The sequence below is a fragment of the Plectropomus leopardus genome, chromosome 10 (assembly GCF_008729295.1).
Source record: "Plectropomus leopardus isolate mb chromosome 10, YSFRI_Pleo_2.0, whole genome shotgun sequence".
NCBI lineage: Eukaryota > Metazoa > Chordata > Actinopteri > Perciformes > Serranidae > Plectropomus > Plectropomus leopardus.
In genome coordinates, this window is record NC_056472.1 from 6,331,812 (window position 1) to 6,403,900 (window position 72,089).

The 72,089-nt window shown below is 38.3% G+C and overlaps 3 protein-coding genes and 1 long non-coding RNA gene across 5 annotated transcripts; all 4 read right to left on the reverse strand.

Moving 5' to 3' along the window:
- Positions 1-772: 772 nt before the first annotated feature.
- Positions 773-7,337, reverse strand: LOC121949289. 2 transcript variants are annotated; one of them, XR_006106228.1, is made up of 6 exons: positions 7,131-7,337; positions 5,453-5,555; positions 4,961-5,089; positions 2,368-2,495; positions 2,239-2,270; positions 773-2,096 (listed from the first exon to the last, which is right to left on the reverse strand). It is a non-coding gene; the product is annotated as an uncharacterized LOC121949289 (long non-coding RNA). The 2 variants fall into 2 exon arrangements; XR_006106227.1 differs by having other exon boundaries at positions 5,495-5,555; positions 7,131-7,333.
- Positions 7,338-9,544: 2,207 nt separating this feature from the next.
- LOC121948634 lies at positions 9,545-14,548 on the reverse strand. Its single transcript, XM_042494033.1, has 6 exons — positions 14,398-14,548; positions 12,223-12,493; positions 11,969-12,097; positions 11,515-11,645; positions 11,383-11,427; positions 9,545-10,536 (listed from the first exon to the last, which is right to left on the reverse strand). The coding sequence occupies exons 2-6, from the start codon at positions 12,488-12,490 to the stop codon at positions 10,225-10,227; spliced, it is 885 nt and encodes a 294-aa protein (XP_042349967.1). The 5' UTR covers positions 12,491-12,493; positions 14,398-14,548; the 3' UTR covers positions 9,545-10,224.
- Positions 14,549-16,457: 1,909 nt separating this feature from the next.
- LOC121949493 (protein FAM171B-like) lies at positions 16,458-31,295 on the reverse strand. The gene is given in 9 exon segments (XM_042495190.1): positions 16,458-17,547; positions 19,660-19,783; positions 20,128-20,244; positions 21,333-21,503; positions 21,966-22,124; positions 22,247-22,339; positions 23,269-23,502; positions 31,051-31,270; positions 31,272-31,295. Coding segments are annotated over 9 exon segments (2,049 nt in total). The 3' UTR covers positions 16,458-16,640.
- A 37,310-nt stretch (positions 31,296-68,605) lies between these two features.
- LOC121949612 (leucine-rich repeat-containing protein 3-like) lies at positions 68,606-69,406 on the reverse strand. The gene has a single exon (XM_042495352.1). It carries the CDS (start codon positions 69,404-69,406, stop codon positions 68,606-68,608), a length of 801 nt encoding a protein of 266 aa, XP_042351286.1.
- Positions 69,407-72,089: the final 2,683 nt, after the last annotated feature.

Here is a 72,089-nt window from a genome sequence, read left to right on the forward strand (position 1 = left end):
GACGCTTTGGTGATGAGACCCAAACGTTATGCTGTCATAATTAACGGAAGTTTTGATGCCATGGTTAGAATGGTTGTCATCTGTCACCACCTGGCCCTGTGACAGGAGACTTATGGTTATGCCAACAAAAAGAGCGATAATTAAACACAAAATAATCAAAGAAAGTGAAACAAATAGGCAGGAGGCATCTGTAAAGTAGTGGAGAGTGGATGACTGAGAATGTGCTGCATGGGAGCTTTGTAGTTAAAACAAGACAACAGGACCAAAAAGGCCAAAATGCAAGTTTAATTGGGCTTTTCTAAATCAGGTTGGTGGTGAAGACATGAATAGAGCTGGCTGGATGATGGGAGATGCAGCAGGACTCCTGATGAGCTCAGTGGAAGGAACAATAGATGTGACAAAGGCTGGAGGTAAATAGAGTAGAGTATCAACTGGTTTGCATTGGAATGACAATTGACAGAACTGGCATGACAGAAGCAAAGGAGGTGTGACAACAGCATCATAGAATGGGTATTAGGATTATTTTAGGATTCATGACCACCTGCCCATCAGCTGGATTATCACAAAAATATGAGGCTGAAAGCAATGCAGTGGTGCACCTGTGTTAAACAATAATAAATATCTTTACTGGTGTATTTAATCACTTAGATACTGAGTGACAATAACCAAAATAATGCAAGTAGCAGTATTCTCACAATGCAAGAAATCAATTAAGTTAATTTAGAAACCATTGATGCAAAGTTGGTCAATGTCCAAGAACAGAAGCTATGAATGTCTTTCAATAGACCACAACAGTCTACTTGTTTTTATTTAGTAGTGATGATAAACAATTACAAATGTTTTTTTAAACAGCGATTTTTTAAAGCAAAGCTAAACTGCCATTGAGATTAATCAAAGCAATCAAAAACAGAAAAGAAAACTAAGTTCTACTTTAAAGAGGAGGAACTGTGTCAAAAAAACATAGAGATCTGAAAGTGAATGAAAGAGTACAACAAGAGTATCCAAAAAGAAACTTGGATATACTGCATGCTTTGCTTTTGCATGCCTCTGCTAAACACCAGTTGCAGCTAACATCCATGTTTGCATCTAATCATATGTAGCCATGACAGTAGACAATTCTTCAAACATGGATGCTGCTGCAAAGAAGCTACAAATTCTAAAACGTGGATGCTTCACACGTCTTCTACCAGGCAGCGTAGAAGACCTATACAATCACTGCAGTTTCATGATGGACAGTGTCACCAATGTCCTCCTTCCCTTGTTAACGTTAAGTAATGGCCAAAAAAGTGTTTTTGAAGAACATTGTGATATCACACTGAAGCTTATTTTTGACATTTTGGATTTAAAATATCATCACTTCATTATTAATTTCTAATTGACATTTGTGTGAAAGTTTGTCATAATGTGACTATAAATTCATGGGTTATGGCCAAGAACATGTTTTATGAAGTCACAGTGACCTTTGTTCACCAAATTCTAATTAGTTCATTTTTGAGTCTAAGTGGAATGTTTTTGTATGTTTTTTTCTTCCAAATTTATGGAAACTCCCTTTAATGCCTTCTGAAACATCCAGTCCACAAGAGTGACACAGATCAAGGTCACAGTGACATTAAGCCACTAAATTTCAGTTGGTTCATCACTGATTCCAGGAGGATATTTGTCCCAGTGTATTCTTGACGAAATCACATTTACAAAACAGGTGAATGGACGGACAACTCAAAAACATAATGCCACGACTATCGTCAGTTCTCTCTTGCACTTTTTTCTACATCTTATATTAGCCTAAAGGGGTTGATTCAACGATTTGTGGCTTAAACACTTTCATATATCTTAGAAACTCACACAAGTCACCAAATACACAGCAGCACAGGCAGAACATGTACGTACATGGCTATACAACTGACTAATGATCTATCAAGTAAATTCACTGAAGTATGAAAGAAATGGAAAGTGAAGACAGTTCCTGTTGATCAGAGACAAGAATTTTGTGATGGCTGGTATAAGTAGAGAACAAGTGATGCAGGATACACGCTGGGCCTTGGGGATCCCCCTTCCACCACAATTGGGTTAGTCCAACTCTTCAGCAAAACTCTGAACTGCAGAGGCATAAAAAAGGCATCCCTAAGTTTCATGCACACTGGGTAATTATAAAAACTCCTAATTTACTGACCTAGAAATGTACATTTTAGAGTGTAAGGGTTTCTACCACAACTGTGTGTGTGTGTGTATATACTGTACCTGAGCGGATGCCAGTGTCTTGTCTACTGTCCCTGAGGGGAAAGCAATGTTAGAATTTGTTAAAATTTCCAGGCAGAATATATAAAGTAAACATGTAGCAGAAGTTGGTAAAATGTGAACTGCACTTACTTGTGCTGGTTTCACAATCGTTGAAAAATCTACATCACCATCAAAAGTGCTGTTAGTTATTTGGTCAACACAGATTGCACCGCCACCACGTGCATCAAAAACTGCTCCAGAATTCTGTCCAGCATCTCCTGAAAAAGGGAAAAAAAGCTTAACACTTTGATGCTTGATACTATTAAAACCTATGTTTAAAGGTAGCGTGTGTACTGCCTGGCAACATGCTTCAGTAAAATAGGGGGCACCAGTAGACCTCCTCACACCCTCCTCCCCCCTGTTGAAGATTGTGTATAGTGAGATGCAATAAACCTTGCAATGTCCTTTAAACCTTCCAATCTTGTCTCATCTCATAACAGTAATTCCAAGTGATTGCAATATAGTGAACCAAAAGATATTTAATAATTCAGTCTTCTACTGAATCCATACCATAGACTGAATGCTATGACAATGGCAGCACATGTAGATGCAGCAAACAGTAGCTCAGCAAACCTTACTATTTTTTTGTTATTGTTTTGTTTTGTCTATTTTTTTAAAACCATGGCCCCTTCTGCTGAAGCACAACGATTCTTTGATCGAGTGGCATTTATCAACATCCGGAGAAGTTGTGTTGGGTTTAGATTAAATGCAGCAGATCGCGTGAGGATCTTCACCGGTGGCATGTGCCAAACGGCGAGTCAGACCAGAGGGGAGAAACAAAACCGCAGGCACTAAATGAAGAGTGCGAGGAGAGCCGGTATCAGGGTGAGGCTGGCCCGACTTGGACCGAGAGCTGCTTCTCTTCCAAGCCTTCTTCTGTCTAATGTCTGCTCGCGGGAGAAAAAAGTGGATGAGATGCGATTAAGGCTCATTCAGCAATGTTTTTTCAACACCATGGCTCTTTCGGCAGAAGCAAGACTTTTCTATGATAGAGTGGCACTTATCAGCATTGGGAAAAGTTGTGTTGGGCTTGGACTGAATGCAGCGGATCGCGAAAGGGTCCCCACCGACGGCATACGCCAACAAGCCAGTCGGACTGGAGGGGAGAATTTAAACTGAAAGTGCCGGACAAAGAGAGGGAGAAGAGTCGGTATCACAGTAAGGCTGGCCTGACTTGGTGTGGGAGCTGTTCCTCTACCAAGCCTTCCTCTGTCTGGTGTCTGATTGCAGGAGAGTGAAGTGCATGAGATGTGCTTTTGGCTTACTTAGCTAGGGGAGATCTAGGACTGCTCTGCACACATCTTCACAGAGACATGGTTAACACCTGACATCAAGCTGTTGCACTGGATGGACTGACCTTTTGGGTTCCATTTAGACACAAGACTGATGCAAGTTTAAAAAAAATGCACTGAACAATTGAACAATGCCATTAGCAGCAACATCACCAAGAAACTGGATGGAATATTCATAGTTGCTGCTGATTTTAATCAACTCAACCTTCAACTCCAAAGATGTAGCACTATCAAGGATAACTATAATTTTGTTTTTTAAACTTTGTTTAATAGTTCAGTCACAGACTGTAATGATGCCTAATAGACCAGTCCATTTTAAATCAGAACTAGTCAAATATGACTAGTATGACTCAAATATGTTGTGTAAACATAAGGACTGTGCTGCGCACTTCTCAATATGCGTAACTTTATGCTTTTTAAGAATTTAAACTGATTGGTTTAAAAAATATACCCCTTGTACAGTTGTTGTGATCGTTGAAATTAGCTATAGAGACCAAAATAATTTTTGCACCAGGCTATAAACATGATTATTTTTGCTGTTAGTTGGGCATTTTAACCTCGGGCCCTACGGGAATTGACTCTGTTTTGGAGCTAACCTCAAGTAGCCATTAGAGGAACTGCAGTTTTTGGCACTTTAGCATTAGCTAAAGTTTTTAGGCTTGGAGGTTGCTGTTTAGTACATACAGTCTAAATGTACAGTCATCAGTTATTGTTTTTTTTGTTTGTTTGTTTGTTTTTTAAAGGCCAACCACTATGTGGAAGAGGGGTAAAAATCTGGTTGTATTAAGAAAAACACTCACTTCTCTACTTTGTCCTCTAATATTGTACTGAGTGCAGACAAAACATCACAGCTGTACAAGTAATACAAAACAGCATGTTAATTTGATTAACATGTTAATTTCAGCAGATATCGCTGCATCACAACACATAGACTTATTTGATATAACGTCAAAATATTTGCTACTTTACATTCTGTTGATTTTTCTTGTTTAAAACTAAAATTCTGGCCATGTTTACAAATTGCAACTTTTAAAAAAAAAAAAAAAGAAAGAAAGGCCCCAACCAAAATGAAGCTGTAAATGAGCTTAACTGAAGCACTGCAGCATAGTTTACAACTTTTATCATTTGTTATGTGTCTAATTTGATGCATGTTTTAGGATGTTACGTTTTGTGATATGTTTTGTTTTTGTCTTGTTTAATTCTAAGATAGAAAAGCCCAACCAGGGACAGGGGTTGCAAAATAGCCTTGGCTAGAAGCCCTATATGCAACACATCAGTAAGTTTTTCTCAAACTTCTTACTATGTTCACTGCATTGTCCTTGTCTAATACACCAGTAAATAAATAAATTAAATTCAGGGAATAAGAATAAATAAGAATTATGAATGCTTACCACATGAAGGATTTCCTGGAGCACTCACTGTTTCAGTCCTGGCGGTGAAGTTTTTTGCTTTAACATTGTCAATCTTTCTGTTGGTAACAACACCGCCACTATCAACATTTGTTCTTGGTGTTGCTGACCCTGTAAAACATAACAACTTGTCAAATTTGTGTTGCACCGTTTCTTAGAAGATTTCACAACAATTTATAGAAAAATTAAGGTGAAACTTCTGCTTTGATTTAAGCCAAATGCATTTTGAGTCTCACTAATTGCATGTAGAATGCAGACAAGGGCTGTCTATTATTTTACAGGCTGTTTTTTAACTTCAGGGTTAGGGTTGAAAAGCAGTTTCTGCCTCAGAATGTCCCCTTTTGTACCCTTTTGAATAATTATTTTAAAAGGATCTTACTGATCTTGTCTAATGTGTGCTGCTTTGCTATTGTACCCTTAGAAAGTCAATCATACATAAAATATCCATACACTTAACAACGTAATCAGAGTCACCTGAAATCCATGTATAGATAGCCTGGATGTAATTAGAGTCACCTGGAATCCAGTTATAGATAGCCCGAATTCCATCCAGAATTGGCCTCAACCAGTCCATGATCTGCAATGACAAAATATTACGAGGGATAGTTTGGATTTTTTTTTTATATAGGGTATCAAGTAAACAAGATGTGTTTAGTTGGTTGTGGTCACCATTTCCGGAATGTCTACTTTTTGTGTTTTCCTATCCAGTAATTTTACAGGCTTTAGACTTTTGCATCGTGTTGTGTAATTATATAAAAGATAATCATTTTCCACTCTGGGTAAATGATTTGAAGTCAGTTATTTTGCAGAAAACAAACAAATCCCCATCACAACATATCTGTCAAACTGCCTTTCTGTAAAAGAGATAGCTCAGATTTTTTGAAGTGGGGTTTTATGGGTTACTTATCCATAAATAAAATATATTATATATAGTACATATCAGTCAGCTGGAGAACCAGGCCAGAGTCGGACATTGAAGATAAGCAGAGTCCCTGCTAGCATTTTTTTATTCTAAAAATGTTCTTAGAATATTTGAATACAACCACTGAACGTCTTGATAACATTTTCAGCAGCAAGTTTTCTTTATATTCCCAGAATGTTCTTCTTAAAGTTCGGGTAAACATTCTCTATAAATATCAAAAAATGTTATTTATTTACTTTTTTGTCGTTATTATATCACATTACATAACATTTTCATAAAAAAGAAAACATTCTGTAATCTCAGTCCTCAATAACATTTTCTGAATGTTGCTTTTAAAATGTTGTTCCTTTGTTCTCATGTAACAATGTGGGAACCTCTCAGCATCACCAAAACATCCTCAGAGTGTTGCAGTTAAAACGTCATGTCTTAGAAATCATTTAAATTTATAAGACCATTATTTGAAATAATAAACATCCTTAAAACATTCTTTGACCAGTAAGTATTTTAGCCACCTGAAAAAAGTCCCACCTAAAAAGGGGGACTTTACCCTTGATGTCTGTCAAACTGCCTTTGTGTTAGAGCAATAGTTGAGAATGTTTCAAGTGGAGTTGTATAAGGTACTTAGCCATAGACAGTATATTACGTAACAGTAAATGTCAGTTGGCACGCCCCGAGTTTAAACTGGGTTTGATAATTAATTTCAAATCATTCATCCTGAAACAAAAGTGATTATGTTTTATGTAATTACAGAATAAAATGTAAAAGTCTGAGGCCTCTGGCATCTGTGAAGTTACTAGACAGGAAGAAGTAGACATTCTAGGGATGACAACCATCAACTGAACACATCCTGTTTACTTGTCAGTAACATTCTTTAAATCTGCTGCACGCAAAGCTCGAAGAACTGAACACAGGACCGTCTGAAAACATCACAAAATACTGTTGTATTCCCTGCCAGGACTTTGTACTATTAGGTGGAAAAATCATGCTGAACACAATGTGCAAATAAAAAAGAAATCCACACTTTGAACTTTGAACTTTGAAATAACTTAAATTAAATGCATCTTTAAATGACTGCAATGTTTTTAAAAAGTATTCTTAATAGAAAAAAAATGTAAAGATTTCTGTATGCATCTTCTGTTAGAAGACTTACATGGCTGCGTGCCAAAAACTAGGTCAACATGTAGAGAGTCTATTACATTAATGACAGAACAAACAAGGCACAAAACCTACCTTGATGTGGTGTGACTGACCGTACAGTAATCGAACAAAAACTGCCGGAATAAAAATGGGTCTGAAGACAAACTTTTTGAAACGTTTCCAGCCGATGATCGAGCGAAACAAAAAGCTTGCTGCTCTCTACGTCTTCTCACCCAACTCAGCTCAAGCTAAGAGGAAGGCAGAGGTAAAGAATGAGGAAGTAGACCTATAGATTCCACGTGGCAAGAACGAGTAAGCCAGTGCTGTGTCTAGCTCCTCCAGGGCCCTAGGTGAAGTGTTGGGGGATTTTCAAACCTCTAAAATGATGTGAGGGCATACATTTAATATTTCAATGCATTAATCTGCTGAACTTTAAAAGGTATAAAGGCTAAATCTGTCTAGAACTCTTAGCATCTGTTAGCATCTGTTCTCTTAAATTTAAATCCTCACACCTCACACTGACCCCAGGAATTTTACAGAAAATGAAAATCAGTGGGAAACACTGTGGCTCCAAAACAAAAACTCTTTGAAACCTAAAGGATTTACAGAATCTGCATCATAACAGCTCCCAAATTTGAAAAAATAAAACATGCCACATTCCCTCTAACTTGTTTGTTTTAAATGTTGTAAAAATCAGACAGGAGATCTGCATACTGTATTAAAAGCTACCAGAAATGTTTATGGTGCAACATTTCAGTTTAATAGAAAATGACTGGCACCAACGTGTTGCTTACAAAGATAATCCAAACAACATGATCTCATAGTTACAGTCGACCCACCCACAAACAACTTCCTCCTTATCAGCCCTACCACAGTGACTGACTCATTTTTTATCAGGTATTCCAGATGGCAGTTTGAAATGTACCCAGTGTGCACGCTATTCATTTACTCATCCAGACTCTAGTAAAAAATACAAAAGCTATCAGTTTATAATATATATATATATATATATATATATATATATATATATATATATACACACACACACACAAAAACAGTAATTTGGTCTCACTGATTTTTGGCTCTACTGCTGCCTTGATGAGTTTGTTTGTATTATTGAGTGCTATATATAAATGTTACATGGTGGAATTGGGCTGTCTGATTGAAAGGTAAAGTAGTAAAAAAATACTCTAAATATTGCATACACATAATCTGTTGTACTTTTGTTTTAGGTGGGACTTTCTTTGGGGACTAAAATACATTATGCTGATGTGCCCCATCCACAGAGGTAGACTGTATATCTTCCATTTTGTCACCCCTGCTGTTTTGCCTAATACAGACATCTGCTGTAGGTAATACACTAACTATGCGGTAGTTCATAGTAGTACCTCATACAACCCTACTCAAAAAAATCTGAACTACCACCTTAAAGTCTTTTTGGGCAAGTTTATCCATCTTCTGTTTTATTTTATTTTTTGCTTGACATGTTCTTTTTTTCTTCACAGTAGTTTTTATAGTATGTGTCTTTTGAATTATCTGTGACATAAATTTGATGCAGGTTCTGATGTATTAAGCATGGTATTTTATTGTATTGTTTTAGTTGTTTCTGGCTCATGGAATCATGTTCTCCATGTGGCCCAACCTGACTGTTTCAACCCAAGAGTGGACTGACTCTAAATCAAGCTAATCACAACCACCTGGGAGAGGAATGTGTTTGTGCCTGTATATATTGCTTGCTCTGCTTTGTGCTGGTGATTTGACAATGCCTGAAACAAGACCTCTGTTAGCTGACATGTTACACAATTTAAATTGCTAGGTGCTTTAACAGTGTTTAGATCTCCTGTCTGATTCTTGCCTAGTTTGATTGTTTGACCCAGCACATAGATGTTTTTTTTGGATTATGCATACCCTACACCCTACTTGTTTAAAATGTTGCAGAGAAACACAAACACACACACAATATCAATGCAAGCATTACGACTGATAAATACAACCTATCCCTATGTAAACAGTAAATTTGGCCATGCCATAAAATAAACATTATAAAGAGAGTATAGCTGTATAGCTCCGAATATTTGACTGCAACAGACACATTTTACCCCAAGAGGGTATTCATCAGGCAAAATGTCTGATTTACTGGTGGCAGACATGCCCAGGCTTGTCCATGAGTCCTTGAAGTCCAGTTTGAACCAGATACCAGTAGAATCAGGCAGGTATGACTCTATCAAGAGGAGGAGGAGACTCCTAATTCTGGAACTGACTTGAGTTTGTTGGTGTTGCTGTCTGAGGGAACAAAGTAAAGTTCAAAGTATTTATCAGTTGAGATTAATTTGATCCAGTCTCAAGAGCGTCAGACACAACACCTTCATGTGGGAGGATGGTGTTTGCTTCCTGTATGAATGTAAAGCCAAACCATTACGATTTTTTCTAAAGCTAACCACATGCTTTTGTTGCCTAAACCTACTCGTGTGATTGTTGCACAAAAAGAAATAAACGTAAACACGAGGTGTTTTACCAAAGTTGTGTGTTTATTTAAAAATACAACCTGTATGCATGTTATCAACAGAGACTATACACTTCTTGTGAAAACATAAGTGTATTTTGAAAAGGCACAATTCATGTAGGTGTAAATTGACAAGGTGTCCCAGAACAACAACAAACACACCCAGGATGGTCTGGTGTGCTCTGCAAGCACAACATGCCTGCTCTTGCCTGACAAGGACTCAACCCACAAACCTGCTTTTTTTATCTTTAAAAAAATATATATATATATTAGCACCATTCTTTTAATACGGGTACATTGCTGGTATAAACCAGCTTTTTTAAAAATATCACATCAAGAGAGACTCTTACTCCAGCTGAGACAAAGCACAAAGAACTGACCATCCTGTGTATGTGACTGTTATAGAACAACCTTTGGCCCCCTCCCTTTACATTTCCTGTGGAAACTACCTCGCTTTCAGACTCAGAGTGGAGAAGGCTCACTATGCGTAAAATAGAAATCAGAAGTACAATTTATAAGGATAAATACAAAAAAGGATGTTGATATAAAAGTACAACCACACATGAATACACTAGTTTAGAATTATGTTAATGGCAAACAAGTAAAACTTCACATATCTTCACAACCAAATTTTCCAAAAGTTGGCCTACAGTTGTCTTTTTCAGCCGCATTTCAAATAATGGCTTATACACTGGTTCCACTATTGCTTAGCACCATTTTTTGAGTAATTTCTCTGAGCTGTGGATAAGTTGTGACAATATCAGGCTCATTGAGAACATCAAGAAAAAGAGAGCAGGAATTTTGACCGTTCATAATCACTTGATCAATCAGATTAGTCACAGTTTGTTCTGGCTGTGAGATATGCTTCAGATTCTGATACTGTCTGTCCGTGACGATGTGTTTGGCATGCACATGCTGCAGAATGAAGGAGTGATCCGCCCTCAGGCAGTCAATGAGTTCCACCTTGTGCTCAGTGACCGTTTCCACAGCAGGGCCCTGTAAAAGACAGCAGGTGGTGTTTATAGTCCTTAATGATTGTGTCAGCCTGAGTGTAAACATCATTCTTTGCCCTGTCGCTGGCTGTATGTAGTCCCCTCTCATGCTTTGTATAGGATAAACTTTAGGGCTTCCCCCTGAGAGTCAGAAATTCAAATCATCAGTCCAATACCCCTCAGTCAATTTAGATTTATACAAGTTGAGCTGCTGTCTTTTTTTTGTTCTTTGTTTTGCTATTCAGTGTGCTGTGCAGTGAATTGCTGGGGACGTTTTGTTCCCATGGCTTTACCGCAGAGTGACTGCTCTTGACTCTCATGCTACTCTTTGCGTGCAGTGGCACAGAGGAAAAGAGACTGCACTGTATCGCCTGGAACACACTGCATGCATGAGCAGCACGTGATGTTAACCTCGGCGAACTACAGCGTGTTTCACGCTCGCAGTGTTTACAATGGCAGCATTGTGGCTGCGCAGCTTTTACAGGGTTGCCTGTGCAGTAGGGATATCCATGGTTGGGGAGTTCCCGCCTAAACGCTGGTTTGACTAATCCCAAGCAGTCTCATTGAATGTGAGCTCACGGATTGGGTGTCACAGCTGCCAAAAATGGCAGAAAATCCCCTTTTTGTAGAATTGAATTGCTCCTTAAAACAGAACATTTAAAAGCAATCACTTGAGCAAACATAATGGTAATGAGAACTATCTTCATCTGTCTAATCCAACTGATCAGCTTGACTCTACTGTCGTTGCATAAAAAGGGCATCCTTGAGTTTGTTCCACACTTTGTGTGTGTGTGTGTGTGTGTGTGTGTGTGCGTTTGTGCGTGGGTTTGTGTGTGTGTATGCAATGTACCTGAGAGTATGGCGGTGTCTCATCTAACTTCCCTGGGAGAATTTGCTGAAATTTACAGACAGAATATATAAGCTGAATAAATATGTAAACTGATCACCAGTAAGCAGTTAGTAAAATATTACCTGCACATACTTGTGATGGTTTCACATTTATTGATAGATTTATGTCACCATCGACCTCGACATTGGTCATTTTGCCAGCGCAGATCACACTTCCATCACATGCAGTGAAATCTGCTTGGGGGACCTGTCCAGCAGCATTTCCTGAAAGACGTAATAATGCACCTAATTAAAATGTTGCCCTCTTGTATTAAAACATGTTTAAAGGGAAAAAATGGTTGTAAATGAGCTATGCTGAAGCACAGTAATGCATTTTACAACTATCGTTTTATAATTTGCACAGACAGATCATCTTTTTTTATTTCTTGATTTATTTTTGAGAAAGGGGCTGGTAAAATAAGATTATCTTCTCCCTGCCCCTTTTCACTCATGGAAAATACCAGAGGAAATAACTTAAAATAAATTTTAAACTGTCTGTTTCATTGAGTGAAATAAAAGTGAGAGATATGAGAAATATTAATGCTTACCAGTCAGACGACTTCCTGCACCAGTAATTGTTTCAATCTTTGCGTTGAGGGATTTTCCTTTGACATTTGTTAGTTCTCTGACATCAACAACACTGCCACTATTGGCAAACACTGTTGGTTTGGATGATCCTGTAAATATTAACAACAGACATCCTTTAGAAACTTTATAATAAAATGTAAAAAAGTGAACCTTGAACCTCTAACTTTATGAAATCCAAAAGCTCTCAGTATATCCAGTGCAGGCAGATCTTTACCTTCAGTGTTGGAGTTGAAAAACTGCTGCAGTTGTTGGTAGCGTGCCTGATGTTGCAGCAGAATGTCCAAGAAGCGCTGAGGGGCGCCTCCTTCCTTTTGCATTATTATTTTCACAAGTGCTTTCATTTTATCTAGTGGACTGCCTTGAGTCTGTACCCCGAAATATTCATTCATAGATAAAATATCCCCACACTGCCTCAGGATGTAATCAGGGTCACTTGAAAGCCACAAAGGGAGTTTGTCCTTCTGTGACACCAGCTTGTCCATGATCTGCAATGAGACAGAAAATATTTCACAAGGCTCTTAACAGATGGAGTTGACAGAGATATGGCAGGCCTAAAGGGTAACGTCATCTTTTTTCAACCCTGGATATTATTTTCCCATGTTTCTGTGTCTAAGTGACTGATGTGAACAACATTTTTTGAAATTAGTCCAGTCTTCAGAGAGAGGACTGCGGCCAGGATGGGGCAATTGTTCACCATTACCTTGTGTCCATTAATAGTGGTAACTTTTGCCATAGATAGGCTTGAATCATTGGTCTCTTAACCTTCCGCTCTACTTGGTCTGTTTATTATTGGAACCCTTTTTTTCCTCTGCATAAAAATCCCTGCTAACACCCGCTAACATCTGGCTTTTTAATGTAATAGGAAAAGTTACAATCTGCATTCACACATGCATCATATTAATCTGCAGTAGTTACAGGAATTTATCAGCTCCAGCTCTGATCAGCAGTGATGGCAAAACAACACCCAATTGAACCTGCTAATTTTAGCCCCTCAACCGGCAAGATGAAATTAAATGCCACAGACAAAAATACCGTCAGTGTCTGCCCAAGGTGTGCTCAAACTTAGAGCCAAATTAGTCTGCACCGAGTTCGAAATAGAAACTGAACAATTAAGAGATATATACAGTATATACATAAAGACACAACTACCACAAAGTTTTCACTGGCCTCCATGCTGCTGCTTACCTGTCCATGACAATGAACGTAAAACACCAAATATATTTAAAAAAAAAAAAAAAAAAACATATACAGAAAAGCCTACTCTTCTGCTGCAGAGTTCTGTACAAACTCTGATCTAATGACAATGGTAACGGAGTCTATTACCTATTTTAAGCTGGTTTACCCATGTTTAAAAAATCTACATACATGAACCAATTTTGTTTGAAAAGCACTTACTATTGTGTCCAAGTCACTCAAGGAGAAGAATCAGAAAACTCAGGAGACATTACCTGTTGCAGGAGGACAACACTGGAAACACAAAACGTTGTTGGTGTTGTTTTCTTTTTTTCGAATAATTTATATAAAACCAAACTAAGTTCTTCAAGACACAAGTAAAGAGACACTTCAGACACTTCTAATGACAATGTGAGCATGTCTGTGGCAAAAATAACCACTTTAAATGGATGCACAGTGGCGGTGTACAATTGCCCCATCTCGTTACACTACTGGCATTGTATGGTTGCTGGCTGCACTCCTCTCTTTTATTGGCAGGTGAATTAGAATTTAAAAACTGTTGTTCACATCTGTCACTTTGACACAAAAGCAAGGGAAAACAGAGTCCGGGTTAAAAATAATGCATCCGTTTTCCTTTAATGGGGATTTGCTGGATTTCTCCTGCAAAGTAATTCACCCAGAATCAAACATGAACATGTTAAATGTAATGGCACAGTACAATGAACAAGTATTAAGTCTTATTTTGTTAAGTTACTGGACAGGAATACACAAAAGGTAGAAACAAAGTAACACGAGGACGACCAACATCATTTAACACATCCTGTTTACTTGTTTATATTCTCTGCACCCAAAGCTGGAAAACTGATCTCGTGGGAGACCTTCAATGTGTACTAGGACAAAAAAATGTTCATTCTCCTTTTAAATTCATCCGTGTTTTGTGCGTTTTCTCCGCGTAAAGCCGGATTTCCGCCGCTTGCATGTGCGTTGCGTTACAGCTCCACAGTGCTCCGTCATCCGAACAGTCCAAATACGACGCGATTATCCACTAGTTGCATAAAAACCTCAACTCCTCGACCTGTAAGTGACTAAACGTTTACCATATACAGTATAACATGAAAAAATGCATGCATGATTGACTGTAGGCAGCTACTGTACTAAACCGAAAGTAAACCCTCTCCACATCTGGAAAGTCTGTTTTTGAGCGCACAATGCTTACCTTTATTTGGTTCTATGTATTGTCCTGTTGTTGAACAAATTCTGCGGGAGTAAATTCGACTCTTAAAGGAAATATTAGAGTTTCCGAGTTATGATCAACAGAGACCCAAAGTCACTCCGTCAGGGTAACGTACAGTGGGCTGTGTACTTCCTTTTTCTCTCACAGAGTCTGCGCATTACATATTACAGGCAAACATACAGCACAGTTTATGATGGCGAAAGCCTGCTCTGAAGGGCCCCACTATTGCAATACTATGGTGTGAATGTGAAGGCTTACTCTCATTGTGCCAAATCTACATGTTATCTTATGTAGCCTATCAAGCTGTAACAATGCTGTAAAAATACTTTGTTTCAAGTAAAAGTACTGCATTGAAAATATTAATTAATTAAAGTTTAAATGAATTAAAACTTAAATTAAAGTTTGGGCAACATTCTCTATAAACATCAAAAAATGTTTTTTGTTGTAAAATTGTTAATATATCACATTACATAACAATTTCATCTTAAAATAATAAAAAAAAGTTCTGTAATCGAAGTCCTCATTAACATTTTCTGAAAGTTGCTTTGAAAATGTTCTTTGTTCTCATGTAACATTGTGGGAATGTTTTATAAAAGAACATTCGATGATCTGTCATCTCTTAGTACACCAAAACATCCTCTAAATTTTGCAGTTCAAACGTGATGTCTTAGTCTTCATTTAACCTTGTAGGAACATTATTTGAAAAGAAACACATCCTTAAAATGGTCTTTGAACATTAGATTCAAATGTTTACTTTAAAACATTATTGCAACTTGTAGGTAACGTTAGCCAATGTTGTGCTTGCTTTGTTGTGACACTATCACACTGACAAAGTCTGTCCTCAGACAGATAGACAGATATGTAAAAACACCTGGCAAAATATTTAAAACAGCCTCTGTGGTAGTTTCCACTATAGTGGTTGTCTCCATGATCACGCTTCACCATGACGTAGACTCACAAAGTGGACACAACTATTATTGCCACCCTGGTGTTGCAATTATAATATTAAAAAATGGTAATAAAACAGGTTTAAAACATGAACTGATACTCATATCTGTGCTCACTTGCATTTTGACTGCAACAGGTAGTAATAATATTAATATGACATGTACTGTATATAGCAAGCTACTAAAAACATCATCACCAAGGCCAGTTTTTTGTATTAAAATATAATGAAATGATTTACTTCATGATGATATACACAGAAGCACACACACAACAAATATGCACAAATACAAGTCAAATGACATTGTTAAAATAACAAACATTCAGTGGTGTTCAGTTAGCTGTCGTAGTCTGCTCGTTAATCTTGAGTGTAAAAAAGTTCATGGATGGTCACGGTGGCTGTTTGACCTCATTAATCTCAGTCACGTTGCTGTTTTTCTCACAATGAGACTGACAAACAGGGCGAGTGCAACTATGAAAGTTATCAAATGAAATGATTTTTTGACACTTTGCAAAGTTTTATACATTAACGGTTAAAACTGACTGAGGAAAGAAATAAAACAAGATGTTAAAAGTCCACATGCTCTGCTTCGGACTCTTTCCATTTTTGTATATGCACAACAGCTGGAATGCAGACTGCGTGGAGTCTGGAATTAGCATTTTAACATTAACCCTTTAACACGTGGATTGAAATCAGTTTTCTTGTGCTGCCTTCCTTTGCCTTTCACAAGCTATTTAGCCCTTTTGAAACATGAGCAATTTTTAAAAATTTCTTTCAAAAACATGGTGAAAAAGAGATGATCAATTTGGCGAGAAATGCCCAACAAATTACATGAGATTAGTAGAAAGAAAATGACTTGAAAATTAGTTTTAAAAAAGGGGTAGAATTTTTGGAAATGATCCAAAAAACTGCAGAAAATTGTCTAGAAAATTAAATTTATAATCATTATAATTATATATTTAAAATGTTTTTAAAATGATATATTTTCTGCATTTTGGGCTAATTTCCTTGTTTGGGTTTATTTTTTACTTTTCTTTTTTTTGTTTTTTTGCTTGATTTGTAAGGTAATTTTCTCATAACTTTTTTGTTTTTGGGCCATGTGTTGTTACGCATGCTCATAACCTTTCTCCCCCACGTTTTAAGAAGAAATCACCATTTTGCTCAGGTTTCAAAGGGTTAATATGTAAAACAATGAAGCGATAAGGTAAATAAGTTATGTGTCAAGAAACAATTTCTTCACAAAGTTAGCAGGTTGCAGGCATGGAGGCGTTAAAATATTTCACTGTGGAGGTTCATGTTTAGTGCCAGATGTGCCTTTGACAAAAGTAGCATTGCGCTCCAGCGTTACTGCTCTCCTTCCAGACGTCTGGTTCAGTTCACTCATATCAACTCCGGAGTCCAAGCTGGTTTCTCGACTCTCGACAGGCCTCCGCCTCCTCTGCTGCTCTGACACTGCGTAATGGATCTCAGCAGCAGGTTTGCCCTCAAGCGATACAAACCAGGCCCGAGGAGGCTGAGTTGAGAGTCCGCTACCTCTAATTTTATTCAATGTCCCTGGGACCGACACTGACTCAGGGAGGCTGAAGTGGCCTCTGGATGTGTTGGCGGGACTTGCTGCCCCAGAGCTCTCCAGATCCCCGAGCTGGTCCTCAGTTTCGGCCGTCTGGTTCTGGGTGGCAGAGGGATCTTTGGGCAGAGTCTGGGTGAAGCTGTCCTTGCTCAGCGGCTCAGCGGCAGCCCCTGTGCGAGGAAGAGTGGCCGACTTGCTCCACTGCGGCTGCTCCGACTGCTCCTCCAAATGGAAGAATGCTGGAGCGTGAAGGATGGCAACAGGCTGGTTATAGAAAAACAGATTCTCCGTCAGAGAGGCCGGAGCTCTGATCTGATCTGTAGTTTCGTGGAAACTTGTCAGATCATTCAAGTCAGTGTTGAGCTCCAGTTCGTTTCCCTCCACTGTAATGGCCACTGCATTGGGGTTGGCTATTACTTTGCCATTGTGCATAGAAATAACAGAGGCATTGTGTCGATTATCCCCCCGTTCTGCAAATGTTTGCTTCAGTCCACCCTGTCGATGAGGGGAATCTGCTGAAGACAGTTCAAAGATGTCGTCGTCACTTGTGGAGGTGGTTTGGTCCTTTGTCATCACTGGTGGGATCTTCTTTGTTGTAGTTTCACTGAGTGAACTTCTGTAGACAAGACAGAACATTTCCCTCAATCAGTGTCAGGCTAATAAATATAAGCAACAAGCTGTTCTTTTGTCTTCAAGCTCATGTTGCATGCACTACTTGATTACGTAGCAAAAATACAAAAAATATAAATATTCAATAGAATGAATTTGCTTTTGTAATCTCAAAATGGTTTGTAAACTGCTTGGTGCTTTACTAACATTAAAGTGGTTTTGATCCTTCAAACCCACTTTAATGTTTAATGTTTCACTGAAAATGATAAAATACTCATGCCATGTGGCAGGTTGTAGGTTGTAGACTGGTCTTGGTCTTAAAACTGGTCTGAAAATCCCTTTTTTTACCTGGTCTTGTTGTGGTCTCAGACATAGTGGACTCTAGATTATATTTGAAGACTGATTAAGACCTCAATCAGTGATTCCAGGATGTCGCGATGGCAATAATGAACATTAATTTAACTGACCGCTGTGAATCAGTAAATTCTGCCTGATTTCACAATTTTGTCAAATAACTGCATCTTATCTGCTAACTGACTTTTTAAATGGGTAAAAACTTGTTTAATCATAAAGCTGCATGCAGCATATTGATTCTCTCAGGCCTCCTCTCTCTGTCTTAGACAATGTTAAGATGAGAACGGCCCTACTAAAAACGGAGAAGTCTGGCAGTGTTACTTTGTAATTCTACACTATAGAAGAGCACCGTGTGGATGCGCAAAGTGCAGCCGTAACGTTAATCTTCTCACAGGATCCGTGTATTGCAAGTTTACACAGTGACAGAAAGGGTTGCGTTTTCAAAAGATTACACTGTGGAACCCGGTTTCAAAAGTTTTCATTTTCAGGACCCCGAATGTGCAAGGCCAAACTGCAACAAAAGTTTAACTTTACATGCAAGAGTTGTTGCCGTGTAAATGGCCTCTTAATCATGAGGCTACTGCTGGGGGACCTCAGCTCTCCACCAGGGTCAGTCTCACACATACACAGTGACAGGACTAACTGTTAGCATCACACAACTAATGTGACCCAAAGGCTATGAACAGGATTACCGACTGATTCCAGCTGTTTAGATTTCAGCGTGAGATTAATGATGTGTCGGATGGTGACCACTGCTGCAGGGCTTCTGCTCATGTGGCAATGTATGACAAGTAGGGATGAGATCACGTGCTGTGTTAGCTTATGCTGACCAGGTAGAGAGAGCAAGGGGAGAGCAGCTCACGACAGCGGCCCCTCTGTGCTGCACAGAGCCCCACCCCACCCCAACCATCACAAATAGATTCTATTGGAAAGATTGAATGCTCAAAGCAAAAAGCTCCCAATCTGTGACAGCATCACAACTATTACTGTATTTTCCTCTGGCCCCTACATTTTCATTGCAAAAAAACCTATAAACATTGTAACTTGCATAGCATTTTCTTTAAAAAGCTGCCGTGAAATCAGATATTTTACGCTGCAACAGTCCCAAAAGCAGCCAGCAAAACCCTGGATGGACTGCACAACTGCAGGGAGATGGAAGAATGATCCACATGCTCCACATTTTATCACTGGTGTGTCTTGTTCTGTGAGACTCACACTGGTTTGGTCTTGACTTGGTCTCAATACACTCTGTAGTCTCAGTCATGACTTGGTCTCCATTTAGGTGGTCTTGACTACAACACTACAAAAGAGGCTCTGCAAAGTTTGCAGCTTGCTAAGAGGGCAGCTCAAATCAGCCTGGATGATCACAAAATATATACGTCACGACAAAACCCCTTAAATTACTCTGAAAACACCTTTGGTCAAAATGATAGTGAGACCCAGAATTAGTCTAATTAGCTGTGTTATGAGAAACTAAGAGCTTCACTCATGACTACGACACGATTATTTGATAATTTTAAGATTTTTGGTGAAGTCAAATTACCAGTTATAGCCCTAAAGCATATTTCTAACCTAACAATTTAAGTATACATATGATTTCAGTATGCTTTATTTGTCCTCCTTGTACACTAGTGAGAAATTTTGAGATTTTGGCGGCAACAAAACCAGAAAGTACATCTATAAATGTTCTTCTGAGTTATCACACATAAGCGTCACCAAAATGTACAGTATATATAGAATTGTATGAGATGAAAGCATCTGTTACCTGCGATAAAAACGCATTACAACCAGGAGACAGATGACAACAACAAGCAGTCCTCCGAGGACAACCAGCAGGAGAGATGAATGGTGTAAGATGAAGTCAATGGAGATCGCAAGACCAAAGAAACCTAAACACACAGATGTTGAAAAGAGGACATTTGTTTGAAATAAGAAAATATAAGTGCAATAAAAATGAAAATAAGCAAGGTGCATTTTGTATCTTCTTCTAGATTCTGAAAAAAAATGTTTTTTTTTCTTTTTAGTCCTACAGTTTCGTTAGTTTTCCTTTAGAAGAGATAAATTGATACAATCAGAACAATTATGTGATACAATAGGTTTACAACAATGATCACAAATCAGTGTCATTCATTATTTTCCCTCGGATACATTTTTATTTAATCCTCTCAAGCTGTCCTTATAGTGCTGAATATGCAAGTGATGATCGTATAAAAAAAATCTATAAAATACTCACCTCTGGTGGATGACAGAGGTGCTGCAATCCAGTAACCAAGGTGAGGAGCTGTAAAAGTCCACATGAGTTTTCCTTCCACTGACACCACTGTCCCCAGTCCTTTTCTCATCCATCCACCTGAGTGAGACAAACAACAAAACAAATGCATCGGCCCCGTTTGTACAAAATTGTCAAGTTAGTACAACAAATACTTGAATACTTGACTTGAAACATTTTATTTTTATTGTTGGTCATTGTTTTTTTTTTTATATATTATTTTATAATATTCAAATAAACACCTATTTATTGAACATATTTTGCACATAATAGTCCCGTCTATTTTTTTTACTTTATTTGCCCAGCTTTGTTGTCCTTGCTCCTAGCTGTAATGTCTATTTTTATAATGTAAGTACATGAAAGCAATGCAAAAAAATGAATAAAATAAAAAATTAATCAACAAACAAATACCCCCCCCCCAAAAAAAAACAATAAAAGGCTGGGGTTACAGTTAAGGACTCTGGATCCTGTCAGTTCTTTGAAATAAATTTGCTCATTCCCTTCCACAGACAGTGAAGGTTAATGAGAGAGGAAATTAATGAAGCACTTTACAATAAAAAAGGTAATTAGTCTAATCTCTTTCACATATTAGAGTTTACCACTTTTTCCTGGCCAAAACTGAGGCCAAACTTACATATGAGGCCCCAGCTGTTTTCTGTCTATATTGGTGGCACCAGATGCACTTTTATCTTGCAGTTACATTGAATCTATTACTTTAAAATTTAAGAAATGACAGAGAACTGGGGTTAAAAACTTTCCATTCTATGTAGGCCTAATATATGGGAAAGATTTCAAGATCACAAAATAAAAATGTAAAAAAAAATCACTTTGACAGACCACCTTTGCCAATACCATGCAGATTTTTCTTTGACGAGTACATATTATATCCCGAATATCCAGAACGGACAAACCAAACACTGGCTCTAGATAGGGGCATTTGAAGTTTTTGTGTCAGCCACCGTATTTCCATAGTACCATAGTAAATCCCACACTGAACCATTAGCCTATAACCTGCTGTTATGTTAATTGTTTATTTAATGAATGGAAACTTAATACTTTTCAAATACTTTTTACAACTGGAGCCCATATATTAAGCTATGTGGAGACCATGCAATAATCCCCAAAGTAGTCTAGATTTTAGTGTGTCCATCACTGTGACTTCTACTCACCAGTGGTGCGGTTAAAGAACCATGCTGGAACAACATTTGAAGTCTGTAGTCCATGGCTCTCAGGGATGCTGAGGCGGATCTGTATGGGCCCACTCACATGTAATTCTGTGTCTCCTGAATAAAGCTGCACGCTGACAGCTGCCACCGGACTCAACTCCACACTGAAGTACCCTTTAAAAAAGCAAATTACCTAAAACTTAGTTTCAAAAAGAGGGGAGATTTAATTACACCGACCATGGATAAGTACCCCATACAACCACACTTAAGGAAAAATAAAAAATTTAAGATTTTCCTGTAAGAGAATACATGGACTAGACTGATACAAGTCATGAAATGTTCTAGTAATGACATGGTTCCAGAGTAAGAATGTTACAGTTTGAATCTGTTTATTTTAGCCTCTGGTGGCATCTTTTTTTGTGATGCTACCACTAGATGGCACCACATACAAAATTCAAATCTAACACAGGTTTTCACTTTCCTTTGAACATGCACACTTACTTTTGTCACGTAGAATCTGGAATGCAATGTTCAAATGTCAGATTAATTGTACAGTCAAATACAGTCAAAAGTTCTATAGTTTGACCTAAAATTAATTGCTTTTAGAAAGTAATCACTACAGCAACCCACATCTACCTGATTTACTGCTCATGATGCCCACAGTGTTCGGAAAGCTGCCCTCCTCTGACGGCAGCGAAGGGACGGTCAGGTAGGCTTTGACAGAGGTGACATTACTGCTGTCGGTCAGATTCAGAAGACTCTTGGGAAACTGGACAATGGGCTGAGATGAAGCATCTGCAAATAAAGCGAAACACGATAAATAAAAGGATTTTCCTTACATCAATGCTTGCACTGACAAACAGAGATGGACAGAAGAAAGAGAAGAAAAAGTGTGACTTTAACAATATGTACTGTACCAGATGTTTTGCCAGTGATCAGTACGGAGTCATCAAAGAGCCAAATGTTCCCCTGATTCAGACCAAGTAGTGACAAGGTCACGGACGAAAATACTACAGGAATAACAAAAGAGCAAAATTAGATGTTAATTTTTTAAGTTCATTGTTTTTCCACTAGATGGCAGCGTGACATTATGTTCTATTAAACCTTACACAGAGGCTGGAAATGGGTGAATTCACTTCTCTAATCTTAGACTACAAAAAACAATAGCTAATGATTCCAGATTCAGCTCTTTGCTGTCATTAAGGTTAACAGCACTGTAGATGTCACATGATCAACAGAGACAGAGGACATAAACTCCAGATGTTGGTATAAAAGTATCCCAAATAGTTTGCTTGGGTGCTGCGTCTAATTGGCGTTTGACACCCAAACGCCCCACTGCTTGACAACATTTAAGTACCCTGACAAATTCATTCTTATTTTCAGTGGATGAAATAATGTAAATTTTATACCCCCAATGTCAATTACTCCTGTCAGTTGATCTAAAATAGTATTGAATATCAATATTTTTCGAGGTAAACACCAGTATTGTGTAAACACTATCCCAAACACGTGCATTTTTGCTAAAAAATCACAATTTAAAACACATCCGTACAAACAGTCTCATGCGTGAGCAAATGGTTTGCATGTGGGTGCGTTTGAACTATTGTAGAGCTCATATTCATGTTTTACCTGGCATGCTCGTTGTGCACTACTTGTAGGCATAAGTGTTTTATGTTGTGATTTCTTATCAAAAATGCAAAAGAATAAGCACTGAGGATAAGACTTAATGCGTGACATTTGGATTACAATGCAAGAGTTTTGCTGTTGTTAAACGTGCCCCCCTATGACTTCAATTCATCAAGAAAGTTTACCTTTTTACATTTTTTTTTTTTTACATTTTTTAAATGACGTTTTCTTCATGAATTCATGGTAATGTGCAGGAAATAACTGGTATGTAAATGTTTACTCTGTGTGTGAAATATTCCTTTAAATATCTTACTTGGCATTCTGTTGGTTTTACAAGGCAACAGTGTGCAAATGTAGCCATCCTTGCTGGCCACAATGCTGATTGGCATTCCAGTTTGGTAAGGTACATGAAGCAGAACACTGCCGTCCTCTGCAGTAAGCGCTGTGATGGTCCTAGTGTAGTTGATGTAGACCTCCACCACTGCCTGGCTCAGGTACTGACGACTCAGCACATTGTTCACCTGGACTTTCAGGTTAAAAGCAGAATCTGAGGAGAAAATAAAATGTGGGAGCAGCAGAGTTAGAGCAGTAGTGCTGCTTTTAGACAAACAGTTTAGAGCATTAAAGTTCATACAAGCTCAGGTTCACACATCATTATAAGACCCACAAAGGTCGTACTTGTTACTGATTGGACTGCATTATAGGTTATGGTAAGGTGTTCCTTTTGTTTTGTCCACCCCTTTTGTGCAGTTTGACCGTATGCTTAATGCTTTGTCAGAGTGGAGTTGGCTGCATTTCCAATTAACCTTGGACCTTATTGACAACAAAACAGTAAAACCAATGTGCAGAATCCCTTGGGGATATCAATCAATTAATCCCAGCAGACTTTATAGAGATGGACACAAATACAAATGGCACAGTTGGCCAATTAGTTCAGCAAAGCCTGCATCGGAGACAACATTATGCTACATCAGCATGCAGAAAGCTAAGTACAGTACACATTTCCAATAACGTGATTGTCAGGAAGGAGCTTTAATCATTACATTTTTTTAGGTAGCTCCTGGAGAATCCCATGTAGGGCTAAATGATAATGTGTCACCTTAACCGCAAACCCAATTAGCTACTTTCACACTGTACACCAACACCCAATATTTAGTCAACAGGACTTTATTTCTCAGAGGGGTAGTGTTAGTGTTGCATAACATAACGGACAAAAAGCTCAGGGATACATCACTAGTTGCACATATAAAAAAAAAAGTCATGGGATTCTTCTGTAGATCATCTTTTCTCAGCTCAAATGTAGGTGTGATTTACACTTCCGTTGACAGACCAGAATATCACCTTTTGGTTTATCTTACTCTTATACTGGGGTTGTGTTATAGCAGGGTTCAGATAACCATCACATTGATGGGTTTGTGTTGTACCAGCGTTGGGCATGGTTCACAGAGGCATGTCGTGTGTGTTTGGGCAGAAATTTTTCATACCTTCCTAATATTTCAGTAAATGATAAATGTGTGGTGCTCACCTGCACTTGACAGAAGCAAAATAAAACTCATCCAAAATGTCTTGTTAACTCTTGCTAGTTTTCTAGTTAGTAAGTCCACTGTTCCAGCAATCACCAGCTCCAGTTTGGTCAAAATAAATCGTTAATTCACCAACTTAGATGTAAAAAAAGATGCGATAATTCCCCCTCATCTCTCTCTGCCATTGCTGGTTGCTGGCTGTTTACAGTCCTGTAACTTATCTCCACTTACAAGTGGAGGCACCACTAGGTGTTGCAGTGTCTTTCTGCTCAGCTGCCTTTTCCACCTGTAAAGACCAGAGACTGAGCTCTGGTGGTGCATGCTGTGCTCTACAAACAATAAAACAGAAGTGCCTATATTTATGACTCTATTGAAAAACATACCTGTGGGAGTTTTATATACCCTTGTATAAGGTAATACCGTGATACTGCACAAGCCTAATGGACGGATGTGCTATAAATATTGAGGGAATGTGTCTCCTCCATTCATCCCCCTGATACCTAGGCCTATGTGTATGCTACCTGCCCAGCTCTTAACAGACAGAGTGAGTTATAGCTGGTGACCATAGGGGAGCCTTTAGCAGCTAAAGCGACAGATATTTCCCTCAGGACATTATAGAATCAATAATGGATTTACATTTGTCAGACTGACACAGCTCTAAATGAATGCTAATTGCACACTTTAAATAGGTAACTTTTTTCTTATCTGTGTTTACATCTTGCTCTGCTGCCGGCAACTGGCCAATAAAATCAATTAATGCAATACAGCTTTAATGGTGAATCTTTCAAAGTCTAGTTAAGCATCCCAAACACCTGCAAGCATTTGGGTAAAAACGTGCGGACGCTTTGGAAGGAAAACAACTGCACAGCCCAGTTCAAACAACTCGGGAAGCCACTAAATAGTTTCACAGAAATTGCTCAGTACCAAGTGTACTGTGGAGATCTGCAAACTCCCTGCCAAGGTCTCTTCCTTCACCTACTGCCTTGCTATAAATATTCCCCACTGATGTGTGCTGTTCCTATGCAGTCTGGGTCAAAGAGGGAGTTTTGGGAGCTATAAATCTCAGCAGCAAGTTCATCATCAACCCTCCACACTTACAGTATATAATAGTTATTTTGTGCTAGGTGGCCATAAAAAGGCCCTTATTGAGCTTTTTATTGGAAACTGAACACTGCAATATCATTTTAGCAGCAATCTCACTGCTCAAAATGTTGTAAGCATCTTCCTCTAATGGCGACAATTTGACAGCAGTGGTTGAATTCGCTGCTGGTCTGATTGCTCGTAATCCTGCTGCTAAAAGATCTGCCAGAGCTTTGCTGAAAACTCATAAAGCCATGCCTTATGCTACCAGCCTTCCCAGTATGTCAGCAAGTGCCAAAACCAGATAACCGGATCATCCCATATCATTGCCCCGAACAATTCTCTTTGATCAGGAGCAGAAATGACCTGGAGTGCCTGTATTTTTCAGCCACAATATGAAACATCAGTGTTTGGCAGTGTCAGTGTCAACCCACTGGGACACATACACTCGTGCAGATGGACAAAAAGGATGCTTGTTTTTGGGAGAGGCTGCCTCCACTTTACGAGTGTTCTGCCTTAGTGGCCAAACGTAACAGAAGGGGGTCACTAAATCTGAAGTGGAGGTGTTTCGTGCCAGAGTACTATAATCTCCCCATTTGGCGAACTGAAGCATGCCACAAAGAGGTTTATGAAGTGGATTGAAATGGGCTGTCTGAGGCCGCCGAGGCAGATGAGAAAAAGGCCCCATGTTGTGTGCGATATGACTTGAATATTGTTATTATCACACACATGATAGCCCTGGTGTACGGTAAAAAGAATGCATTTACTTAAGTGTTCTCAAACCCACTCTTTATGTGAACTTTTAAAGATTTAATTTTATATCTGGAGGATGATTGATCAAACACTAAGTGAAAAAAGCTGACAATTGAAGGCAGTGAATACTAGAAGGGCAAGCTATAATTATTTAAAACACCATGTTTGAGACTAAAAGCACTGGAATTTGCTTTGGCTGACATATCAAGCAATTTCAGCATTACATTAATATCCCACCTAAATAAAATTCATATTAAGTGTAAGTGTTGTACACACCAGCAACTCCCATATTCTGCTGCACTGTAAAAAATGTTAGGAGAAATTACAGTAAAAAATTGTCAAATAGCAGCAGTAAAAGAGCATAAAATCAAAATAGTATATAATGAATACAGTGCCCCAGGTATGATGTTTTTCTGTAGGTAGGAAGTTAGCTTTGCCCTTGCTCCCTCGTCAAAAAGCCCATGGGATTCTTCTGTTGGATTTTGGATTATTCCAGAAAATAAGGTCTGCAACAAACAAATGTTTATGAAACACATTTCGTTCAGCATGATAGGCTATAAACTACAATATAGTTGTGTTGCCACCACAACAGGGCTGTAAAGTCATAACCATCTTTTTTAAGCCACATAAAAGCTTCAAAGTTCACATGTGGAGTATTGAGCGACATATTTCATGTCATAGAACAACACATGTAAAGTCTTTTCAGCTAGTGTTAACAACAGACCGTATTCCAGGCTTCTACCAAAAAAAATACATTGACTTTGAGATGCGGGAACCAGAGGTGATGAAATGCTAACTTATTTCTGGGTTTTAGGACTCATTCCTGGAGTACTCTATTACCAAAAATCAAGACACAGTAAAAAACTTAAATTTTTATTATTATAAGTCATAAAACACATATGTATACTGTGAAAATATCCATTTTTGGTTTAAGTAAGAGGAAGTCACCATAATAACACAACCATCTCATTAGCCTAAAATGAACTGTATTAATATGTCTGAATTACAGTTTTGCTTATGTGTACACTTAAATTTACTGTGTAAAAGCAACAATCTCTCATCCCAAATTGTCACATATTGACGCTTTGCATGGGGCGTCCACGTCTACACACTACGTTTTAGGTTATCTTCTGGGTCGGCTATTTATGTTCAGTGATGCAGCTACTGTGATGTGATTTCACAGGGTCATGTTTAGACAACAACAGCAATGAATGCCTGCATATTCTTCATATTCTGGTACAGATGGTTGGGATGAGACAGCAAAGTAATGGGTGCTTAGGATTAGGGGGAAGTAGGCACATGGTAAAGAGTAGAAAAAAAACCCATCACACTAAGACGGGAGGCGAACATCAGGCTCCTACATGAAAGTCCGGTGTCAAGATTACACACCAAAAGCACTGTCAAACTGGGGGTATTTGACGATTTCGGAACGAGAACATGCTGGCAAAAATATACTTTCACTTTGACAAAAAAATGTTGTTAAAATATGGTATATGTTTAAGTAAAAACAAAAACTGGTTCTTAAATGGTTTTATCAAAAGTTTTTCTAGTTCTACAAAAAATGGCACCAGTTTAAGAACCTTTTTATTTAGTCAATGTTTTTTTTTCTTTCAGGTAAGTCATATAGGTTTTTGATGTAGTACAGTTCTTCATAAGAAGAAATTACTGTGTTTGTCAATGGAGTTTGGTGGCTTTGAGATAATGGCTTCAGTTCCTCACTGGAAACAGCTATCTGATGCTAAGGTAAAAAAAAAAATACCAGAATGGCAAGCTGTAATTATTGAAAACGCCATGTTTGCAGCTAAAAGCACGGAATTTTGGTTTGGCTGACACATCCAGCAATTTCAGCGTTACATGAATATCTTTTCACCAATGATCAAATTCATGACGCACACACAGGGTGGAGCAAAAACATGTTGACTGATCACTTCTGTGAGACCACCAGGCAGCACAAACAGATGGTCCAACAGGGACTTATCTCTGCCGACCCCCCACCCCCCATCCACCCAACAAACATGCCTGTTTGTGTGTGTGTTGGAATTAGGCCATACATTCCACTGATGGAGGAAAACACAAGTGCAGCCTTTGAAATGTGGGCCAAATCGGCCTCAGGCACGAGTCAGCAATATCAAATTAACCGGAGACAAAAGATGCTTAGGGTGGAGCCGGGTGAAGACTTAATGTCCGAACAACCACCAGTGCTGTTGTCAAATAATTACAACCCTCTTGGGTAAATGATTAAATCATTAAGCTGGATGCTTTGCCCATTATGAAGGGGGCACGATGAAGATGTTAATCTCTGCAAGGGAGAATTGACCATCTGGTTCTATAAAGGCGTTTTTGTACATTTGTATTTCTAAATTTTCTCTTTTTATGGAGTCAAAGTGGAAAGTGGACAGTCATTCCCCTGAGAGCTTACTCTGTAGGGAGGGGAGGCTGAGAGGAGTGAGTTTGGCAGGACACAACGCGGCGAGGGCAGGGGGGTGGGGGGGGGTGTTACAAGGGACAACAGCATGCTTGGGTGCATTTCCAAGTGTTTGAGTCGACAACACAGACTGGAGGATCATGTGATGACGGACGGTAATGTACTCCTACAGCAGCATGAATTAACCATGAATCAGTTGATGAAAAGGGCCACAAATCCTTCTTTCAGCTGCTCTCCACCGCTCTGCTGTGAACGAGCACATTGTGTGTGAGAGTGACACGAAGACGCTCTTAAGAGAGAGAGGAAGAGCGTATTTTTCGGTGCGAAAATTACAACAGCCACCATTGGTAAAAACATGATTTGAATGTAATGATAATGGGGGTTTTAAGGACCTTTTGAGCTGCCTTGTGAGCATCCACATGTGTTTAAAGGAAAATACAAAATACTAAAATCAAATTTGCAATATATTTTACAGAGAAAAAGTTCAATTAATACTAGTGATCAGGAGCTACTCTCTCCCCAAGCCAGAAACCAGAGAAGTATTAAAGTTTTGATTTCATCAAATAAAGTCCTACACATTTTTTTTTTAACAAATGTGCTTATTCTATCATAGTGGTCTCAGTTTTGCAGCATAAATTTGGCCACCTAAAAACAACCACCTAAAAATCCAAAATAGTACATATTGTAATCATATATACAATATATCTAAATTTGGAATATTTTCACTACTTTACCTTACACACCATGCTGAGGCTGCTAATAACTATTCTGCGATTACGGATTTGTCAGTTGAGTTTGGTGGCTTTTAAGATAACAGCTTTGATTCCCTTTTGGAAACTGCTCACTATATAACCTGATGGATTCAACTCAAACTGTTTGAGGACACCGATTAGCTCGAACCATTCAAGTTTATTAACTCTTTCAATTTAAACTTAAAAAATTAAAAAAATTCAAGTAACTCAAGTATTTCACATGAAGGTAACTTAGGTAAATAATGTTAATATCACTAATTCTATTCACTTCATTCATCTTAAATCTATGAAGTATTGTGCTCTCACAAGTTACATTTCTTCAGACATTAAAAATGTGTCAATAGAATTTATCTGAATTAAGGAAGTCAGTTAATTTTTTTATAACTCAAACAATTAAAGCTTAAAAAACTAATTTGAGTTACTCAACATTTCATGTTAAGGTCACTTATTTAAATAACTTAAATATCACTTATACCATTCAATTAATTAAACTTATATTTGTGAAGTGTTGTGCACTCAAATGTTGCTTTTCTCCAAAATTGTTAAAAATGTGCTAACAGAATTTATCTGAATTAAGTAGGATTTACTTAAATCCATATTCTTTACACAAATTGTACCAGTTAAGTTGCATTAACTTAGTTTATTTCCAATAAGGCAAATAATTACATAACATAAAGAAGTGAAAATATTCTAAATATAGCCTACACTTAAACTAATACACCTGCATGTTTAATATGTAAGGTTTTCTATCCAGAAATAATTGTAAACAAACATTGTGATTAAGTCCAATCTTAGCATGGTAGTTTTTGGGATCTAGGAGAGAGTTGTTCATGTTTATAAAACATTTTGCATCTTTGACCATACCAACAACATATATTATTTTTTTAAATGGGCTGTTTCCCCTTGTGATTTAGTCTAATCATTGTCTATCCAGCAGTTCCACACTTTATAGTTGATGACATCACATATTTGAGTTTTAGCACTGTTTTTGGACTGTCTGTGACCATAGAAATAACATGAAAGAATTCATAAAATAGGCTATTTCCCCGCCTTTAGAGCACTTTTTTAAATAGACTAAAAATGCTGCCTTTTTTTCTTCTATAAACAATATGGCCATCTTCCAAGTCACTTCAAAATGTTATTATTGTAAATAATAAACACATGAACTGATTAATTGCTGCCTTGTTGGTGGTAATGCAGTAAAAAAAAAAGGGGGCCAGATGGAGAAACCGTTACTCATGAGGTGACAGCAGCAAGCTCCCACAGCACTTATTACTCATCTACAGATCAGTAGATTTGCGAGCAAATCCTGATACAGATGGCCTGGGCTGACTGAATGAGGACAACAAAGTCTATAATCTGGTAGAAAAATACCAGCAATATGAGGGCTGATAGAGCAGAAATAAGAGAAAATGTCAAAATATCAACATTAATCCTTAATGACCAGCTACAATGTAATTTATTTTCAGCTTGAATCCAAATAATCAAGCACAGAAATGATAACTTAGAGAAGTTAAAGTGAAGTTTAATTCGCTCTGTGATACAGCGAGGGCCACACAAACCTGACAGGGCACGCAGCACTTGTTGTTGATGCTGAAAAGGCTCTTGTCTCATGTGATCCCGGTTTGAAAAGTTCCCGTCATTGATATGCGCAGGCTGTCCGGCCGGAGTGAACTGTCCCGTAGCTTTCCCATTCTCGCACACAATCAGCGCAGATAAGAGACAAACGCACAGGCGCATGACTTTGAGAAGAAAGTTGATGATCGATTCGGAGTCACTTTTTACTCGCCCCGGGTCCACGTTTCATCTATAACTTGTGCACGGACAGAGACGGCCACTCCACCGCCATCCTAACGACTCTGCTGTCACCCTCTCGCTAAAACTCCTCCCCTTTAAGCTGCTGCCTGAGGCCCGCACAGAGCTGCTCCATCCAACTATCCATCCATCCATCCATCCATCCATCCATGAAAGATTTCACTTATGTAACAACAACAATGAAAGTATAAAGAAGTCAAGGTACGATCAGAATATTTTTTTAATTATTGTTGCTCGTGCATCTGAAGACTAACTTTTAATTAGTTCTATATTTATTTATTTTAGTTTTTATTTTTGCTTTTCGCCTGTTCCCTAATTGGCTTGCATAAATTCTATTTTGTAATTGCACTGTGTATGTCATACCTTTTTTGTTTGTATGGTGGTTTTCTTTTTCTATTTTGGTATAGCGTCCTTTTCATGTTTTATTCCTTTCTTTTAGATTGCTCTTATTTTTTACTTTTAATTTATTATAATGTAATGTATAGATGTAAATGCGCTGTGTATTTCAGTCTTGAATTTGTTTGTTTGTCAGATAGTTTAAATTTTTATTTTTATTTTCTTTTTTGATTTATTTAAAATTGCTTTCCAAAAGCACATTATTATTAATAATAATAATAATATTATTTATCATCACACATTATTATTAACACATAAACATTAATTTTGCAATCTTTATATCTTGGGAAAAACGCTCATGTGGATATTTTTGTCTATACTGTAGTCTCAAACCACTAATAATTAATTCTTTAAAAAAAAAAATCTAATACAGCTAGTTTTGTCTATAATCATGTCCCAAACTATTGACAACAAATTCCTGAAACACAATGGACAGTGGACAGTATTTTAGCAACAGATCATATATTTTGTATGTAGTGTAGTACCTAAATCTGTCAGATAAAGGCAGGCGAGTAAAAAGGGCACTCACTTTGCTTCTGGAGAAGAAACTGTAATTAACACAGAATCAAAATACTTAAGGAGCTTACATGGAAGTTGCATAGTTAGGTACAATTCTGAAGTTAATGTTCTTAATTACTTTCCACCAATAAAAATGTACATATTTCTATACTCTATACTTTCCATACTAGAATCAGATGATGCTCTTATAGCAGGACTAACACAAACTGTAGTTTGACTGTCGATTGGAAGGAGTCTATTATGCTGTAAAAACAATTGCATCAACTACTTTTCACCACTAGATGGTGCTAATTCAATGTCATTTCACCAGCAGAAAACCCTAAATGTCAGTTAGCCATTAATAATTCCATTAGTTTACTCACATTACATAGCACATTGATTACTGGTGTTTAACTTGAGTGTCTGCCCTTGAGGAGTATGTTAGACTTGTTCATGCTCCTGTCAGTAGTGGCAGTGGTGAAAGAAGCAGGCCAGGCTGTGGCTGCAGGAATACTGGTGGTAATATAGCAGCAGTGATAATAACAGTAACAACAGTTATGATGAGGTGTTAGTGTCATCAGTAGAAACTGTTATAGTGATATAGCAGATTTTAGTAGGAGTTTACCCTATTCAGTATTTATTTGTGTATTGGTGGGGCTTTTAAGGGGAACACCACCAAAATAAAGAATACTAATATTATTTCCATTTTCAAGGAAAGTTTAATTAATATTTGTGAACATGAGCTACAATTTCTTAAAGCCAGAAACCACAGAACGTCTCAAACGTGTTATGTCAAGTATGAAGTCTGGAATAAATGATAAACAAAAAAAAAAAATAGCACAAGGAAAACAATATGTTATCACACACCAAAAAACCCATCCTTAGCAAATGTAATCATGGTCATAAATTAACTTTAAAAATGATTTTATTAAATGGAAATTATTTGTTTTAACTTAAATAAATTTTGAATCTGGGCTTTCCTAATATTGTAAGTGAATGAATCTGAGAAAACACGATGAAGTAACTTTATGATTTAACTTGTCTTCCAAGCACTGTCCACATGTGCTTCAAACAAAGACATTTACTGGTTTAAAAACAGGAAGAACACATGATCAGAGAAATTCCATTTACTGTAACATAACTCTTGTTGAATATTGTCTGACATGTCAGTGTGACTGTTTTTATGTTCGATGCACCAAAAACACCTTAAGGACAGACTTTCAGAACATCAATATGCGATAAGAATGCAGAATGCAGACTACCCCATGGCCAGACACTTTACTTAATTTAAGAAATGTAGTAAATTAAAAAAAGTGTGATTTTTTATGCTTATTTCTCATTTTTGTCCAGGATATTTTTTCTGAACACTTATGGAGGCGTGTCATCTTCAAAATGGCCTCTCATGGTGATGCACTGTTATCACCCACCTGCATTCACTTTTCAATCAGGACTGGGCGACGCCCCCTGCCAAGTTTATAAATAGTTTGCTTGTTCGCCCTTTTGTACCCTGATGAGGTGCAGGCAGTAGCTGTTTAAATGCAAGTTGCCTTGTTTTGAACAAAGGGTTCCTGAAGTTTTTTTTTTTTTCTCTCACTAACTTTTTGGTTTTTTTTAAGTTTAAACCAATAGTTTCTTACAATGTTAGGGTGTACTGCAGTTCTGTGTGTGGTTTGTGCAAGATGCATTGCTGTATCAGGAATCAGAAATCGGGTCACTTTATAATCCCCGAGGGGCAGTTTGTCGTGCAGTCAGCAGTATCATATACACATACACAAATAAAAAGAAAGACAATAAATACAAACTGGCATTATAACCTAAACTCACTGAAGAAAAGGGTGACTGGGATCAGCCAGGACTAGTCATTAAAGGTTGTGCCTGCAATCTTGTTGCAAACCTTTACAATACCCAGCAACCCGTTTATGTGCTTTAAGTGCCCCATTGTACTGTGCTGTCTCTCTATTTCATTGCTTTAAAAGGTTTTAAAAAAAATAAAAGTATAATACAAGTATTATGGTGGTGATATCACCATTTACTGTTACAGTTTTTGTAAAGTGTCGGCAACACACTAAAAAAGTAAAAAAAAAAAAGATTCATAAAAGAGTCCGTGTATGCACTTTTGGCTCCCTAAAATAGCACTCAATCACCGGGATCTCCTATTGTAAATTAAATTTTTATTTAAAATGCTCTAAAAGCTTCAGTATAGCTATCAAGGTACTAAAGATTTCTCCTGGTGGGAGGGAGATTCCCCGCAAAAACACTGAGGAGGAGGGTTGAGTCTTGTGTCCTTTCGTTATTGTGTGAACTCTACATGATTTTCCACCTTAAACATTTCCAGTGTCCTTCTCTTTTTCAAATTTATTTTGTCTTAATGTGGTCTTCAACATTTAGTGAAGGCTTGAAAATAAACACTACCCTCCTTAACCCACCCTCCTCGACACCCTGTTCTTAATAATTAGATACACTGTGCTTGAGGCGTGAACACAATCCTTCCAGATGATATTTTCTCATTCGGTGTTTTGATAATTGCTGTGTTGAGCTACAGAATTAGAATACAAAGTTATTCAACTGTAGAGGCCGCAGCATACGATTCACATCATTTTCATACTCATCAACCCATTCAGTGACCCCTTCCTGCCCTGTGTGGAAGCATCTGCATTCATTATGTTTTCCTAATCATTAATTACAGTTGACAATCAATTGATAGTCAACTGTCTGCTCATATATTGCTTACTCCGCATCAAGTGTAAAAATGATATTATGCAAACACATTATCAGCACAATAACTGGGTGGATGACCCATAATCCCTAATGACTTTGAGAGCATTAACCAAATTCCTACCAGCAATCTGCAAACTGTAAAATTAGTTGACCCCTTGTGGTTTGATATTAATTAACATTACATTGTGCCACCTTATAATGATAAAGTCCTGTCTGATTTGGAGTGGTTTGAAGATATTGAGCTGTAAGGTTTTGTATTCTGAATAGTAGTAATGACATGAATCTTTGTGTTTTCTAAATAAAATGTCCAAAAAATGCATGAAACCTAAAAAAAGAAAACACCCCAAACAATATTAACACATTACCAGAGTATTATGATTAGTATAAGAATAAATGGAATATTCAGTTTTGACCAAAATGTCTGATAGAAACATATAATTAAGGTGACGATTATATAATAAGATATACATTATAGAAGAGACCATAACATAACTGCAAATTATGTTTATCCTTCTGTAATTTCGATTTATCAGCCAATAACCTCAGCAGCAAATGACCCATTAGCACTTCATTTTATTTTTCTGGAGTAGAAGTCATGCCCTGCTTCTCTTTACTAGCTATATCCTTCACATTGCACCTGCAGATTGGCTCCCATTGTGGTGACTGCCCGCGGAGCTTCCTGTCTTCCTCAGCTGGCGTCTCCACCATCATAGCTCTTCTGTGACAGGGGCCTCTGAGATGCAGTGAGCTGACACATTTGTCCTCCCAGCTCTAGTCCCCTCTGACTAAGTTTAAATCAGAGTCTAAACACACAAGCAGGAGGATGGATGACAGCCTGAGTCTCCAGGATCAATTTGCCACAAATTAGATACAGTAACGGTTCATTTCTCCACATAAATAGTTGCATCTACAGGGACTATTTTGGAAATCTGCTCGCTTTCACCCTGGAAATCTGTGCCTGCTCTCTGTGACATCCCTGGCTGCTTTCCTCTATTAATCTTATCAGAGCGTAGATAGACTTTCCCTTTGTCTCTCTACACACAACGCGGCCTAGTTTATTAGGTTCTGCGAATAAAGCTAAGAGATCATTCTGTTCTACCGTTTTCATTTTATTGCTCTTTCTGGACATCTGTTCCATTTATATAAATTTGTGTTCAGTGGTAATCAATAAAAAGGTCACAAGGTCAGCAAAAGCTATATTTTGCTTCTTTTACATAGATATGAACTCAACATTTCTCTTCACTTCAGCCATTAATAACCAGCCTGTGGGTCAAAGCTTCACAGATAGATGAAAAGTCACATGCAGGATGAAATATAACATTTTGTTGACATTAAAGTATTGGCAGCGGTGTCACTTTTCAACATTAAAGGTTAAATGTCATTCAGTGAGTCTTTTAATTTAATTTCCCAGCTATTACTACTGTCACAAAATGTATTTTTCTTTATTTTTATGAGTAATTGGCTTAAAACATATGTTCATAAATATGGTAATTAAGTACATCACACTTTAGCATTTCTTTTAAATAATTTGGAAAACTTACTTACTAACTTAAATGGGTTATCAACTTAAAAACGTTTGTTCATAATTAAGTATTTTATTACCATAATTTTGAGAACACATTTTTAAGTTGATTCCCCATAAAAAGTAAATGTGTCACATTATTTAAAATGCATTTTAAAGTGTTATATATTGTTACCATCATTATGAAGACATATGAGGTGTATTATGCTCTGTTTATATGGGTCTTATCTTGAGATCAAAGGTTAAGGGATGGTTAGGCCTTGGGGTCTGATGTCTGGAGTACGGACACCCGGCTTAAATTACATGGAATGTGTCCCCTTGGGGTTTTTGTGGTTGAACACAATGGGTGAAGGAATGTTTACTGATAGATCTGTAGATGCTTGTACCTATATAAGACACATGCATGAGCTGTAAGATAGAGAGATTCACATTGGTCCCGAATCTTCTCCCAGGCAGACCATGGTGCCTGGTGGATGCTGAACTTTGTTGTAATAAATTGATTCTTATGCAACCAAGTCGGTGTCAGCGGAGGTTTCTTCATCGTCTACACATCATTGCTGCTTAAGAAACAACGACACATATTTTAAAACTGATTATTAGCTTAATTTATTTTGGAACTTTTCCATATTATTTAAAGTGTTTCATACTTAATTACCGCTATTATGAACACACTTGATTCCTGATCAAATTAGCCTATGTTATTGCAACTATTTTTCTTAACACATTTAAGGAATTTTAACATGTTAAAATACTTTTTATGACAAATTTTCTGTTAATTGGCTATTGTTGAGGCGACTGCCAGGTGACGTCTGCAGCAGGTGGAAAATGTAATGAAAGCCTCCGCAGCTGCGCTCTCCTATAAAGTACCAGAGACGGACCAGAGGCAACAAATTGACGTGAGGGTGTAAGACAGGAAATAGGACAAGTGATAGACAGTGTCACACGCTGAATAAGCCCTTGCCCGGAGAGACAGGTGCATGACTTGCCATTAATATTGATAATGTCAGCAAGGATTTTTGAGGTCTACTGGCATGCCGTGGAATATTATTGGAAGATAATAAAGACCTTTAGGATAAAGTTTAGAAAGTCAGAGAGAATTCCAGTCATTGTGTGACTCTGACACTGCAGGACATTAAATCATTACTCTGGTAAACTGCACCAGCAGAACTCAGGGGCTGTCAATATGTCCACGGTTCTTCAAGTTTTCAGAGCTTTTTACACTTACTTGAAAACAACTGCGACTGCATAGTGAATGGATTTTATTTAATTCAAGAGAAATGTAAGGCTTGTTGCAGTAAAGCTTTGGTTTCAGATTTGTTAACTTTGGCAAGTTTCGTGTACAAAACATGTAACCTTGGAAATTCTTGTGAAATGAGCAAAAGGATGGTGGATGGCACTGAATATTAGCACCTGATGGATTTAAGCTCAGTGAAAATGTGCATGAGAAAGTATGACAAAGGTGTTTTACCAAGCCTTTTAAGACATGAGGATGAATACAAATAACATGCTTTCGATAGTTATTTTAAAAAAAATTACCGTGGGTAAAACATATGTCTAGAAGTCATATATAAGAATTTCTTTGACCAGCAGAGGGGATCTGCAGTGCAGAATATTGGTCCATTGTTTCACCACCAATGATTTGTTTTTTTATATGGGTTCTTGGATAGATGCCTGAAATAAGGTCTATGGTTAACACAAGCTTAAGAGACTTTCACATTTAGTTCTACAACATAAAATACATAAGTTAATGCTAGGGCTGTCATTTAGTAATGTTTAAAGTTCCTGGATTTAGATAGGTAATTGCAATTAATCACATTTTTTAATAGTATGTTTGGAATTTTCAAACAGTCTTAAAGTCCATATTGACAAGGTGATGCAATTCTTACCAGATTGTCTTCATTGGGAATCAGTGGTTTGGGGCAAAAACCATGCAGTTTTTTTGCATGCAGGACTCATATATAGAACCCATTTATACTCAAACATCTTGAGGCCAGGGACCCCTGTGAAATGGCCATGTCATTTATCTATGCTAGAATGTATACTAACTTTAGCCCTCTTCCTGACAAGCAGGTATGACCTGGTTCATACCAAAGTATTTCTTAGGTCTTCTAGTTTCATATGAAACCATAACATATGGTACCATAACTCTGCCTTCATTTGTTTGTTTGTTTCCTTTTCTTTTGTGTTCTGGTAACTTAAGTTTTGTTGGTTTCTTTGTCTAGTTTGTACATGACACAAGTGCTTTAAGATTTGTGAGTCTAGACAACAAGTGCTGTCAGGTCTCCTTTGTTTAAGTTAGTGTATTTGAGGGAAGTGTGATATATCATGGAATATGGATGATATATGATGCTGTAACAATATCTCTTTGTACAAGTAAAACATTAAAAAAAATCCAGTACAGCTACTTAAACACCAGCGATTAACACAATCAATACTATTAATGCATTATGTACGTACTTTAATCACATCACGATTACGCTTTAATGCTGACTGCCTTGGTATATACCCAACTTACGGCGTTTTTTTAAAGCTTTTTTTTGTCTTAAAAAAGGCACTTGCTAATTAGAGGGTAAATGAGACAACAGAGCAACATTATTCAACATTATATCAACATTATTCCGAACTTTATGTGACGTTGAAGTAGTTTGTTTACTGCCTAACATTAACATTTAACTTCTGTAGATTACATTAATGCTTTCGCAATCTTAAAGTGGTGTTCATATTTTTGCAAAATGTGTAAGTGTCATTAACTTTGGCTTGCCATAGATCTTATTTTCTGTAAATCCAGTGGAAAAAAACATTTTTTTGTTTGTTTTTTGGGTTGTTGTTTTTTTTTTTTGTTAATCTTTGTCTCTTATTGTTTCTACCCCTAAATCCTGTCAAGTTTCCCTCCTGATTGATTAGCTGGCCCTAATGTGTTTTACCTGTGTCTGATTGCCACACCTGTCTTGTTACCTGTCTTGTTAACCCTTGTGTATTTAAACTGTGTGTTTCCTTCCCTCTGTGCCAGTTTGTCTTTGTCTTCAAAGGAAGCAGTCCAGCCTTATCGCCTACCATGCTTACTTGTGCCTTTATGTTTAGGACTGGTTTTTGATCATGTCTCAGCCTAGGACTTTTTGGATATGTTTGCCTTACTTACTGACCTCTCGTGCCCTGGACCTTTCTTTGCTGTGAATAAAGACCTCCCCTGAACTGCCTCAGAGTCGTGCATGTGGGTTTATTCCCTGTGAGCCTTACAGGGTGATGCTTCAGGGTTGGCCTTCAAGAAAAAATAAATCCCTGAAACACTATAGGTCAACAACTATTGAATATACTGCCATGAAATTAAGGACCCCAGGATGAATCCTAAGTAGTTTTTTATTCTTCTGACTTTATATCTTGGACCAGCGGCAGGTCATAAGTTGAAATGTTTCATAATAAAAGAAAAACTGCATTGAACACATTAGTTAGAGCTCCAGGACACATACTCAGTTTTGGTGAGTTACACCTGAGCATAAAATAACTGTTGTTTGTTTAAGAGAGGAGAAAAGAAAACTCCACAGGGCACCTTTAATCACCTTGGATGATGGAATTAGGGATCAATATTTGTTGTTTTTTTTAGGTGCTTCTCTTGTACAAAATCGGATATTTTAAGGCTTTCAGAAATATCTGTCTTTTTGAGTCCAAGCATAGCCATAGATAATGAAAGAAAACCTATGTCTTCAGCAGAGTTCATAAGTCTGTCAAGCTTATTGGTTGCCTGTGGTGAAATATTGCCTTATGATGACAGCCTGCCTACAGAAGGGTCTGTTAGCTGCCTTTAACTCCCCATCCTGCACTCCACCTCACACAGTGGACAAGCACGAAGGAACGTTTCTGACACTGTAATTACACTGCCAGGGAAAATATGTTACCTTATGTGTAAAAAAAAACGAGATCCTCGAGCAATACCCATCATCACTTACTGTTCTGTGAAACCAGAATGTGGCATGACATTTTAAACCTGTGGCAAGCTAATGTGAGGGTAGGCTAATTCAGGGGGGAGAGGTGAGACAAGGAGGGGTGCCTTTTCTTTCTCCTACTTAATTTGTGGGTTGATTTATAATTTATTGACCTAGTGCAATATGGATTTAAGCATTTTAGTTAAAGAAAGTTCAATTCTGCTTGGTGAGTGTATTATGATGAACACCAGCTTTATTTAGTGTGTGTTGAAGGAGCAGAATTTCAACAGCACAGCACAAAATGAGTGAATTTCTCTACCTTGCAGAACATTGAGAATTCAGTGCACAAACTTTATTACAGATACTCAGCATCCCTTACATTAACTTATACTTTCACTGCAGTCTCCAAAAGTGTGCAAATTTGCACTGGGCTCCAGTGGAGCTTTATGTATTAAGATTCACCCTGCCTGGGACATGAAATCTATCCCCCAAAACACCTCTGCTGATCAAAATGCTTGTTGGTTGTTTGTCAAACAACTTTGCCTTTTCATCCCAGAAGAGATGAATGCTAAATCTTTCGCACACTGTATTTGTTCTCTGAAATGAAGTGGAGATTAGGGGAAACGATGAGGACAAGCACAATAGAACGTTAATTGATGTTGTTTATTCCTGCATTGTCAATGCCGCTGCTCCACTAGTCCAATTACATCAGTGCTAATACTGACCCCCGGCTCGGCAACCAAAATAACGGGCGTCCGAGCCGACATGCTTTCTGAATGATTGATAGAGATGGTGTGGAGAGCATCAGCATAGATGCTCCAGATTGGTGCGCTGCGGCAGCAAACAGAGCTGACTTCCCATGAGCAGCATGCAGGATCTCATCCAATTGCATTATCAAGAACAGCTGCCTCATTTCCATAAAGAGAAGTCAGAGCCTGTTTCCCCACATGTTGTATTAACTGACCAAGACCCGATCCCGTTTTCTAATACCTATTACCTCTGTGAGAGGCCCTCTGTCCAGCCTATCTTCTATCCATTTCAATGCCTGACCGTCTGTTCATTACTATTACAAATGGTGGTGGGGGGGGGTTAATGTAAAAAACTTCAACCACCATGCAGTCCTAAAGAATAGAAAAATTAGACTGAGACTAAAACTGTTTTTTTGTACCAGGCTGTGCACATGATTATTTGTGCAGTGAAGTTGGGCTTTTAAACATGGGGGTCTATGGGGGCTGACTGGATTCTGGAGTCAATCTCAAGTGGCCATTTGAGGAACAGCAGTTTTTGTGTTAGTTAGTTAGTTAACCCTGTACAAGTTAGCGAAACTCTGAAATGGAAGTTGACGGTTCGGCCAGCAGAAATTGGCTGCTTCGTTGCATTAAGCCCTGCTTGGCTGCCATAAGTCTCAAGTGCACCTGCTTTTAGGCCCCAAAATGTTTTGGGTCTTCACTTTCAAAGCAGTGGTAGGAAACCCATGTGGCATCATTTGCAGCAAGATGTTCATATTTTGAGGTCCTTATTCTTCAGCTCAGGTACCTTTACAGTTTTATGACCCTCCCAATGTTTCTTCTGATTTCTGCTGGTTAAGCTGAGAACTGATGAGTTTGAATTTTTTTATATCTGATGTCATTTTGTAACATTGGATCTGCAACATTACCAACCAAAATGCTTCCACATTGCCACAGCAGCGCTTTATGGCCCTTCCCCCTCTTTTTTTATCTTTCACAATAAAAGCCCCAGACATATAAACTGCATTACTGTCTTCCAAAGGGAACTGTATTCACTCAGAACATTTTGCCGGAGTGTTCGTATTCTTGCGCAATCATTACCTCAAAATAATTAGTTAAAGCAAAGAACTTGACTAGTTTTTTTCTCAGGAGCTGTTGGACCGAACTAGGACTAAAACACCACTCACTATTGGATGTGGTACAGGTGTTATTCACACTGACAATGTGACAAAACGCCTGGATCGTCTTCTGGAACCATTTAACTGAGCACAATAGTTTCAAATTTAATTTAACTGGCTCCTCTACAAGACCACTGGCATGAGTCTTAATGGTGTGCAATCAATGTCCAGTATCACTTTTTCACATTAATACTGCAGCTAATGTGGAGAGCATTTGCAAGCATACTAAAGACTCTTTAAATGAGGTAAATATATTAGTGACACTTTCTTTTTATCACTTTTCTTAAGCACAACATGAGGAATTTGTTTTTGCTTTACAACACACTATGGCAGTGTTATAAGCTCATATAAGGATATATATAATAAGTGTTTGCACATTTTCAAACACCTGCATGAAAAGACATTAAAGTCACCTTATGATGCACCCATAGAATGTATCGTCATACGATGATGTGATATCCTACAAAAATGCACACACAACAGTTTATATGATATCCTTAGCGCCCCAAATATAAAATTTCATCCTTTACGTAAAGCAATGTATTTAAAGTAAAGTTAAGGCGATTAGGTTTAGGCAATCAAAGTAATTGTGGTTAAGTTTGGCAAAATAGACATGATTCAGTCAGGACCACCTTAATAGAAGAAAATGTTATTTTCATTTGCAGTGTGATATTTCAAGTGTGGCTCTGTTCTGGGACCTCTTTGGTGGAGATAGCGCCTCTCCTTCCTTCCACGCCTTCAGCCTAATAGTATTTTGTGAGTACATTAATGTCTGTATGGTGAAGGGCCTCTCTTGTTTGTAGTGATTTATGATTGTTGTCAAACCGGTTTGATTGACTGTTTCGTGCCATCATTGACTGCTGACTAACTGGCTGGTAAAGGCTGCAAGTCTTCCAGAAATAAGAAGCCTTACCATTTGTTTCTGGCCACATTTTAGCCTTTTATCATGGCTCAAAAACTGACATCCATAAAAAAGTTTAATTCCATACCTGATATGTAAGAAATCACTAAAGTTAGGCACAATACCAGATAAACAAAAGCCCAATTTTCCTATCTTTGCTGTCATCTTGACCATAAGGGAGCCAGGAGATTCAGAGTGCACTCTTCTGGTTTGAGTATTAGTGATGTTGTTATATTGCAATAATACACAACAAAGTTGCAGTGTAATTTTTACACAGCATCTCCCGCATCTGTGTGCTACTCTTCCTCCTACTCAGCCCTTTCTCTGATCCAATCCAGTCTCCCCCACATTCCCCCTCTGCTTCGGCATTATCATCAGCATGAGACGAAGATGCTATCATCAAAGATTGCAAATGGTTCAACCTGTTTTTTTTATCAGCCAGATATGACATATATTTTCATGACACCTACTTTGCATTCACATGGCTTCAATAGTGGGAATATCTGCATCATGTTCATTCCACTTTAACTCTATTCTCAGTGCTGAAAAAAACATAATGAGTTGTGTAACTGTCTCAGATCCTAGAGTGATAAGAAAAGTGTCAGCATAGGAAATTTTCTCTTGTTACTATCCAAGAAACATTACTTTGGAATAAAACATTGTATAAAGTGTCTATTGGGGAAGCAAGGCCCTTAATTGTCAACAACAGATAAATTGATGATTGTCTGTATATTGAAAAAAAAAAGTACTTTTTGTCTTGATAAAACTTCAAAAACATTTTTGATATGTTATAATGTAACAAAAGTAAGGTTTTTTTTTTAGATTTTTTCTTGGCATTTTAGCCTTTATTAGATAGGACAGATCTGCAGTGTGAAAGGGGTAGAGAGCGTGGGGACGACATGCAGCAAAGGGCCTCGAGCGGGAGTCGAACTCGAGGCCGCTGCGGCATGGACACTGCCTCCATTCATGGGGCACCTGCTTTATCCACTCAGCCACCGACGCCCCACAAAAGTAGGTATTTAAATAATTTAATAGATGAACACAAAAGTGCAACTGAATGAGTTTAATAATAAATCAGATAAAATGACAAACAGAAATGTTGCTCCTGAAAAATCAAAGCAATGTATGAACAATTCCATCAGAGGTGGATCCTTATGGAGTGAGCTAGCACTGGAAAAATTCTCCAGTGCTAGCTTTGCCATTAGCAGGAATCTGTCTATTAACAAGAGCATGCTTTATGGAAATATCTGCATCATAGTCAGTAACTAGGATAAATTTTGGCCCAGAATATTCTCAATGATCCACCTGAGCTGTACCAAAAATAACGATTATGTTAATATGGTTGAACTATTAAGTGAGCGTTCATCACACGGTAAGCCGGAAGAATCCAGAGAGATAAAACCACATTAACCAGCAATGAACAACCTATTCTTATTCCCAGGTGTCAAGTACAGAAGCTTGGTCAGTGGACCTCAGTGTCTGACACCAACTCATATGTCAAAGATTATTGTCTGGATAAGGTGCACCACGCTGTCAACTACATCCACTGTAAACCCATCAATGGCAATGACATCTTATAAAGAACAAGGAGGTCCGCGTAGAGTGGGGTTGGTGTATAGGTCACACTTGGCTTTTGCCCAGGTGTTCTAGTCCTGTGTGAAACCAAGAGTCATTCATTCATTCATTTTCCATAACCGCTTGTCCTCGCAAGGGTCGCGGGGGGGCTGGAGCCAATCCCAACTGTCATCGGGCAGAAGGTGGGGTACACCCTGGGCCAGACTATTGCAGAGCAGACACATATAGACACACTACCCTTGCCCTTAGGTGTGACTGTGAGCGTGAAAAGTAGTCTTTCACACTCACAGTCACACCTAAGGGCAATTTACAGTCAACAATCAACCTGACCTCCTTTGAATGTGGGAAAAAGCCAGAGACCCCGGAGAGAACCCACACAGACACGGAGAGAACATGCAAACTCCGCACTGTTCCAACCCGGGACCTTCTCGCTGGGAGGCAACAGAGCTAACCACGATGCCACCATGCAGTAAAAATTACATACTTAACGCCACATGAGATACATGACATATAACATACATCACATATGTCATGTTGTTTGTTTGTTTGTTTGTTTGTTTTTGTACTAGGGTGTAAACATGTTTATTTCTGTTGTAAAGTTGGGGAATTTCACATGGGGATTGTTTTGAAGCCAGCCTCAAGAGGTCATTAGAGGAACTGCAGTTTTTGGCACTTCTGCATTGGTGTAATGACACATTGTTAAATTGTGTGCATTGTATGTGTTTATTAAAACAGTGTAAGGTACAAATCAAATAAACTGTGTTATATTTTTTTTGTTGATCTTTTTTGGGGCTTTTATTGCCTTTAATGGACAGGACAGTTGAGGCGTAAAAGGGGGAGAGAGAGAGGATGACATGCAGCAAAGGGTCGAGGCTGTAATCGAACCCGCGGCCACTGTGGCAGGGATACAACTTCTGTATATGGGGCGCCGCTCTATCCACTGAGCCACTTGGCAGCCCAAACTGTGTGATTTTAACTGTTCAGTGTTGTCAACTGAAAAAAAGAAAAGAAAATTAGTAGGTAGCAAAATAATAAGGTGAGAGAGTTTGAATGTTACCACGTTTCGCTGTGGCAATAAAATCTAATTGTCTTTTTTGAATAAAGCAGCAATAATCCTCATGGCTAAAAGCGAGAGATAGAGATCAAGGCTGGGTCATAGTATTAAAATGTGAAATAAGATAAGTCTTTACAATACCTCAACATCCACAACATTACTTTTCACCAATGTATGAACATCCGTGCTGCTCATTGAAGATGGGACTGAATCAAATCTCTTTTGTGTAAGAGGGTTTTTTTTAGGGTTTTGTTTTTATTTGACCTCTCTCCGAAGAAAAAGAGGGTGAGATGGAACTGTAATAGAGTTTGATTAAGTGAAGAATTTACCATCTCTAGTTCAGGCCATCAGATAACTGGGAGAATGTGAAGGCCGCACAACTACAAAAAATAATTCTACTGCAAGACTGGAATATTATAGCATTAACTCTACAATTCAGAAACCAGGTCTGAGAGTATATTTCCAGTGTAGCAACATTCTTAGAAATAAAGGTTCTAAAAGGGTTCATCTTGAAGGGCTGAAATTCTAACCAGAACATTTTTTTCCCAAAGAACCCCTTTTTTGCGGAAATGGTTTTTCAAGGGTGCTTCGTAAGAAAAAGAGATCCATTAAGAAATAAAATCATTGGTTAGTGGACACGAGATCTATGGATGATGTGGTTATTTTTGGAGGCTCCCATGGTGCGTTTCTAGATGAAACCCTTGGAATATGAAAGGGTTCTCAATAAAACCCCTTGTGTGGGTTCCAGATGAGACATTTGGAATATGAAAGGGTTCTTGATAGAATCCCCTGTGTGGGTTTTAGATGAAACCCTTGGAACATGTATACCATGTAAGGCAGGCATGTCAAACCGGCCCCCCGGGGGGCCAGTTTGACATGCCTGATGTAAGGGTTCTAAAAAAAAACGCTTCAGTGAGTTAGCACCCTTCGTAGGTAGAATGGTACTTGATAGAACCTCCAGAGAGGGTTCTGCGTGGAACCATTACTCAATGGAAGGGTTCTCTGTAGAGCCTCTCATAGGGAGCTCTGGATTAATCTTTCACAGATGACACTAAGTATTATCCTTTATGTTCTGTTCTAGGAGGATCTCTCTGAAATGGTTCAATTGGAACCTTAATAAAATTTTCTACAAGAAACCAAAAAGGGTTATCTTACAGAAAAAAAGCATTAGAACCCTATATGGTTCCAGTTTGCACCTTTATTTCTAAAAATGTATAAAAGCGACAATAAGCTCTCCAGACTTTAATAGAAGTTTTATGCTTTTCCCAGAAGTCACATTGCCTTTGCAGTATTTACTGTAATGTGTTCACTTTATTTGGGAATAGATTTGTCAGCGGTGTCTATAATTGGACGGTGTAAAGAGGCTTACTCACAGCAACAATATAGACTTATTAAGGTGAAACATCCTGAAAAGTTCCCCATGCTCTCATTATATTCTCAGTCAGTAAGAAAGTGAAAGTAACAAAATTACTTACTGCAGATTCCTCTTTCATTCTTTGCTCCCCAGCCCTGAAATAGAAGAGTACTGTAGGTATGATTAATTCCACTCAGTGCTGAACAATCTCCACAGACACAGCAGGGGCCAGTAGCTATGCAGGTATCACAAGCTCCTCATCTTCCCAAGAGGGAAAACAGAGCAGCAGAGACGCATCTCCTCTTTCCTGCCTTTCTTTATTGGTTAGAACTTGGCACATGGTAAGTGCTCGTCCCTCTTTTTATCACTTCAAGGCTGAGAGGTTCGCTCAATAAATCCTCCCGTGTGTATGCTAAGGTTGATCTTCCTTTTACCAGGAAACACTGAGGCAGTTTTGTTGTGACACAAATCTCTTGCTTTCACGCTTTTGAAATGATAGGCGACATACTAAATGGGGCAGAGAAACTGGTCAGCTGGAGGAATTGGAATTTGCTTGGAATTGCTCCAAGCTGAGCCCCTCGCTATGCCTCACATGCTTTAATTAGATTGCAAAATGAGTGGACACACTGCCATCAAAATATCTGTTTTCACGCCTGTTGTGGTTAATATGAGGTCATGTTAAATCAATATGTGACAGCTAGGACATACAGCGGATACACAAATAGAGACCCAAATGGGCCTTTTGTTCCAATTTTTCAAAGCAGATGGTGCACGCATCAAGACCCTGTCTGTCTGTGTCTCTGCCTACAAAAAGTAAAGCACCACAGTTTGTATATAGCCCCACATGATCAGGAATCAGGAGCTATGACCATTGTGCTAACGGGAGTAGGAAGTAGTATAAAGACTGAAAGTCGGCATAAGCAGGTTGGCAGCATCAAGAATTCCCTTGTCTGAATTTACGGTGCAGTTAGTAGAAAGCGTGGTGCAAAACCATGAAGATGCTTAAGGGTGCCTTTAGCGTCAATATCACAAGCTGAGAAGGTGTGACAAAGTAATGGTAACAGTTCCAATACACGATAGGATCCATTCATTGTTGGTTTTGGTTTTTATGTGTTAAATATATCAATTGAAGTATCCTGCCTGTTTAGAAAAGACAAAACTTTTTTTTTTTCTGCAATAAGAAAAAAAAAGTTGATATTCTTGCTGACATGCTCTTATTATTTTTGCAGGAGCCATGTCCCAAGACACTGCACCCTTTTTAAGTTTTTTGCCCCGTATATGATTAAAGCAACATTGTGCACATCTATATTCAATATATACTATATATTTTGAAGGGCTCCCACCGACATGATGCCAAAGTGGTGATTACAGATAGAAAGCTTTCAGATTGAATTAGTAATTCAAGAGGACTCCCTCACATAATAAGATTTCAAGTGTGTGGAGATATTCATCTTCCCCAGAGTTGTGAATCCCATCACCAGCAGGGACGAGTCCATTTGAAGCACTGACCATTTTTAGTATTGAAGATTCACAACCACTTTGTGACCTTTCATACAGTTGGTCACTTGTCTGTTGGGTCTGTTGAGTGCAGCCACCGCATGATGTGTCAAATGTTACAGTTAGTCACCTTTGAGCGTGTACTTTGTTGCACTTCATTCAGCTTTCAAATTTCTGCAGTCCATGGCCTTGCTGCTGTGAAAATATTTCTATGGAAAACAACCATTTGGAGGAGTTTGTGCTACACATGGATTTAATCAACCTTAAAAAATGTAGTAATTTATTGACGTGGGCCATGGTCTCATTGCTGCGGACATGTTTCTCAGGAAAGAGGTCATTAGAAGACCTCTGCCAGAATGTGGGGGTTTACATGAGCACATTTCATTTAAGAAGAGTTTTAAATGAGTAAAAATACGAGGAAAACAAAATGCACACTCAAAAGAGAGCCTTGAATTTGTGCTGTACATCCTTTGGATGCCCTTTAGCTGTGCAAGCAGGACATCTAAAAATAGCTTCTCCCCCTGCTTTGTTAATGTCCTTTAAGGAGTTGAGCTTTTCCAGCTCACATGAAGCACAGAGGTGATTGGATGATGAGTATCAGGGTAAATCAATATCACTGTCACAGCAACACTTAGGAGTAATCACCACAGTCACTGAGATGCGGGAACACCAAATCATTATCATTTTACGTTAGGGATTGTCCAACCTACTCTCCAACCAGCTGGTTCAATAAAGTGAAATATGTCTGCGGCTCAGGGTTGTGATTTTTTTAAATGATGATAAGAAACAAAGGGGAGGCCTTACAATGGACAGCTAAGTCCCTTGTTGTTATTATTATGAAATAAAGTATATAAGCTCAGTTTTTTTGTTTGTTTTTTCTTTTTAGATATGTGGGTGCCAGTGGTTGACCTTTATATTATCATATTAATTTTGGTTATGTCACTAAATATATCTGTAATGACATTTAGACATAAGGAAATTCTTTTTTTTATATCTAAAATTACATTTGGACCAGTTGTAGATATCTCAAATGTAATTCTAAGTACAAATATGGCTTTCACTAATTAATATTAGTCAGACATCAGACATCTGAAATGCCATTCTTACATTACACAAGCTGATATATCAACGTATATCAATGTAGTTTACTTTTGACTGTCAGAATTTAATGTTACATATCTATAAATCCATTTACATTATCTATAATTTAAGAACACTTGTAGATAGTGAGCCTTGTCGCTGGTGTTATGGTTTTAAATTACTTTGCTTATTTATCATTCATTTGTTTATTTGGGTTGTTTGCACATTGTCTAACTCTGCTGTCATGTCAGACCCTGCCACTCCCACTCCACCTGCCCATCATCACTCACCTGTTCCTCATCCCCTCATTAGCTCCATGGTATATATACTGGTCCACTTCCACCAGCTCTCTGCAACATTGTCTTTGTGGCCCATGCATGCATTCCAAACATTTCATATCTGCTTTTTGTTTCTGATATAGATTTTGACCCCCCCCCCCAGTCAGGCCCCATGTTACCTTGTTGACTGCCTGAATTTTTTCATATCCTTGTAGTTTTGTTCAGTTAAGACTCTTTGATCCGTTCATCTGCCCTCTGAGTTGCGCTTTTGTCTGTAAACTGTGAATTTCATTGAGACCAACAAGTGACAGTTCTACTATTTACAGCTGAAATGCTGATATTGACAGTTAGTGTTTTGCAATGTTTTTTTTCTTTTTCTTTTGTGAGAACTGAGTTGTAGATATCATTAACTAGTCAAAATTACAACACATCAAAAGTGAATTATATTATTATTAGTTATCTGTAACTGAGTTTGAATAAAAGTCAGTGGTATGAGTTGAAATTAAGACATCTACAATTAACATTTCCACTAGTAAGAAATGACTTATCAATACCAAGGATTAACATGTGACTACTGAAAAATGAATATTAGACATTTAAATGGCAGTCTCAAAGATTTCAGTCCTGGTTGATTTGTCAACACCTGCAGTTACTGACAGTAACAGCAGATACAGTTTAACATCACTAAGGTATCAACACAAATTGTTAATGTTTTAATATCGGCATAGGGCCAACATTGGTATTGTTCCATTATTCTGTGAGCAACTGTGATCTGATTCTACACTGCACACGGCCTGATCCTGCAGACAGCAGGGAGTTGAAGGTGTGCAGCCTGTCATCAGCAGTGAGCTGTTGATAGATGAAATCACAGCACAAAAGTAGCAGTAGTGCTAGTGTCACCAGCAAACACATTGCATTTCCTTTGAGTGCTTCATAATAAAAGTCAATTCATGATTTGCCAGTTAAATTCCTTCAATGTTAAGCTACAGCAGTAGGAAATGTTTGGTTTGCATTACCAATAACTCTATGCAGAATATTTTTTTAAGTAAACGTTGGTGCCAACTCCCAATTCATAAAAGAGTTTGTTGTTAATTAATTTGTTGACTGAAAGTGACTTAGCAGACATCTGTTTAAATGAAAATGTTTATGATGACTTTGATTATTATTCCTACCAGTCAGAGTGACATTATGGATATATTGGCTTTTAATTCTAGCTTTGAAACTAATCAAAAAGCTGTTGTTGATCACTATGACTGCTATGCCCAGATTTAGGGCTACCATTGTGCTCCTCAGTTCTCACAAAATTTAACCTTTTTCCTCTATTCTCTTGACACATATTATCTCACATATGAAACTAAATACAATCCCTTAGAAATTAGTGCCTAATGACTCCTAAAGAAAGTGCTAGACATTGGTGGGCATTGTATTTTATTAATAATCAATAGCTCCCCTGGTCAATGACTAGGTTCAATCTCGCATTAGCATGCTGTTTGATTAAAAAAATAAAAAAACAAATCTAACCAGATACATCTGTTCCTAATAATCATAAGCCAATCTCAAGTTCTCTCTTTTTATCTGAGATTCTTCAAAAAGTTGTATCTCTCAATGTATCTCCTTCATAGACAACTCCAGTATCCTGATGAAATTATAGTGAGATTTAAAGAAGCACCATAGCTTTCAGAAAAACACTTCCACATGCTCTGATGAACAGAAAGGTCTCGACCAATCTAATGCAATTCTCTTCAACTGTCTTCCATTTGCCAATTTACATACAGACACAGGACAATCTAATGCTGCAATCACATCTTTAAAATCATAATCTGTATTGAAGAGCATTGAAGCGGAAGCTCTAATCAATTCTCTCTTACAAAGAGTGTCTTTACTTGGCCATGGAATAATAAAATATGCTCAACTGACAATTAACTACACAGATATCAGATGACCCGCCCTCCCCTTACATGTAATTTCCAGGCACTGCTTTGACTATGATCTACCACGAATAGAGTGTGTCAGTGGTGCAGGACTGTGGGATGTGAGTTTGCAGGCTTAATTTGACGGACATTGGCGTGATGCGAAGCGGGCGAAGTAAAGTGCCTTCGAATCCTCAAGGCCACCTCCAAGAGGCCGACAGCTGCTTGGATAGATTGCAATCTGATGGTAATTTAATAAAATGGAGCATTGTCTGGCCGGGGTTAGTCACTCACCCTGTTTAGCGTCACAGTGGGTAGGCACCACATGTACAGATCACTCAGTACTCTATGGAGGTAGGGGAATTGGGAAACAGTAATTACATGAAAGACTCAACAGCAGCCTCTCTTTCCAGTCCCAGCTGCACACGAGGCTCCACCATTTTCATTCAACAGCAGTTTTGAGCTTCTTGCTATAGAAGAAATAATCCCCATGAACACTGTTTACAGTCAGGTCTGTGAATAAGAGTTACCACAACATTGTCTCTAGACAGTTGTTTCTGGAACTGTATTTGAAGCATACAAGTACAACTGTAGCAGATGAAGTACACTGATGCTAAAAAAATGTACAGTTTGTGTGCTGACAGATAATTGTTTGGGTTAAGGTATTAAAGGCCCTGAAAACAAGTTTTCTTAATTGGCTTCCTACTGAAAAGTATTAAAAAGTTTGGTTATTTTGCTCACAAGATTTTGGTATTTGTTTTTGTCCTTGCTTTTTCCACTTGTCTGAAATGGGCAGGCTCAGTTAGAGGAAATGCAACTACACAGAAGGCCATGCACAAATCAGAGGTTAGCAAGTATTAAATCGAAATGTGACCAATCTAGTTGGACTCACCAAATGTAGATTGCACGTTTATCCTGCCATTGGTCAGCCATTTCAGCTGGATTTCACTTCCATTTCTGATATCTGCACACTACTGTTTTGCAAGGGCACCAACGCTGTATTCTAAGCATAACAGAGCCCAAGACAGTTGTAGTTGTGGACCCATTCTCTAGTATCGACAAAGTGCTGTGGAGATATGCCCAGCTAGGTGAGACTAACTTTGACCAAACCACTCATACAGGCCTGATTAGCTGAGTTTTTCATTGCTACACAAGATGCATATTTGCGTATCCAAGTATAGTGAAGGAATGGCCCGCCTTACGCCTCCTATGGACTGTAAGATTTTGGCAGTCTTATCAGTTTATACCAGGTGACACTGTGCAACATGCTTCATTGAAACTTGGGTACTAAATCAAAGTTTGTTGTGTGCAGACTATATAATGACAAGGTCTACTGAATCACAGGCTAAGACATATGTCCATTGACGTCAGTATGAAAGAGCAAACCATCATCAGTGAGCTTCATCCATTGTCGCTCCTGTGGTGAAAAAAGAAAAAAGAAAACCAAAAAGTCTGAAGAAAAGAAGGCGAAGGAGAATGTGGCCGTGGTTGTGGCTGGGAAAAAGAGGCCAATTCTGCCATGAGGACTCAACGTATTTATTAGCATCAACTTGCATTGAGCAGTGTTGCGCTAATCAGTGCGTCATTTCATGCCGCATTTCTATTGGTTGGTTTTGCACACATAGGTTGTAACAGCAGTCACACAGTGAGATGGTCATCCCAAATTCCTGACACTGTCAGAATTTTGTCCCAGACTGTCGTTGATCGCAACGGCAATCTTTGAACCTCTCACTGTTTTAGAGCCATGACCAAAGATATCGCCACATTTCTTTCACGTCAGTCATCTTTCGTCTGGTACAGCCAAAAATTGTAGTGTATACCAGACTTTACTCTGCCTCTGATTGGCTTATTCTGACATTCTAACCCTAAGCAGTCCCACTCCTCTTGCCTGAACCTTAACCAGTCCAACCAACAAAGGTAACAATTACTAGCCAGTCACGGAAGATGTAACATGAGCAACATGTTAGCAGAGCAGTAGCTTTAGTGCACAAGATTTGTTTAGGTGGTTTAGCTGGAAATGACATCACACCCAAACTGCCCTCCAGTGACTGTCATAAAATCAAGATGACTTTCCTCGATTTCCCAAGTTGGAAATCTGACTTCAGGTGGCCCTCTGACTGGGAACCTGGAAATTCTTACTTCCCACTGCAAATGGAACAAATCAATCAACATATCCTCATAGAGGGGTGCATATGATATCCTCTGAAATAGCACCCCACAAATGACTTTACATCCTTAACCTACAGTTATGTAATTAACATATATAAAGGAGGTTAGGTTTAGGCAAGTAATGTCACTATGACTATGTTTAAAAAAAGAAACATGGCGAGGACAAATCTTAAAATGATTTAAAGTTCACTTAAAGTTCACATGATTCCAAACACAGATCTCCAGGGGAAAGTCCAGATTTTTGTGACCCATTCATCACCCCAACCTGGCTCCTAACAAGACTGTTCAGAACTGCTTTCTTTTTCACTCCAGTCAATGCATTGGTCATGTGATTGCAGCCTTCCAAAACACATACCAAAAGATTTTTTTTTGTTTGTTTTGTTTTTAACTTAACCTATGATTGTTGCTTCTACAGCCATTCATATGGAATGTTACAAAGAAATACTTAAGACAGCACAGGCTAACAGTGCTTAGTCTTACTGTCTTACAATGTTTCACCATCCTAGCCTTTTCAGGCAACACTATGGATGTCACCAATTTTTGTTTTGAACAAGGGCCCTTGCACAAAGACAGACATTTTTTTTCCTCGAGATAGGCCCTGACCCTTAATTACACAAATCAAGTGCATCCTCATTCAGATCCACATTAAAGGAGAACAGTACCACTACACTGAATGGCAAGCATACTAGTGACCCCTTCTTTGTCCCTTACACAAAAGCTGGCTTGGAGGCCCTGATTGAATACTACTTAATTGGATACAAAAAGAATTGCTTTTTCCATCAGAGGCCCCTATAGATCCATACATCATTTGAACATTGCATACCCTACTCTGCCACTAATAATATGTTGGAACATACCACATGGCATAGGTGTAAAAACATAGTACATGTGCTGCTGCTGCTACCTGTTACCATGGAGCTAGAATTACCACGTCAAAAGACACAAGGTTTGGGTACATGGTCAATAACTGTGTGACATCTCATTTATATTCAGCTCATTCATAGGCAGAATTGGCTAGACAAAAAAAGGTAATATTATCGTAACAAACAATAAAATTTCTGCTTCTCCATTTCAGAAGAAGACAAAAAAAATATGGTATAGTCAGAGCAGTTCTATCAAAACTGAAGTGCACTGGGACTGTGCAAGCTACAGTATTCTCAAACTAGATTAGACTTCCAAAAGACAAATCAACACAACTGGAAAAACATTTTGAAGTATGAGAGCAATAACAAATACAGGTCTCTGGAAATGAGGTCTCAGTGAAACACTTCCTAGGTACACTTCGTTAGGCTACTTGCTCCAAAGTTGTTGCCGGGTCCTGAACATGATTGTAAAAGCAGCTATATGAAGACTGCCATTCAACTTATCTCTCAACTGTAGGGTATCATTCAGACAAGGGTGAAAGAGAAAGCAAAAAAAAAAAAATACAAGTCCTCAATGTCTTCTATGTGTATAGCAATCTTATTGCTACAGTAACAGTGTTGCTTCACAGTGATGGCAATAGTTACGCAGTGAATATATCAAGTTTTCTAAGGCGTATGTTACATACAGATTCCAAACCAACACTATCCACAAATTGCCTTAGGGTGAACAGAAATACATTATTGAGGAGAAAAATACATTCTTGTGTCATGGATGAGATGGTGCAATGTCATCCCAAGAATAATAAGTGTGCGCCTTGAGCAACCCTGAATCTGGGTAAGGTGCAAATTTATCTGTCAACCCAAATCTTGTCTGTCAAACTGAGTCTTTTCACATCCCTCGAGACAAACTTTGTGAAATACAAACGTGTGAATGCTATAAGAAAAGCATATGATCATGAACAATTGAGCTGATTATTAAAACTTCCAGCTGCAAATGAAGGAATTGTCTCATTCAATTAACTGTCTTTATGGTCTCTGCACTCAAGCTAAAAATACTCTGCCCAAATTAACTGATTTTAATGATCGCAGTGACGATAACGCAAGACAATAAAAGCCCTGAAGAACTTTTTCAAATCAGTTTCTAACTATGAGTGATGGATCAAACTCTTAATAAATTATAACTAAACATTTCTTTGAAACTTTAAATTAAGTTTTTGTTTATTTAGTCATAGACTTGTGGTTTTATAAACCAAATTTAATGTATAATCTTGAATATTTACATCAAATCAAACCCCATTTTATATCTTTTATATTCAGCATTTTCTTCTCCAGAAGTCATTCAATGTATTTACATTCAGTACCTTTTGTAGTAGTTGTCATTGTTTGTGTTGGAGTCCCCCATTCTCATCTTCTGTTTTTAATATATACAGTACAGTCTCTGAACCCATAGAGACCAAAACTGTTTTTTTGTACTATGCTGTGCACATGTTTATTTCTGCTGTGATGTTGGGCATTTTGACATGGGGGTCTATGGGGATTGATCGGCATCTGGAGCCAGCCTCAAATGACCATTTGAAGAACTGCAGTTTTTGAAAATTCCACGTGGGCTTCATTTTCAAGTCCCTGAGGTTGCTGCTTGCCTGTTGCCTACAGATTCTGCATACATATGCAGAAATCTGGTTATAGATATTATATTTAGTGTATCTAACCCAGCGTGTAGACCATGACAAAATGCAAAAGCATTGTATGTTTTTTCCAAACCACAGATATGTAACATTTGTGGGTAATTATGTAGCAGATATGTAGAACAAAATTTTGGGCATGTGGTTATGTGAAAACAAAATAACCACTTGGTTATGGTAAGGGACATGTCATATTTTGGCTTAATCACTCAGTTTTGGTGGAACAATCACTGATGGAAATGCCGCCCATGTCTCACAGCCAGTGTTGTTTGTTGGTCTCAGTGGTCTGCAGCTTGGCAGCTGTCTCCGCTTGGTGTTACACCATCCACCATCCCCTCCACCTCCAGATGACAAACTCAGCTCATAAGCATGTCTTCAGAGCAACAGTACATCCCTTTAGAAACATTGATATGATTTGCGTAAATGTCAATACAAATATTTTCTTCTAGTGACCAGGCTGCAGAAATGAGAACTGACAACACTTCCTCATCCCAACTCGTCACATGTTGCCTCTTTCCACATCGTCACATTTCCACTTTGCAATGGACTTCTGTGTCTATCTATGACATTTTAGGTATCCTTCTGTGCCTGCTGCTTACGTTCCAGGATGCCGCTACCGTGATGTCAACAAAGCATATGGTGGCAACATGAGCACATGGCAACCAATGCTGGAACGTCAACAAACAAACATTCTGGTACAGATGCGTTCAGACAAATAGTGAATAGCAGACTCCCCCATGAATGTCCGGGGTTTGTAGGCTCCACCTTCTCATGCTCCTTATATTATGTTCTCTCAAGTGATGCCGTCCAGCAGCGTTTCATGCGCACGCAAAAATGGTGCCTTTTAGTTTTGCAGACTTATGCTAAAATCACTGTCAAAGCAGTGCAATTTTACAAGTCCAGAAAAAATTACAAACAAAAATTAACATGTAAATGTACTGATTGAAAACAACATCGACAAACCGCAGAAACTGATGCAGCTCACACACAAGCAGACCTAGCCATGGCTGTTACACATACCAAATGACAGCAGTATCAATCTTCTCATCTCACAAGAAAGCATGAATTAGTATATTCAGTAGCCTAACTGTAACACCCACATCATACAAATACACCTGCTATTCTACCCCAACCTCCTCATTTATAAGTTCTCTGTTTCACAACATCACGCTTCCTGCATCGGAACAAAAGTTGCCAGTGAACATAATGACTGTCTTTTTCCTCCATTAAGAATGTCCCAATGTAAATGACATACTTTGTAGGAGAAAGGGATGCGGTGATTGATGTTTCAGTCACTATACCCGGTACTTTGATCTCACCACACGTCTGCTGGCCTGGCAGCCAGCGCAGCTCTGGATGGCCCCATTTTAAAAATCCATTAACTAAACATTGCTCCGAAGCAGGTCACCTCCTTTATTGGCTACACTGAAAATCTGATTTACTACGCCACACTGCTTGTCAGTTTCTGACATCATGTTATTGAAAGTCGGGCATCGATTTAGGTCCGATGCCCTCCAAAATCTGGAGTCATGTATGGATAGCGTTTACACACACCTAAAAGCCTGCCATTAATCTCTGCAAGGAGAAATTGACTGCTCGGAGCCAAGGGTTTAGAGCCTTTGAGACTGAGACAAGTAAATAATTTGTGTTAAAGTGTAATTTTTTTTTTGAGGAGATTGCAGGGCTCACCCAAAACACACACTTCTCTGGGTATACAAATCAATACCCTTCATGCAACTAGAGACACATCTATACCACTAAAAAAGTCATTAATATCCACATATAAGAATATCACTTCTCATAAAGTTAGGTGAAACAAAGCCAGAGAAATGGTGTTACGAAACTTGCTTGCTTAAACTACAACCTACAGGGGTGGAAATGATGGTGAGTGAGGGTGACTGCCCGATCCTAAGCTGGAACCAAAGCAGCGGTGGCCACTGTGCCAGCGCTGCTTGTGAAATATGGTGGGGGGTTAATTGAACACATTCTCCTACCGACACCTGTGGAGACGAGTTGATGATTGTGGTTTTCAGAGACGATGCGATGCTCAACTGCTCATGATCCAGTGGGAAAGTAAAGTGCTTTGTCATCTAAATGATATAAATGAAAAACAACACGCTACACAAACTCCCAGTCCAGGGCTCGCTTACAAGTAACCTGCTGATAGATGCGGTGCCAGAAGATCTTATTAAAAGAGCAGATGACTACACTTTGGATTCAAAATTACCTAGTGCTTTATACTTTGCAAAAATTTCAAAAGCTGTGCTTTAAATATAACTTAAAGAAGACTAATTGTAACTTTTATATGGCAATATGCGGATTTAGTATCCAGCTGTGCACATAAACTGCACCCAACCCAGTTACCAGAATATTGGCTCATTTATACTTAATGCAAGGCACAGATGGAGTCTTCTGTCTGTACTCTGCATTCATTATGTTTGTGTTTGATTATGTTTACTGAAAGTTTACAGATGCTTTACAGTGGATGAAATGGGGCAGTGCCATTAGATATCATGGGGGCCATGTAGTGTGTTTTAAAAATGGCAAACCACAACAAATCAAAGAATTATCCATTCACATGTCCCAATGTATTCAATGGCCTCATCACAAACCACTGCCATCTACATCCAACACTGGCACTATTTTAAGCACTCACAATCCTAAATAGGAAGAAAAAACTCTAGAAATACATTTATAAACCTGAGCCATAAAGAAAAGTTAAAATTCCAGGTTTCCTTTAGTTTCTTAAGCTGCACCAGATCCTTTTTTTCAAATGTAATTCATTATTTGAACACGGGTTACTAAATTGGTTACAGTGTAGATGTCCTAAATGATTCAGCAAATCCATGAAGCAAGAGAGATTTTGGGATGTGGTTGGTTATCGTTTCGCTCAAGGACACTTTGATGCAGCAAGACACATTCACCATTTCATGGACTAAACACTGTGACCTTCCTTGGCAGTCCCTCTGCCACCTGCTGCCCATGCCCTCCAAAAGGCCCGCACTGTCGAGATCTGTAAGACTCGAGAGTTTTAGGTTGGTGTACAGCAGGAGGGGTTACAGCAAGGGATGATTCAGGACAACCCAAACTGTCATATGTCATAAATGTTATTGTCATGTAAGGCCAGTAAATGTTTGTCTTCCATTAAAATATCCTTTGCAGAATGTTGAATAAAACTTTTTATGGTGCAAACCTGATGGAAGCCAACAAATACTTGCTTAATTAGTTTTGGATCAGCATTTAAACTATTGCGACCATTTTGTTAAAGCTGCACCAATCAGTATTTTTATATGACCATGGATCAACTGACTACCTCTGATGTGAAAGAGGCAAATCCACCATCCAACTTTGCAGTTCCAGTGTTAATTTTGTTAAAGAAAACTATGCCAATGTTGCTAGGATGCCCAGGAAGGACATCCAGCCAACTGCCAGGTATTGTTGTGGAAGTTGCTACAACTTTAATTTTTAAGATTTTTTTTTTTTTTTTTTAACCCATACCAGTACATTCTTGATTGGACATTCAGAAATCTTTTAGTCCAATTCCAGTGTTTGCTCTGGGATTTCATATGAAAATAAAAAACAGTTATGCGCTTTTCTGTCTTCAAAGCAATAATATGATCAATATTTCCTGCTCTGACTGGACCATAGTTGGACGTGGAGACAACACTGTCAAACACATTGGTGCATATTCCTGCTTCTCATATAGGAAAAAACTGCAAAACAAAATCAACACTGAGAAAAAAAACCACTATGTGGACACATGCATTAATATTTCAATCCTGGTTCATTTAAAAACACACTTTGAAAACACATGCTGACAGTAAATGCAGTTAAATCATTTAGGTTCTTTTTACTTTGACAAAAATGCTGGTATATGTGTTTCAACATCTTTTTCATGATGCAATCAGCAGGCATGATCTGATGTCGTGATGCACATGGTCATTAGGCAATATGTCATTTTCTTTGTTCCTGAGCCTCTAGTGGCATCCACTGTAGTCTTGTAAAGTTCAAAGATTCAACAGCAGAATATTTAACCAAAATTGTACTATGGATATTTGTCCTCACTATGAAAAGTGTTCATGGGGGCCGTATGATATTTGAACAAACCTGCCTTTTCAAAAATATTATTTTGTTTTGGAGATGAACTTGTTTTTATTTACAGTTCAGTTATGCATATATGCATATATGCACATGCATATATATCATAGAGTCCTTTTTAACCCGTGAACATAGAATTTCCTCTAAATAGCCTTAAGGTTGTTAAACTGTATTATTCCACACGTCTGACAGTGTCATTAATATTCTATGCAGTTTTAGAATTCAGTCTGATATTTGATGATATTTTAGGAAACTTTCAACTAGAATTCAAGATAAAATTCTGTGGGTTTGATCAAAGTTTAGCTTCACAGCGTGTAAATGTACTGACTGGCCCACCAATGGGTACATGACATTTTTTAGGAACTTCTGTTAAGTTAAAATGTTGAGTTTTTTCAACATATTTGTTTTAAAAACCCTGCACCATGAAACCTTGTATGTCAAAATCCAGTTTACCTCCTGTTTTCCCATAGAAATAAATTTTGTTAGACAAACAAAATGCATTATTTTCAATTTTATTAAAGGAGAATATTGGCCCCATGCATTGGTTCAACCCTTTATTTAATAGATATGAAGAAAATAACATCTTGTATATCTTGTATATTGAGCTTCATCAGTGACATTGAAGTCCTGTAAAATATCGGTACCTGAGAATAGATTTTTTGGCTACTAAAATCAAGGGCTTCCGAACAAGAAGGAATGAAATCCACTTTCTCTTGTCGCCTTCATAAGAATTGTCAGGGTCTTTAATTAAAATGTTAATGATATTTCAATGAACAGATGGTGCAAAGGGCAAACAACCAGGATGAACAAACACAGGAAGGCGTTTGAGTGGGTCACATTCGAGCCAAGCACGTCGTGCTACATGTTAATCACTAGGAGAGAAGAATACATTATGTCCTCAATGGAGGCAACAAAGAGGGATAATGATGTAGCATGCCAAGATAAATGATTATCGGGGTGAGGATTGACACACACAAAAATAAAAAAACAAAGAAAAAGGCTGACTGAACGGGTCATGCATTTCCTATATCCTCCACTGTGGTGGTTTAGGATGAGGGTCAACACCTTGTGAGGCCATGATGCTCTGTTAAATAAATACCACCTTTTTTTCTCATTCAGAGCAAGTTCCTACCCCAAGTTATGAAGTATTTCTGGGTCTTGCTGACAGCAGAAGGTACGATGGTGTGTGAGATCAACACATGGATTTGTTGGTGTCCGCCCCTCATAACAGATCATCAGTTAATGTTTGCACTTTTATCAACTATGAACCTTTTCTAACCTTAACCGAGTATTTTAGTTTACTTACCATAAAGCTGAAATCCTCGAGATATCAATTCTGGTTGACGACGCTCATAGTCGCATTAGAAGTTTCACTATAAAAGCCATCTCACATTTCACCAGTTCAGTGCATTTTATTTAAAGCAGCAGCAGCAGGGTGTTTCATGTCCTTACAGTAAGTTAATACAGCTCTGATGAAGAGAGGGAACAGTAAACAGTGACGCTAATTTCAGTGAGACAGAATAATGCTAGATTGCATGTCTGATATGTGGGAATTTCTCGAGTGTGTGAAGGTATTATGAATAAAGCCCAGAAATGGCGGACCCCGCCACTAACAATGAAAACTACTATATAAAGAGGTAATGGCAGAGTGTAAAAACTGTAGACCATAAATAGTATCAAAAATGGGATTTCACCTCATGAAAATAACATGCTTAACCAAACCTTAACCCTTTATTTGCCATGACCACAATCTTTCAATTACATCAACCATACTGTAGTTGTCATGCAAAGACAATATAGCAAGCACAAGTTTTTAACAACATTGGACATAATCAAGGACATTCTTATCTGGTGATAGAGTTGAATTATGAATGAGGTCTAGAGAAAAGAACATCTCAGTTACTGTACCTATACTGCAGCTGCAGAACTCATACACCCGTTCTGTAATTAGCCCACTGCCCACATCTGCATTTCAGATGCATTGGCAGAAACTCTGAATATTTGACAAAAAAGAAAATATACAACAATCTCCAGCAATCTCCAGGTGATACAACAATCTCCAGCAAAAAAAGAAGAAGAAGAAGAAGAAGAAGAAGAAGAAGAAGAAAACAGAATAAAACCAGCTACAACAATAAACAGCACAGTGCTGAAGGTTTCGGAAACCCCAATTCAGATAACTGCAACACTAAGTCACAGAACTTCAGTGACACTGGCCTTTAAATACTGATACAGCAGGCAAAAGTTTCTCTCAGTAATGAGTCTTTCATCGATCTCCGCACTGTGCACTCACACTGTAATGGCTGGATAAGCCCAAAAGCTTGCCTACTTGTCACAGAACAGGCTTCTCTGGACACCCTGCACTGTGAGCTGCTATTGCTTGGAAGATTAAAAATTGGTTATTTATCATAGTAATGCCAGCTCACGCTGTTCCGTTATGAAACCTCCTAATAAAAAAGGCCCAAATCCTCAACCTCTGATAAATTACTACAACAAATCAAATTCCATGTTATTGTGTTTTGTGCACATTTTGCGTTTTTCCCCTTTTTCCACATAGGAAATAGCTCTTGTCAATGAAAATATGGCTGATATTAAACAATGTCATAGATCTGCTCCTTTTTCTTTTTTTTTTTGTTGCCTGCAACTAAACTGTTTGTTGAGCCCATGGAGTGCAAGTTAATTAACTGAGACGGCAAGGCTGAGAAATAATCTGGAGGAGAAAGGATCCAGCTAATACACTATTGTGATGATGAAAGCTGGCTTCCTACTGGCCATCTATTGTATGCAGAGCCAAAATACAAAAATGTGAGGAGACTGAAGTGTCCTGGAAAATATTTTTCTTTTTATTTTCAAATGCTGGTTAGGCGTCCATTGAAATCAAGAAATAAAACAAACGTATAGGTATTACTGAAACAGATAGAAAATTGATAAGATTATCACAAACAAAATTATCAGAGCCCTTTCATTTCCATCACAGAATTACACAGCTCATAGAACAATATTTATAGAAGAGACATTGAACAAATACAAGTTCTTAAAGACATCCAAACACTTGGGGACATGTTTTTTACCTAAAGACATATTTTACAAAAGAACAACACAGATGGCATATGCATTCCTTTAGATTGTAAAAGTTGTGTACACATTGGCAGCACAAACATTTTATATGACAAGTTAGAACTGCACAGACAGATAACATCTCTATGACAAATAGACCCACAATAGTATAAAAAGAAAAAGATGCATACAGTATGCACATTCAAAACAAGTCTCTATCAGTCAAGTATAAGTTGCACATCGTTCTTTGTGTTTATTTCAACTTGCTTGAACTACTAGATGAGTGGGAGTCACCATACGAGGACAGGTACAGTAAGTTGTCAATCACAGAAAAGCATGTTAACATTAACTTTCTGACACTTTTCTGTCATTGTCTTCTGGGACTGGTTCTTGTCCTTTTTTGGAAAAATCCACCCATCGGGGCAATTGGGCTTTAACACCTTTATGACTTAGGTTCCCCGAGCCCCACACAGAAACTAGCTAGGCATAAGTTGTAGCTGAATCTCATGCTGTGTCTCAAATTAGATACCTCTGTACTTATACTTGATATTTTGAGTGCATAAGTGCAGTCACACAGAGAAGTATAGCAGATGTTGTACAGTTCTCACTCTCAGTGATTGTCTTGCTGTGTACATAGAAACAGGCCAACAGAGGGCGTGCCATGCTTTGAAGCCAATTTTTGTAGTGACCAAACTTGGAATTACACCGTCACGTGATGCCCTGAGGCCAAAAAAGACTTTTTCCCATTGAGTTACAGTGGGAAACAGACGTCTATAAAACTGTGGATACGTTTTTTTGAAAGTAACAACCAACCCAAATGACTTGTTTTACTATCAGGATTTGATCCATTTGGTCCAACAACGTTTGAAAAGTCTAGAAGAGATTCAGTCATTTTATCCTGATTGAAATTTGCGTAGCATTAGACTGGAAGTAACCAACTCAGCCAAGGTAAGTGTTTAATATGCTTCCTCTATGGGCCCAATAATGCCCATAGAGGAAGCATATTAAAATAATAATAATGGGTGATATACTCTGGAAATTGAGCTTTTTTGGCTTCATGCGCCACTGAGCAACCTTCATAGGAATTAACAGGGTCCCGCCTCGAATGCTGCATTCAGGTCTCTTAATACATCCATGGGAAAGACCACAAACACATTTCAAACTTGTGAAATGTTAACTTTGAGATGAGGCAACCAGAAGAGGTGCAGAAATGCTTAATCATTTCAGGGTTTCAGGACCAACTCCTGCACCACTCTATTGACTTGGTGGATCAGCTGATGATGATAGACCCAGTCAGTATCAGCCACGGAGATTTATAGATATGGAAATGTGCTGTGAAAGCATGTTCATTTTTTAATAAAATAAATAAAGACAGGAGAAGTCAAGTGAGCAAACAAGCAGATATAGTAAGCATACATTTTGGCAAGTGATCATCGTTCATCATATCTTGGTGATAATGCTCTGCCGGTTGCAATTTGCAGAGCCAAAGACAACCTGCCAGATCTTGCGATCAGTACATAGTGTATGCAGTGTAGACTCCTTTCCTTCATGTATGTGTACTAATGGAAGTAGCCGACTAGAGACACAGCATGAGTTCTGCAATGGCAAGGACGGACAGGGAGAGAACTTGGCACTCAGTTGTCCAAATTAGTGCACAGTGCTATGGTGTAGAAGTCCCAGAGAGTAGGCACCTGGACACAGTCAACCACTGACCAACAAAGTGACCCATGAATTACATTTGTGTCCTAACAAACAGTGCTGTGCTACAGTTAATTTAATAGTGGTAATAGTAGTAATGGTATGTTGATTTAGCTGTCTGTGGTTCGCTGCTGTAGTTCACAAATAACAGAGATAACGATGCAATTTTTGACACTTCTGTATGTTGACATTCAACATAAATACATTCATAAATACAGATAATTTGGACCCCAGAAATTGATCTCAAAATGATCAGTACAAAGCTGCATCAGTGAGTACTTTTTATATAATAAACTTGTTCATGATGACTTTTACCTGTGCTATAACTGACTCCTTCAAGATGTAATAAAACATGAAGCTTAAGCGAACCTCTCTGTGGTGTACTTGATAATACAACACTGCAGATTTGTAGTTTTACACAGGAGGTGGCACATTTTTAGTTAGAAATGAGCAGGTTATTAAAAAAAAAAACAAAAAAAAAACAAAAACAAGCTGGCAGTTACAATTTCTAAAATTCCTTCCAAGGTACTGTTATTGTATCAGGTTATCAGGGCTTTAACATTGAATCAAAACACTGTGTAATGTAAAAGGGATCACAGAGAGTTATCTCTCAACTGTGAGCTTTATGGCCTCTTTTATAGCTCATTAATGCATTTTTTATGAGCTGCACGTCGAGGCTGTAAGTTTGCTTCTGCAGCTTGTAGGCAAACATGAACTAAGAGGAGGTTGTTCAGATACGTTTGCATGGCTTGTGTAACTTTTTTTTTTCCATCTCTGCCTCCTGACAGGAGATGAATCAACTCGCTTGACGTGCAGGTCCAAATGAAGGTTGTTGGGGTTTGGGCAGTGTGCGTCAGCTCCTCCGCTGTGATCGATGTGTACCCGTAACACTTTCTCTATGTAATTCCGCAGACGTTTGTGTTTATTTTCAAAGAAACATGATTCAAGCTTAACTTTATGGTTCACTCTCACTGTTCCAATCAAATCCTTTGACAGCAAGCAGATGTTCTCTTGACTGACAAGCTCTGTTACACCCACTGTGCACATCTGTACTGAAACCACACAACAGAAACACAATTGAGGAAAGTTGAACATCCAGTGCTATGTTTTTCTCAGGAGACTTGATCACAATAAAACAGTGAACATTAAACGTACAACTAGACTTCAAAAAGAGGATGATTTTGCTGCTGATGTGTAAATAAAATTTGCTAAACATGTCTAATTAATAAGGCAATAATATATCCAAAGATCTAAATATTTTTGAAATCTGCGAACTATATACCACATATTGACAGCTGTGACAATTTTTAGTCTTCCATACTATGAGGGGAAAAAAAATGGGCTGAATATGTGATGATATAGAGATATGAGAGGGAATTTAACAGTCGCCATAAGACACTGTTGGCATCATACACAACTGCAAACCACTGATTCATTGCTTTTGCACATTTCATACATATTATATCAATGTTTCTAAAGTGATCAAGTATATGAGCAGACTTTGTCATCCAGAGGAGGCGGGGTGGGAGTGGTGGATGGCCTGTCACCTAGGCAAGACACCTGCTGAACTGCAGACCACTTTTGAGACCAACAAATAACAAAGTGGTTGTTTTTTTAGCAACCCATCGCTGTTTCCAGAGGATTTTAGCCACCAATGATAGGTGTGTTTTCACTATCACTTGTGTTTCCACTGGGCCTAGTGTCATATTTTTTAAACCAAGATATGGCTGCATTACCAACTGGGATTGTGCCCCCATAACTGGGTATTTTTAAACAAAACATATTTTTTCCAAACTATAATAAATTGTTTTTTACATAAACACAACAACACTTTTTTTTTCTTGCTTTTGTGTCCTTGTGTATCATTCTGTGCCCCCTCTCTTACAGTAATTCCGAGGTTATTGTGGGTCCGTGAACGCATAGCAGGTGAAACTAATCATGAGGCCTTTTTTTCCTCAGCAGCAGTTTGTGAAATTTTGAGTTGCAGAATGGATAATTGATCAGTTGATCCGATTACAGCAGTCAGATCAGATCAGATCAGTGGATGAGACAAGCAGTGGCAAGTTCTGCTGCTCCATGTGTGCCCATAGTACGCTCTGCGCTCCAAGAGTGTGGTGCAATTAACCTAACAGTATCTATATTTTAACAGTGCTCCTAATGAAAAGTTCAGCTCCAAAAATAGAAAACCAAAAACGGGGCAGCACATTTTTTAATCGTAGCGGGCTGCTACACATGAAAGAATGTGTGCGAAACCTTGATCTAATAACATAGGAATGTAACATATCTATGGTTTGCAGAAACATACAATGCCATCATGTATTCAGGTGATTGGGTTGCACATATTACAGTATGCAGATCTCATTGTGTCGCATAGCAACAAACTCTACATGTTAATGTTCCTTCATCATCTTGGCATGGAAACTGAATGCTTATTTAGATATTTTTTGGTATGTACCAAAAACCCATCAGAGCTGCAAGTGTATGCCAACATTTTGAATTATTTTGTCTAAATATCGCAGCGGTTTCAAAGTAACCTTATTTCCTGGGTCAGAAATTCCCTGTTCAAGGTTTACTGGAGGCAGGGCGGTTATGCATTTGTTATTCAAACTGAATATGCACATTTTGCCCTATTTCATGATAGCCAAAGTTTCATAAGATGGCCTTTACCTTGATAGTGTGACACGAAGAACATAAATCAATCAATACAAGTAACTCTGGGGCACAGTAGTCCTCATTCATCTCAGTCCAAATTCAATCACACTGTGGATCAACACCAGAGTGGGAACATTTATCTTTCCAGTCTAAATCCATCATCGCTCATGGAAATGTGAGTTTTAGGAGTGCTCTGTTTATTTTGTGCTATCACTGTTGCCCTGTCGAGTTATAGAGTGAGATTTAGTAATAATTAATAAAACTGAAATAAATGTTTTTGGGGAAAAACTAGATCGTTTAAGGCTGAAAAAAATTAAAAAGATGCATTTAAGTCACTGAAAAAACTAAGATAATTTACTCAGATTATGTGTTGCATGTGTTGTTTTTGTCATTGTGTACATAACCACACATTTACTCACATATTTATGGACACGCACACACACACGCTCCACATCTCCTGAGCCGCACATGGCCGTGCTAGAGAACAGTGCTGATGGTGTCAAAGTCTTTGCTGATCTGAGAGCTGCTGGGCAGTGACTTGAGGTACTCTAGGTGCCTCCTAGCATCCTCCTGATTGTGTCTCACATAGTAAATGACGTACGCAATCACCATGGTGAACCATCCGAACATGGTGACGAACATGGCTACGTCAGTGGTCTTGTGGTGAAAGTTGCAGAAGTTGATCCCTGAGTCCAGCACCTGGATTACCGGTTTGCCTGCGTATTCCTCCTGCACTGCCGTGTGGCAGATCACCTCGTTCACTGTCTCGGGGTCCAGCCGCAACTCCCTCAGGACCTCCTGCAGAGTGCACTCACAGTGCCACGGGTTGTTTGAGAGGCTGATTTTCGCTCGTAGGCGCGCGAATGCCTCTTTGGGGACACTTTGGATGCGATTGTTTGATAGATCCAAGACAAGGAGGCTGTCGGAAACACCTTGAAACGCTCCAAGGTCCAGAGTTTCTATGTCATTGTTAGACAGGTCCAGCTCCTGAAGGTAATGCAGTTCTCTGAAGGCATGGTTTGGGATGTGGGTGATGTGGTTAGATGCCAAAAGTAGCACAACAGTATCTCTTGGAAGATCTGATGGGATGTTCTCCAAGTTGCGAGACATACATTGAACCACAGTCATGCCACTCTTCTCTATACAGTGACAACTACCGGGACAAGCCATGACTGGTGCACTTGCGACAAATAATCCAAAGAGCAAGCCCCATAAGAGGGCAAAGCCATCAAAGACAGGGACTTTTCTGGGCATATCAGTCCCCACTATGTCCTGCATATTCAGCAGCAACCTCCCACAAGTCCTGTCAGGCAAAAGCAATCATTGTTTCACCTGTTCTCTTGGCATTAAAAGGTGGTGATCACAGCTTTCTGAATGCCAAAATTATCTGTTTATTCACACCAACATGAGGGCATATCTTGAGATAATTCTTCAAAATGGATTTGATAGGGTGTCATATAATCTTTTGAAATAGATTTCAAAAGAGCCCATCCAAAAATGTAGCTGCTCACTGAGCATATTCCGTCAGGGAGCTGTAATCTCAGGTTTACTGTGAGAGCTTCAGTCGGAGCAGGGCAGGTCACACTGCAATCAACATGTCACGTTGTGCACTGAAACAAACAAAGAGAATGTATGTTATTCCTGAGCAGAAAATTACAGAAGCATAGAATTGTCATGCCAGAAAACAACTGATCAGTATCAGCTAATAACCTGAAAAGTTTATTTTTATTAAAAGATGTTTTTCACATTTTTACAAGGTATTTTCGTGTCATATAAAATATATTTTTAACTATTTTTAACAAAAAAGGTGCCTTTGTTTTTCACATTTTTACAAGATATTTTTTGTCATAACAAAATACTTTCCTTGTTGAAGAAAAGGAAGAAAGTAAAAAATATATTTATTTTTTAACAAGAAAAGTTTTTGGTTATAACACAAAACATGAAAGTATGTAATAAAACTGAGAATTATTTTGTTTTAACATGTATGTTGTCAAACTGTGAAAAATATTATGTTATAACATGAAAGTATCTTCTAAAAACATGAAAAATACCTTGTTATAACAAGGAACCTTTCTTGTTATGATGAGAAAAGTTTTTTTACAACATGAAAGTATCTTGTAAAAACTTGAAAGATACCTTGCTATAATAAGAAACGTTTCTTGTTATAACATGAAAAGTTTCTTGTAATAACATGAAAATATCTTCTGAACAATGAAAAACATCTTGTCATAAAGTGAAAAAATCATTATAATATTGGAATATCTTCTAAAAATATGTAACGTAAGTAACGTGTAATCTCATTACCTGTTACTGATCAGGTTTCTTTTTTTCTGGTTTGGCAGTTGTAAGCTTTCATAAAGAATAAAGTATTCAGTGCAGCAGATGATGGCAATAGCTGTCAGTTTACATATGAAGAATCATCCCGACATTGCTAAGATAAGTCATTTTCTAAGTGGCACTGGAAAATGTCTTTGTCTTCTCAAACTGAGCTGAGTAAATGGTATTCCCACAATGTTTACAAAATGTATAATGTGATTAGTGAGGGGAAAAAAATCCATTTCACTTCAGCAAATCTCATAAACCAGGAGGAACGGCCATGGGTCAATGCCAGCGTTTTCTCATTCAGTTAGCAAAACGTCATTTTGTTCTGCATTGTCTGCTATAAACGTTACGTGAAATTATTCTCTGATGCTGGAGCACTTTATCAATATTAATTACATTGTTTCATAGCAGGACAAAGAAGAAAAAATAAAAGAGGCTCATCTCCCTTTGACTCCAACAATGAGGTTTATTTTTTTTTTCTTGCACAGCTCCCTCCATACCAGGCACTGCTGTCTCTCATGATAAGAATAGCCTTGGGCTCCAAAATGACTCCATCTGTCCTACAGGAGGATCATCACTTTAGGACTGCGCACCCTCTGGTGGGCTAAACTGATCTCACAATGAACCCCTCGCTGTGTTCGAGGTCATCCGCCCCATGGAGCCGGTGTCTTCTTCAGCTTTTCTTTTTTTCCTTTTTCCGTTGGTCTTTGGCATGGGCCTCAGATAGAGCTTGACGCCACACACGCGCGCGCGCGCTCTCACGCACACTTGCAAGAGTCTTAAATGAGCGCCGCCCGTTCTCATCGTCAGCCCGAGCTCAGCAGGAGGTGTGGACAAGATGTGGACACACACAGGGACGGCTTAAACACCCTGCATGCTTTGACACATCATTAAGTAAATACATATTGAGGTTTACACGCGCATGTTGTGCTGGAGCTTGTCTGAGATGTCGTTTCCAAATGTTGCACCAATATTGAAACTAAATGGCAAATTGGCTCTTTAATTAGCACCATATGTTTCATTTAATTTTGCAAGGAAACATGATTTCAGTTAAACACATGCAAAAAAAACGCATCACAGCTTTACCCAGAATTTTTGAAAGCACATATTTATGTTTCCTAAATAAAAATATTTTGTAGACCTAGAGGAAAGAGGCAAACATTTCGGCTGAATGTAATTAGGCTGCTGATGTCTATAGGTAGAGTGAGTTCTCTCGTGGTGTTTTGTAATATTGCGGATTTTAATCACATTAAATTGCCTCCGTGGTTAAAATAATACAACGGCAAAAACAGGCACACTCGGGCTAATGACTTAATCAATATGTACTCTGTTTGTAGAGGTACTTACCGGTAGAGAAATGTATCCTTGAATGCATTAATAGCTACTTTTTAATGCAGCCTCGTGGCTACAAAAGGTGTGTTATATCAAAGCGGAGTAGGAGTTTCCTCATATCAAATCTGCATCATGGTTGAAAGACTGCTGAACCTGTGAAAATTAATAAAACATTCCTAAAAGAAACAATAAAAAAGTACAGTCAGCTACCTCAACGCCTTCACATGTCCGCGAGCGAATAACGGTAAAGTTCCACAGCAGCACGCGGGGAAGTTCTTAAATCTCCGCGTGAACTGGTTCATATCTG

What these genes read in the sequence shown, in the direction of transcription:
- LOC121948634 (XM_042494033.1), bottom strand. Translation starts at nt 12,490, where the DNA reads ATGGACAAGCTGGTGTCACAGAAGGACAAACTCCCTTTGTGGCTTTCA. An exon ending in TAAATGTGAAACCATCACAA is followed by an intron (nt 11,428 to 11,514) that starts GTATGTGCAGGT and finishes TGTAAATTTCAG; the next exon opens with CAAATTCTCCCAGGGAAGTT. An exon ending in AGACACCGCCATACTCTCAG is followed by an intron (nt 10,537 to 11,382) that starts GTACATTGCATA and finishes TGTCTTTTACAG; the next exon opens with GGCCCTGCTGTGGAAACGGT.
- LOC121949612 (XM_042495352.1), bottom strand. Translation starts at nt 69,406, where the DNA reads ATGCAGGACATAGTGGGGACTGATATGCCCAGAAAAGTCCCTGTCTTT.